Raw genomic sequence first — 72,089 nt, 5'->3', positions numbered from 1 at the left:
TTTATTCATTTTTAGGAGAAAGTTAGACCAATATTAAAAATTCGGATAATTTCTGAATTTTGCTGTTTTCTTCAAATGTAAAAAGAAATTTGATAAGCCAATTGGAATTATATTTGATCTATCTGGTAATATTTTACACTTTCTAAGCTTATACATGGAGTGATGACTGTGTTATCATTCTCCGAAAGACCACCGCAACAGTTTAAGGAATGATTCAAGAACCTACTCAATTCAATGTGACAATTTTCTTTATTCATGCATTTGTAATTTTGATTCTAGTTGGGCTTTTGTGTTGTAGAACAAAGTAGAGTAGTTCTCCTTCCACCTAAAGAATTTCTGTTTATGTATAATTTGAATTACTCTAAGACAATGAATGTATTTGTTTATATGCTTTAAGGAAACTGCAACTGCAACTCAAGCATGAAAAGTGACAAACTACTTCTTTGCACAGAAACTATATATTATTCAAATAATTACCAATATCGTTAATAAATGGTCATTTAGTTTGCTGGTTATCTACACAGAAAAATTCAAAGTTGCCTCTTTACTGTCACTTTTCAATTTTTAACTGAATGTCGAAAATTGTAAAGAATATTAACTTGGACTTCCCACAGGGCAGGAGACCCTGACTTCCCTTGGGGACAAAGAGGGAGGAGGAGAGGGAGGGGGGGAGTGGGAGGGCGTTGGGAGGAGGGGCGTAAATGGAAACTTTTTATAATTTAATAAAATTACTAAAAAAAAAAAGAATATTAACTTGAATATGTATAATGCACAAAATAAATGCAGATTAAAATTAATTTGTTTTAACATTCACCACTACATCTAAATATTTAAAATGCATATTAGCTAAAATTGTATTTTATTGTATGAGATATCGCCACCGTTTCTGGCTTCTCTTGTAAGTAACTAAACAGAAGTGACCATATCCATTTGATTAAGAATGCTCATTATTCAGTGACTCAAAGTCTGCATTGAACCTTATAGAGTCCCAAATCTTGAGGACCAAATCTTATAAAGCAAGAACTACAGTTACGTAGGCACCTACATAGTCAGAACCAGGTAAAAGTAAAACTTACAGACAGTGATGGTATTTTTTTAATTGATCAATTTCCTCTTAACATGTTTCTGTTTCTTACTCACCTCTCTTCCAGCAAAGCTTTCTGGGTATATATCTTTCATCTGTATGTCAACAAATTCCTGATGCAAGCATCTCATTATATTCTGACAACACTTTGCACTTGGTTAGGTGTTCTGTTGATTTCCTGGAAGACAGGTAGGAAATTGGCTATCTTCTTGGTGAAAGTCTCAGCGTTCACCATACTGACTGTCTGTAATGGAGAGCACGCTTCAGTCTAACTAGCTTTATGCTTATGACAAACTACACTCTTCGATAACTTTTGTTTCTTCTTTCTTCCCATGTGTATACTGAACATCATGTGGTCTCGAAATCTTTGTACCTACTTTTTTTTCACATTCTACTGAAAATTAGAAAATATATTTTGCTGTGCATTAATCACTTTGTGCACTATGAATATTTGTCATTGTGATTAGTTCAGTTATCAAGATGACTGACCAATAGCTGAACAGAATGAGGCTAGGCAGGAGAATCACACTAGGAGAATGGTGGGGGAAAGATGGAAACAGTCTGGAATCATCAGCCAGACATAAAGAGAGCAGGAGATGACTTGCCATGCTAAAAGAGTTACTTCCCCATGGCAGCGCGTAAATAAAAAATAGGGGTAAACTTAAAATGTAAAAACCTATTAGTAATAAGCCTGAAGTATTGACCAAAAATTTACAATTAAAAGTAAGCCCCTAAGTGACTGTTTGAGAGCTACTGAAGGATAGGAAATCTCCGCCTACATTATTTTCCACCTCTTCTAGTCTATATCTATCTAATACTTAAAATAAGTATGACAATACCAAGTGCTCTTGTGAATGCTTTTCAGGTTAGAAACTATTGTACCTACTTTTTTATGTGGTAAGAAATACTTTTTAAATAAACTAAATATTCAAAATATACCAATGAATGTATATGCATTTAACATCAGTGACAAAATATCCTTTCAACATCTGTACAATTTATTACACTCTTAGTAGGTTGTCACCCAACTTATGCTGTTTTGAGCTTGCAGGGTGATCTGACTAAGGATGAATTCATCTGTTCTTTTTGTGATTTCCTTTTCAGTATTCAAAGCCTACATACCAATCACCAGTATACGGAGTCCAGCAAACCCAGAAACAGGGCTTTATTCAAGACTGATAAGTTAGATAAATGATGGTCATTTTAAAGTTGGTCCCTAAATCATATCTGCATATATGACAAAAACCTGGAGGAGATTATAAATAAGATAATTATGAACTCACAGAAGCTTTGTCGGCTCTTCGATTTGAGATGTAATTTCACAGGGAAGCATTTGCTTGATCATTCATATGCAAGCATCATAAGTAACCTTAAATTCTGGTTTATAGTGTTTTAAAATTACGATTGGTGTTTTAGAATGCAGAAAAATCTTGGAAATAATAAAAAATCCCTTATGATATAAAACAGAAATTAGTGTCAGATTGGATATTTATAAATATTTTTAAGTAACAAATATAGTGTGCAATATCTGAATCACTGACCCTTGCATTCTAGAGAATGCAGCTGTAGTCACTCTGTCCCTTGGTTAGAGTTCATGCAGAGGCATGGGATCTGATATCATATAGATGAACAAAAGAATCTTATAGTAGAATCTAAAATTGATTAAGGTTTACATGAGTATGTTGTGAAAATAAATAGTTCTATAAGCCTCAACGTGGCTTCTCATAAAATAAGTCATAAAATAAGTTGCAACATAAAATTAGTTTGTCGGAGGAGACACTGTTACTTCTTTTTTATTTTTTAACATTAATTCTTTATTATTTTGGGGGCATTTAGTGTCATGCAACTCAATTATACTCACCTCTCAATCCCACATATCTATCACACTGTCCTGCACCATCTCCTTTTAAAAAAAATTTAAAATTTTGAAACAAAGCACTACAAACAAATAAACAACAACAAAACAAATCCTCTTCTTTATTCTGTCTTTCCCACCTCTCCAGCAAATCTTCATTTGTCCCAGTGCCTGATCGACTTTATTGCAAATGTTTGTTGCCATGAGTTTTTGGTCTGATTCAAAGCCTCTGGTTTCTGGTACATCACTATCAGTGGATCCTCACCGAAATTCCTTTCAGATATCCTTGTGAGTCATTGAGATCCTGTGGGTGTTGCTCCACAGTTCTAGTCCCTTTTTGAGCTCCAGCAGGTACTAGATGGCATAGATGTTAGGATGGGCCAACCCAAGACCATGCTGTGGGCCTGAGTGGTAGCTGAGATGGTCATTCAGAGCCACTGGGGCACCCCTCCAAACCAAGCAATGGGCAGAGCCCATGCCATCCAGGCCAGTTTTCTCATGCCTTGCGTGATGCGTGAAGCCATATTTCTTGGGGGAGGGGGTGTCTGCTCTACTGTGAGAATCATTTACAGCTTTCTTGCAACAGTGTCCAGTGAGGGGCAAGACCCGTGAAGTTTTTAAGAAAAGAAAAAAAAAACTATCCAAATTAGATATTCAGATAAGTGAATTCAATTTGAGACATGGTTCTCTGTCAAGATGGAATTCACAGGAAACTCATTTGGTACCAAAATAAAATACAAGAAAGGTCTACCTGTTTAAAAAGATTTTTTTCACTAATTTTCAGATTCATACATTAAGGATAATGTTATGTCATCATCTGTCTCCACCTTTACCTTCTACAACCTTTAGTCACCTGATATAAAGGTGACCCTCCTGATATAGAGGAATTTCTACTATTTTCCTCTCCATCTCATTTCCTGCCATCACCAAGGTTGATTACATTAAATATTCCACTTCATGCTTCCCTAATTTCTTACATATCACCAACTCATATCTGATTTCACAGATCTCTCCTCTCCAGGACTGTGTCAGGTCCTAGAACACCAACCTGCCTTCTAAGTGCTCCTATTCTTTCTACCATCCATCTTCAAGTTATTTTTCTCTCTCTCTCAAAAAAAAAACAAACAACACCCCAAATTATAGTCAAAACAAACACAAACAAAAGTAATGCCAGCAAGACACAAAATAAATAAACAAAAGAAAACAAAAAGGAATGCGCCAAACAGTGGAACTTATTTTGTGTTGGCCAACTCCTTCTGTGTCTGAAGGCGACACTACAGTTTGTGGTATCCTGTGGCTCTCCACTGGAGAAAACCGATTTCCCTTTCTCAATGGGAAATCAATTACAAATAGCTACTTGGTTAGGGGTGGGAATTTTTGTCCACTTCCCCTTCTTAGTGTTGGGATTTTGTCTGCCCTGAAACTGTTCGTGTCTTGTGGTTGATATTACAGGCTCAGTGAGTTTACATGTTACAATCTTTCAGCTTGCTTTCTGCAAAGATCCCTGATCCTTCATGGGAGAAGATTGATAGAGACAGCCTATTCAGAGCTGAGTGATCCAATGTCGTTCACTCTCTGCACATTGTCCAGTTGTGGATCCCCCTGTTAATTACCATCTACTACAAGAAGAATCTTCTCTGATGAGGGTTGAAAATTCTCTGCTTTATGGTATAACAATATGTCATTAGGAGTAATTTTATTTTTATGTTCCTTTTGCAGAGTAATAGCATTAGGATTTCTCCCAGATCCATGACCTATCTTCTTTCAAGTTCGTTGGCACATTAGCAGTGTTGGGCATGGGTTCCTTGACATGGTGGCAATCGTAAATCAAACAAATAAACAAAAAAGCAGTGCCTCTATAGCACTGGTATATGATATAACTAGGTTTCTGTTGTATGTTATAGAGTTTGATCTGAGTGATATTGGTGCTTACTTTTCTCCTCTAGCACCCTGAACAACAGTCAGTAGGGTTGAAATTTCTAGTTGGGCAAAAGTTTGGTATATGAAGCTACTTTTTAATAAAGAAGATTCCCACCAGTCTTGAAACACCAGAGAGAGTTCGTTCTATAGTCCTTTCAATGTTGCTGGGCCATGAGATTCTTGGCACCAGGCTCTCTTTCCAATATAGTGGTCAAACAAGATATCACAAAAAGACAAATCATTTTTTTTTGCAGTGTAGGACAGAAAATCCTAAGGAAGAAAAGGATTTTGTGTTCCAGTGTTGGCTTTAGAATGAAGAACAATCAAAAAACAAGATTCACATTGATTGCAGAGGTAAGAGTGTCTTATGCAATCATAAAGTTTGACTTTCTTCAGTATTTATTCATACCCTTCTTCTTATGCACAGCTCCAACAACAATAAGAATTTTGATAATCTTTATATTTCCTTCCAAATGAGATACACTGCATGCTTTCTTGCTTATAAATTGGTAAATATTGTCAGTAATTGTTTTATTGAATTTTCCACAATAACCAAGAAGAGGATATGATTGTTAATTTGTTTGATAAATAAATACTTCAATTCTTCGAGAAATTAAATCAGGCTTAACAACTATAACTAGAACTTGCTAGTCATATGTTACCTTGCACTAAATATTTATGGTGTAAATTTATACTTTGCTACATAATGATTTTAAAACTTAATATATATTCTAAAGATTAAAAGTTATAGTAAAACACTATAGATTTAGTTTTTAGTTAAAGTAGTTAAAAATTTATCGTATTCAAAAAATTAAACAGGATTTCTTTATTTTCTTCTTTTGAAAATAGATTTTTTTCCCCATATAATGTATTCAGATTTCCATCTTCCCTCCTTCTATTCCTCTCAGTTCTCGGTCCGGATGTGCCTCCTTTCTGTCTCTCATTAGAAAACATTCAGGCTTCCATGAGATAGTAATACAGTGAAATAATATAAAATATAAACAAACACATCAAAATAGGAACAAAACAAAAAAAGGTACAAGAAACTGATATGTATATGCAGAGACGTACTTGTTCATAGACTCAGGAATCCCAAAAAACACAAAATATATACACTAAGAAAAGATGTGTACAAGAAGGGTGAAAAAAGAAATAAAAATTAAAAGATAGGTAAAAATTTTTAAAAATAAGTTCTTTTCTTTAAACAGGGAAATTTTACAAATTAAACAAATATGTCATATAAAAGTAGTTTTATCTAATCTAACTAGCTCAGACTGAGATTAAATACTGTCAGTACACTAGGTCAGATGCCTGTTCTCCTCTTTCCTTAGCCTTTTGAGTACTGGGATGACAGGTATAAATCACTGACCTGACTACTATGGTCTCCTCTCTCTCTCTCTCTCTCTCTCTCTCTCTCTCTATATATATATATATATATATATATATATATATATATATATATATATATATGAACACACATATTACTATTTACTTCTTAGTAAATAAATGTAATAAAAGACCTAAAAATAATTTTATACTCTATAAATTTTTCATTAGAAATAGAAAATAGGAGCTCCATGTCTCTCAACACCTGTGGACCTGGGAATCAGACCACCAATTAGTCTAACTCTCAGACTTCACCTGAGAAGTTTCTTTGTGAAGTGGATGGTGGTTAACTGAGAAATTCATAAATGGTCAAAGTGCAGAGGATACATAGTTATGAAGTACCCAGAGTGGAAGGTCTATACCATGGCTCCTTACCAAGTCCCGGGGATCAATGTGGAAAAGTGAGAAGAAAGAGGAGCAAAGGACACAGTCAACAAGACAAAACAACAGCCTACAGAATGGGAAAATGTCTTTATTAACTCCACATCAGACAGAGGTATGATCTCCAATATATATAAGAACTCAAGAAATTGTCAGCAAAAGAACACATAATCCAATAAAAAATGGAGTGCAGACCTAAACAGAAAACTCTGAACAGGGGAATCTAAAATGGCTGAAAGACATTTCAGGAAATGTTCAATATCCTTAGTCTACAGAGAAATGCAAGTCAAAACAACTCTGGGATTCCATTTTACACTTGTAAGAATGGCCAAGATCAAAAACACTGATGACAACTTATGGTGTGGAGAGTATGGGGTAAAGAGAACACTCCTGCAATGCTGGTAGAAATGCAATCTGGTACAGCCTCTTTGGATGTCAGTGTGGCGATTTCTCACAAAATTATGAAGCAACCTTTCTCAAGACCTAGTAATATCTCTTTTGAATATATATCCAAAGGATGCTCAATTGTGCCACAAGGACATGTGCTCAACTGTGTTCATAGTAACATTGTTTGTCATAGCTAGAACATGGAAACAACCTAAAGACCCCTTGATCAAAGAATGGATAAGGAAAATGTGGTTCATTTACACAATGGAGTACCACACAGCAGAAAAAAATAATAACATTTGCATTTTGCAGGCAAATGGATAGATCTAGAAAGCATCATTTCAAGTGAGGTAACCCAGACCCAGAAAGACAATTATCACATGTACTCACTCATAAGTAGTTTTTAAACATAAAGCAAAGAAAACTAGCCTACAAATCACAATCCCCGAGAACCTACACAACAATGAGGACCCTAAGACAGACAGATATAGACCTAATCTACATGGGAAGTAAAAAAAGACAAGATCTCCTGAGTAAATTGAGGACCTTGGGAAAAGGTTGACGGGGAAGACGGGGAAGGGAGAGGAGCAGAGAAAAATGTAGAGCTTAATAAAAATCAATACAAAAAGAAAAAGAACAGGTTGCAGAAGATAGAAGTCAGGAAGGACAAGAGCTAGTAGTGCTTCTTTGTCATGAAAAGAAACTACATGATATTCAAGAACCACAGTAGCTAAGGTTGACTAGACAAGACCTAAGTATGATCAGACCAGTCAATAATATAGCATGGAGTGTAACATGAGGAGGCCGGGCCTGCTTGTTTGGATTTCTGTCCTGCCCAGCCCCCCAGCTGCTTAGCCCCAAAGAAAACGACACAGAAGACTCAGTAAGTTATAATGCTGATTGGCCCAGTAGGTCAGGCTTCTTACTGGCTAACTCTCACATCTTGATTAACCCATTTTTCTGATCTATTTTAGCCACGTGGCTCAGTAACTTTTTCAGTGGGGCAGCTCACATCCTGCAGCTTCGGTGATCTGGGCAGGAGTGGGAGGAATCAACTTCCTCCTCCCCAGAATTCTCCTGCTCTCCTTGCATCATTTCCACTTCCTGTCTGGTTTTCCCACCTACACCTCCTGCCTGGCCAATCAGCATTTTATTTAAAACATGATTAACAGAATACAGACAATTCTCCTGCACCAATGGAGTGGGAAGGGATTCCTGAACTCCTACCATTAACTGAGGAGATATAGACTGTTAATGGCTTATGGAGAAGATACAGTCAGACCACCGTCAAGCAGACAGTCGCACTAGAAAGCAAGTAGAAAGCACTATTGGAGTAGCAGTGTATCTGAATATAAAACATGGAAGTAGTGGAGTGTATCGAACTGAGGCTTGATCTGGGAAGAGTTTAGGCAAATATTATCAAAACAATCCTATGAATTAGAACTAGAGCCGGAGAGATGGCTCAGTGGTGAAGAGCACTGGCTTCTCTTCCAGGGGACCCCAATTCACTTACCAGCACCTAACTGACAGCTAACAAATTCAATGATATTTTTAGATTTATTAAAATGTTTTTGAAAGAATAGAAAACACTTTGATAAATTGTGAAAACACACAGTAGATAAAACTAATCACAAGGCAGAAAATTGCTTATATAACTCTCACTATGATATCTTAATGAAAGGCATCAAATTAGATTTGATTTCCTTCTGTATTCTTTTTTTTATCACCCTTTATTTTGTTTCTTTTTCCTGTTTTTTCTTGATTTACATTTTTTACATTTTTTTTCTCCTGTGTATGTGTGTGTGGTCAATGTGGGTTTGCAGCTTTCATGGATATAGATAAACGAATGTAGAGGTGTTCTTGCTCCTGTATCCAAATGCAGGTCCTGGTCAGAAAATTCTGTTGGATCTCTTCCTCCCTTTATCTCCTCTTTGCTCCCTGACGTGTGGACTGAGGGTGAACGCAAAGCTCAAGGATTATGCTAGTCCAGTTGGAAAGCTTTCTTCAGTGTTCCTGCCTCTGGAATTACAGGCAGATAGCTGTATTCTCTTAGATTTTATGTGGGTGATAAAAGACGCTCAATCATACTACAAAGACATTTGTTCAGCTATGATCATAGCAGCATTATTCGTAATAGTTAAAACCTGGAAACAATCTAGATGCCTCTCAACCAAATAAAGGATAAAGAAAATGTAGCACATTTACACTCAGCGGTAAAATCAATGACATCTCGAATGCCTGCAAATGAATGGAATTAGAAAACACCATCCTGAGTGAGGTAACCCAGACCCCAAAAGATGAATATGGTATGTATTCACTCATAATTGGATACCTACTATAAACAAAGGATATTGAGTCTATAGTTCATGCTACTAGAGAAGCTAAGTAACAAGGTGAACCCTAAGAAAAACATGTATAGAACGACCTGAAATTCAAAATAGCCAAGATCACCTGACAAAATTGGGAACATGGTGGGGGAGGAAAAAGGGAGGGTGAAAGAGGAAGGGACAAGAGGAAGGGGGAGCAGGATTTGAGGGAACAGAATAGAAGATATAGAGAAAGAATAGAGATGAGAGCAAGGAAACAGATATCTCAATTGAGAGAGCCATTATGGGGCTGGCAAGAAACCTGGCTCTAGAGAAATTCTCAGGAATTCACAAGGATGACCCCAGCTAAAACCCTAAGAAATACAGAAGAGGGTGCCCCAACTGGCCTTGCCTGTTGTCAGACTAATGAATATCTTCAATATCACCATAGAACCTTCATCCAACAACTGATGGTAACAGAGGCAGAGACCCACAGTGCAGCACTGGACTGAGTTCCCAAAGTCCATTTGAAGAGTAAGAGGTGTGAGAATATGAGCAAAGAGGTCAAGACCATTGTGGGTAAGCCTACTGGTACGGTCTAACTGTTCTAATGCTCACCAACACCAGCCAGACTACAAAAGAACAAGCATAGGACAAAATTAGTTCCTATAAATTTGTTTAACAGTTGTATGGCTGGGGCAGACTGAGGGGCCACTGGCTGTTGCACCGGAATTTATTCACACTGCTTGTACTGGCTCTTTGGAACCTATTCTCTTTGAACGGATACCTTTCTCAACAAAAGATATAGTAGGAAGGGCCTTGGACCTTCCCCAAAGCAATGTGCCTTACACTCCTGAGGAGCAGATGGAGGGTGGGGGAGGGGAGGATTGTGAGGACGGGAGGGAGTGGGAACTTGGATTGGTATGTATAATGAAAATGATAGTTTGCTTTCTTTTTTAAAAAAATTAGAATGAAAGAAAAAGAAAAAAGTGACACATGTCACACAGGCCCTTGGTAAGAAAGATAACGGAGCATGATACGACTCTTTGGAACAAAGCTTTGACTTTCTTTTGACATTTAATTGTCTCATTAATGATATCCTTTGCATCAAGTTCTACAATGTTTGTTCCAAGTTCAAGAATGGTTATTTAACCTGTGACATGATTTGGAGAGAGCTGAAATTTTTTGTTTGACTGTTTGTTTTCTGTTTGTTTGTTCGTTTGTTTTTCAAGACAGGGTTTCTCTGTAGCTTTTAAACCTGTCTTGGAACTAGCTCTTATAGATCAGGCTGACCTTGAAATCACAGAGGTCCACTTGCCTCTACATCCCACTGCCGAGTGCTGGGATTGTGGTGTGTGGGGTCCTTCTGTCTGTGTTGTTTTTATTGCTTAATGAATAAAGAACAGCTTTGAGCCTATAACAGAGCTAGGTGGGGAGGACTGGACTGAATGCTGAGACAAAGAATGGCAGGTCAGAGAGAAGTCATGGATACACCATAGACAGGCACTGGGAACTTTAGCCGGTAAGCCATAGCAACGTGGTCATACACAGATTAATATAAATGGGTTGAATTAATATATAAGAGTTAGCCAAGAAAATCTAGAGCTATAGGACCAAGCAGCAATTTAATTAATACAGTTTCTGTGTGATTATTTTGGTTCTGAGCAGTCAGGATGAACAAGCAGCCCTGCTTCCCCCAACAAAATGGTTCCAACAGGGCAAACTAAATCCACATAAAACCGAAAAGGGCTTGAAAAGGAATTCTAGACACGAAAATGCAGAGTTTAACACAGTTTCTTGCTGTTTGCTGGTGGCATGCTGCAGTTCCTTTAAGAGAGGTTTTCCTGACTCAGTGATAGCAGAAAAGCCATGCTGTTTTGAAATGCAGGCTTTCTGGCCATGCTGCCATGGATGACAGCATGATCTCTGGATTTTTCGGGAGACCAAGCATTTGCATGGGGTTTGTGAGAAGCATGTTGTGGCTTGCTTGATGGCAACTTGGACTGGCTGTGTGATAGGTAGTGGAGTGGTGTGTGTGGCTCTTAAAGGGAAGCAGCAAGCAGCTCCACCATACTGGGCTGGGTAGGCCAAAAAGGCAGTGCTATATTTCTCCTAGTAATGGAGGAGCTTAAATTTTGAGAAATGCTTAACATTTTAAGAAGCACTCCTGGACAATAAAGAATTACAGATACACAATAGGATATATTCAGATAATAAAGATCTCTAAATGGGTCACAGTGTTGAATAAATGTACATAGGCTTGGGAGAGAAAAGAAAAAGAATATAAAAGAAGTAAATGTTTTTTAAAAACTATAAAACCAAATCTCTAAAGAGAAAAGTACAGATAGTCCTAGATTAAAAGTAGTAAAGAAAAATAAACCACATAAAAATGGAAGATTCACAGAGAGTCGGAATTATGTATATTATTGTGTTACCTTTGAACTTTTTGACTGTGAAGGAGCTAAGTAGAGAGACATTTCATTGTATGAGCTGCTAAGCTAAACCAGCATGTATATTGTAAATGTATCATGACTTCCAAATTTCGGTCTAAGGATATATTCCTTGGAAATGAGATTATTCTTTTATTTCCTCAGAAGATAAGAATCGATGAATTGCTTCCAGACCAATATGGTTTGATGGAAAAAGATCCCCTGAAAGGTTGCTGTGAACACCTTCACAAAAAAAATATTTCACCCAATAAACAGAAAAAAGAAGTTTCAAAAAATCTATGTCCATATTCCTAACTATTGTTTATAAATGTTTCTTTATATTTAAAGTGATGATATGATATAGAGATTTGCATTGGTATGGATCTTTGTTTATTGGTACAAATTTGAGGTCAATTTTGTCATATGTATATGTATTTCTGATCTCAGTTAAGGGATTGTGTTTGTGTAGCTCATTTAAAATGTATGTATAATTAAAAATATAAGTTAATAGATACTCATCTATAATAGTCAAGCTTGTAGTCATGTTAGTTAGATTTTTTAGATGTACAGAGACATATTTCAGTTAGATAGGTATTCTTCAAATCTTTTAGAGACTTTCAGAGTATGGTATTTAAAAGTTTTAATAATTTGGGACTTTTCATGACAATGAGACATATCTGCTCTTGGCAACACCAATTACTGCAAGAGGAAGATGGGCATAGAAGAGGCTCCTTATGGAATTGGCTAGCCATTTAGGCAAGAAACTGCTCTTGTCTGGACTGTTTGTCTGAGCATGCAGGACCCACAGAGATGTGACTGCTGAACTTGCCTAAAGGTGATATGGTCCTTTTGGGTTCCTGCTACATAAAGGAGTCTGCCAAGCACTCTACAGGACACAGAAAAAATGTGAGGGAAAATTTGCCAATATAGGTGGAAGAGTCTTTGAAATTTTCTGCTTCATGGAAATGTCTGATGGATACTATGGGCTTGTGGGCTGAAGATTGGATGCCCCAACAGTAGGTACAGAAGAACTTTGGATGACTTTTCAGGCAACTAATATCTCTGTCAATTCTAGAGTTTTGGAAGTTGCTTACAATGCACTTCCTGTTTACTTAGGTAATATTATGTCCTTCTGAAGTCTTTGATGGAGTTGAATAATTTATAGTTATAGTTTTCCTTAGTTATGATAAAAGATAAAATATACATAAATATTTTAACTGTAATTCTTGCTTGATACCTGTTTTGTTATATGTAATTTTACTATGTTGAAGTTAAAGCCTTTTTTATTGTTTAAACAGAAAAGAAGAAATGGTGTGGGAGGTCTTTCTGTCTCTCGGTTGCTTTTATTGCTTAATGAATAAAGAACTGCTTTGAGCTTATAGCAGAGCTAGGCCTGGGGGACTGGACTGAATATTGTGAGAAAAAAGGCAGAGTCAGAAAGGAGCCACGGATATGCCAAAGACAGGCACTGGGAACTTTAGATGGTAAGACACAGCAACATGGCAATACACAGATTGTATATAAATGGGTGAGATTAATATGTAAGAGTTAGCCAATAAGAAGCTAGAGCTAATGGACCAAGCAGTAATTTAATTAATACAGTTTCTGTGTGGTTATTTTGGTTATAGGTAGTGGGATGAACAAGTGGCACGGCTTCCCCCAACAGGAATAAAGATGTGTGCTACCACTACCCAGCAAAATTGAAATTTTTCGATGAAAACCAATGAGAGAAAATTAGGTCACTGGGTCCATGTTCTAGGAGACTGAACGTTGTCTCCTTCTGATCTAGTCTCTGTGGAATAAATGTTTTTCCTCACTCTGTGCTGCTTGCCATCAGGTACTGCCTAAATAGTTGCCCTCAAGCAGTAGAACCAAACAACCCTGGGTTAAGACTTAAAACTATCAACAAAAATGACCTTTTCCTCCCTTAAGCTAATCATCCCTGGCATCTGATCACAGGTAAGGAAACCTGACTAACACAGTTCAGCTCGTCTTTGGAGTCATAAGGAACTCAAATGAATCTACAATTGCTTTTATAGTTTACTTATATAAAGAAGTATTTATCAACATATTAAGTTTATTTTATAATATACACATGAATATATATACATGTATGTAATAACATTTAATTTTTAGAATGGTAAAAAATGAAAAAAAATATAAAAATTATATTCCATTAGCCAAAAATTATCAAGTGTGATTGTTTTTTGTTCTTGGACTCACATAAACAAATTTAAGTGAATCTAATATACATTGAAAGGCACCAAAAAAATTGAAAACACCAAGACCAGCACTAAACAATACACACATTGGAAAATATGGGTGTGATTAGCAAAATACAATGATATTAATTTGTTAGATTATGCTAAAGATAGAAAAATATTTTTGAAACATTTTATAATTTTAGTGGTGCCCTATCAAATATGTATTTTATTTCTATATCAAATAAGCACAAAATGTTTGCTTCTTCTACCCCTTTTTATTTTTTCATTGTTCCTTGACTTTCTTTCCTTTTCTTTGTTTCTTTTATTCTTCCTGAGAAATTCAGTTCTAAAGCAAAGCTGAGACAATTGTGGGACAGCACACTGTACTCTGCTTCTCTCTGCAGCCTTGACCTAGAGTACAATCTAAATTATTTTATGGGTGGGATAAGTAGAAGGCAACATAGTCCTGTGGAGACACAGGTTCTGTTCAGTTTATCACAAAATGGAGCTGAAAAAAAGTATGAATTAACTAGTGGTGTTGGGGTGATGACTCAGTATACAAGCATTAAGAATTGGATTTGCATCCTGAGAACCCACTAGAAAAGCCAGATATGGCTGCACAGAACCCCAGAGTTACACAGGAGAATTGCTGATAATAGAAAGCCTAGTGGAGATTGATTAGTTTTAGGTCCAGTTAGAAAGTCCCCTATTAGTAGAATGAGATAGAGAGTACATGAAACAAGAAATATTAGTATTAGTAGAGGAAGGGTGAGAGTATGTGAAACAAGAAGATAACACACACACACACACACACACACACACACACATGCACTTGCTTGCACAGAGAGGGACAGACAGAGACAAAGAGAGACAGAAAGGCACACAGAAAGAGACAGGGAGAATGGAGAGCAAATCTACCTAAGGTGGAAGAAGAGACAATGACATCACAATTTGTTTGCTCAAAACTAAGACTACATTACTTGAAAACTACAAATATAGCAAAAAAATGCAAACAAACAAAAGGTTTTATTTATCCAAATGTTTGTCATTTTAAATATCCTAATAAATGATGACTAAGCCAATAAATACGAAGAAAATAAAGAAAAGTCCTGGAATATTTAATTTTTCAAATAAATTATATAAAATTTCAAAGAAAAAATTTACCTCAAATATTTAATAAATATGGAGTAGAAAAAATAGAAAATTCAAAGTAAAAAATAAAATTGAAAAGCTGAAGCATGCCAACATTATAAAGTAGGTGAGAAGTATATCAGTACTGGGAAAAATTGAAAGTTACTGCCATTTGGCATGATATGAGATGATGGTACAATAATGTCTATTATATGATTCCTGAGAAAAACATGACACGGATGTCACCAGCTGAATAGTTAATTAAGTAAAATAGGGGTAATTTGTAAAACTATTGCTGTCTTCTGCAAAATTAAAAAAATAACAAATAAGGATAATTTAAAATGATACTAGAAAGACATTGTACCTAAATGGTAGAGGTGATTTTTGACCTCGGTATGACTAGTCTCCATATTTCATTGCTGTACTATATAGTTATTCTCTTTTCTTCCCCCTGTTTCTCTCTTCAATGCTCAAATACATTAACTATGGTATTTGTAGATGAAGAGTCATTAGGTCAGCAATTTATGTCTAAATAGCTCAAGAGAAAAACATTCTTTGTACAGCAATTCTAAATTTTTCATAGGTTCAAAGGCTTTTAATTTTTTAACTTAAAGAATTTAAGCAAATACAAATAGGGCATACATAGTGGTAGAATATTTGTGAACATTCACAAAGTCATGGGTTTGATCCTCTAAAATGCAAGAACAATCATTATGCTAACATTTTGAATAAATTTTAGTCAAAGGTTAACATTTAACAACATTAATGTTTATAATTTAAAATGAGTTGTTGTGACATTTTAGTGATTAGCAACTGTATTTCTAGATAAGACACTCAATATTTTACTTACATATATTTAAATTAGTTAGATGCCAAATAAGTTTCTCTGACACATGCTGAATAATACTTATTCATTTTTGTTCTAATACTAAGTAATGATGATTTTGTCGAGTAAATATCTTTACCATATGTAAATAAATCATACCATGCACTTAATATTTATAGTCAATTCATTTTAGGGGAAGAAAACACTAAGGGATTAAAGTTGTTATAAAAAGAAATTTCAAATTTTCTTATTATAAATAAAACGAACCTAATTACTCCCTTCAGTATATAGGTTCATACCACTTCTTTAGTCAACTGGAAATCAATTGTAAGAAAACAACACATCAATAAAATGTTACAGATATAGAATTAATTTTTCAGTGATTCTGGAATGAACTTAAAGGAAGCAAAAGAGTTGAAGGAAATTGGAAAGTCTCTGCGCAATGGGCCTCCTTTCTTTCTATCTCTACCTCACAACAGCAATATAAAATGGAGTTTATGCATTTTTTTCTTCTCACAACTTGTTTTAACTATTGCCTTCTCTTATGTTTATTTACATGAGAGTATCATCTATTGTTCTTGAGGAGAATTCTGAATATAACAGAAAAAAATGAAGGATAAGAAATAGGAAACTCCCCAAAGGTAGAGGAAAGTTGCCATTGTTTGCGGCCTTAAGAAGTGGATGGTCCAATCCTTAGATAAAGACACGCATATTATACTGCAGTTCTGGAAATGCATGTTTTTGCAGAGGCTGTCTCTCTGCCTGTGCTCTACTGAAGGCTGTAGGGACTGTACTTTCTGTTTTTTGTCTCTGAAACTTGAGTGGCATTCTGTTTGGTGCTATAGTCTGCTCCTAATTGCTCCAGTGACTTCAGCACTGGGAGTATAGCTGAAATGAGACTGCTCTTTGGGAGCCATTATCAACAGAGAAAACATCCTGAATCTTCAAGGGGAAGGAGCTTGTCAATATCATAAAGTAATGATAGATAAATCTCATGATAGGAATTTGAAAACAACCATTAAGCCAGGGAGACACTGAGCCACAAGGGAGTTGATGAGCAAATAATATTCTTCATAGCTCCTCAGATATGTTCTTTGTATAAGATCCTGAGAAATGTTGCATATTTTACTAGAGGAACCCTTAGCTACAAGAACTCATGAGAAGTCGTATTTCACAAGTTTATGAAAACTGAAAACACTACAGAAACAACTGTAAGGGGAGGAAGAAATAATTGCATCCAATGTACTGTAGGTGATGTGCACCTATTTTCATTTTTCTTTGTTTCTTTTCTTTTGTTGTTTCAAAATAGGGTTTGACTACCTAATTCTGACTTCCCTTAAAGACTGTATTGCCTTATCCTCCACAATACTGAAATTGTGTCACTCAAGTCAAGGACCACTCTTTCCAAGTTTTGATATATATGTCACACTCCAGATCATGTTGTCCTATTCCAGACCCTGTTTAGTTCAAGGGAATGCCAGCATGGGCACTTACTTCCCCCAAGACTTCAAGGCACTAACTCGGCTATTCGTCCAGTGAGTTAAGTGGAAATTCTCTTCCATCACCACCTAATCCTAGGAGAGCCAACTAAAGACTTGCTTCACTGAAGACCTGAGGTTATCTTTAATTGAATTGTGTTCCTCCCGTATATGGAATGAATGGGGAAAGAAACCTCTTGAAAAGTCGTCATTTAACTCATGAAACTTCAAGAAAATTGTCCATTGCAGTACAGTCCTAAGATTACTGTAAATATTGTTGGATCATTTTAAGGCCATTTTGTGTGAGAAAAATCATTCAACAAACCCACACAGTTAAAGACTAAAACACTTGTTTACTGTAAAAAGTATAATTCAGGCTCTTTTCTATAGGCAGTGGCACACAGTTTCTTTCTGGAAAGTTTTACAGCAGTCTCTAGTTGGTTTGGTTCCCATCTGTCACTGACTGTAATAAAGCAGATCCAATTCACAGTGTAGATTAGCTGTAGTGCGTCAAAATTATTAGTAGTTATATTGATCCTGAGCCTTCCCTTTAGAAAATGACAATGCTGTTAGAAGCGAACAAGGCCGGCAGTGAAAAATCACGAGTTAGAGTGCAAGCTCTCTGATTACAGTCCGTGTTGACAAGGTCGATGGATACAAAGGGGATATATTGATTTTGTTCTCTAATTTTTTCTTTCTTGAACAATCCAATGAGAAAAGTCAAAGCCAATGCGACACATCACACTCAGACCCGTAGCACTGAAACCATCATGACTGTCAGTGTGACACAGTCCAGCATTCAGCCCAGGACTTTACATCTGCAGCAGCTGTGGAAGACTACAAGAAAATCACTACAGGCCTTTTACCTGTGCCACAGAACTGATGCAAAGCATACGTCTCTTGCATGTTTACTTTTGTCACAAGTACAGTAAGCTTCAAATGTTGGGGGAAAAATACCTTTAGGTTGCACAACATGTTGAAATTAATTCTCCTGCATATTCAAGGTTATTTCAATTTCAGGTTTGATATCTGCTAAAAAAAGGGACTATCAATCATATCAAATGGTAACTATTTTCTATATTATTCAGCATTCACTCTATGTTCCCAGCTGAAAAGTCACAATCACCAGATTTGCTCTATAATCGAAAGTGTGTGCTTATCCAAGAAATATCTTTGCATTTGTAACATTCAGGGAGACACTTTAAGCCATAGATAATAATTTCATCTAAAGTCATGGAAGATGTTAAAACACAAATTAGTAATTATTTTAAAATATTGAAGTGATATTATGCAACCAGAGGTGGCTATTTGAAATTAATTTTGAGTTTTGGCAAATATGGTTTTGTGTGTGTGTGTGTCTGTGTGTGTGTGTGTGTGTGTTGTGTGTTGGACCAGAAGGAGGGGCTTCTATAATCCGCAGTTGTTGAATATATCAGAACAAGCAAAACCCTACTCTAGAGTGATAGATTTATAGATATTGACTAGCAAACCTGTTCTCAGTGACATAAAAGTTCTACCCTGGCAAGATAAATAAGTTATCATCAAGGGTGATGAATGTGAGCTTTCCTTGACAAGTCTCTTGGAATTTGAATAGGTTGCAAACAATATAAGACTCCTGTACACGGAACATTTCCAACAGATACTAGAAGAAAAGAATCTTACGAAATTTCCTACAAGAATTCCTTTAAGAACTAGCATAGTAAGTAAATTTAAACATAGTACGTTGTTATGTAGACTCATATATAGTTATTTCTAAACATATAAGTGCATATAATTAATTTAAATAGACTTGTATTACTGACTTCTTGAGCAAAAGTAACATGTTTCCTGTCCCATATTAAGGGAGTGAAGCATACCCTTAAGAATGCAGAACAGAGAAAAGGGTTGACAGGAAATTACTGCGTGTCAAGTTTAAATTAACAGGAAAAACAATGACTGGCAATATTGGGCTTAGTGTTTACTTTTTCAGAAGTTGTGGGGAGATACCAAGCAGTGTGTATTCATGCAACATGTGTTGCTTTGTTACAGGTAGAGTAAGCTTCATGTATTCATGGGTATTCATGTAATGTGTATTCTTGTGTAGTGGCAATTCAATTGTATTTTAATAAATAAATACTGTCTGAAGATCTGAGAGTAAATTAGTACCACTGGTCAGCAAAAATATCTTCAATCTGAAATGTCAGAGATGCAATTTATATATAGGGAAATTGCGGATTCAGAGCTACTAAAACTGCTAAGTTAATTTTACAATTTGAGTGTGTATACGTTCAATAAAAATTCAACTCCAATTCTTATATGCTTAGGAAAAACAATTTTACATGACATTTCACAATGTGATTTCCAATAACTTTAAAAGAAATACAAAATTCTTATGAATACATTTAATGAAAAGCTTCAAAAACCTCTATACAGAAACAAAGAAATTATTAGAAAAGCAAATCAAGAAATCTTTTTTCTTATAGATTAGATGACATTGCATTTTCAAAGTGTTGCATTTCTTGAAGATAGTATATAAATTAAATAAAATCACAATGCATATCTCAGTAGGTTTTTAAAATAGAAGTTGGCAATATAGTTCTGTTGTGAATTTAGAAAATGTCTATAATAGCAACCATAATCTTAAGACACAAATTAAATTTGGAACTCTTGGTTCAACTTAAAGATACACTACAGTCTATAGAATTTGTGATGCAGTGTAGTAAACTTGGGTGTGTCTCAGGAGAACACTTGTGTAGTAATATGATCTTGTCCAAGTGATGAAGGCAATTTAATGTAGAAAATAAAAAATAAAATGTTGTTAAGAGCTGAAGCCCATTAAATAAATGAACAGATCATAAGAAAAAAAATATATTTCCACAATTGGCTTTTATTTTGTTTCCTAGCACATCAACACATTTTTATGTAATCACAAGTAGTGAATTTCTATTTTTTCACTTGACTTTGAAATCTACTTTAAATTTCTAATTTCAAATGAAAGAAATAAAAGAAGAACTTAAAATTAAGGAGAAAGACTGTAAACATTCAATCAGGGGTTTGAAAAGGTTCCTGACCTCCCTCTACTAATTGAAGAACTCTGGAGAGTTAATAGCCTCTGGATAACCGTGACTCAGTCTTTAAGATTATGGCCATTGACAGGTCCAGGGCACTCCAGTGGATGGTGCCCCACACCCAGAATTATAAACGAACAGCACAAATTGGGTTTCATGGATGGTAGATTTAAACATGGAGTGAGTGCTGGTTAGAAGACTTTACAATTAACTGCACTTTCTCCATTGTGGAAGGCTCAAGTACAGTTCCTAGCATCCACATCAGTTCACTTTCAATCGCCTGGAACTTCAGCTCCAGAGGGAACTTTGACTCCAGAGAGAACTTCAGATTCAGAGGGTACTGTAGTTTCCCACTTCTGGCTTCTGAAGACAACCATAGACCCATAGTCATATGCACTTATCAACATGCCGAAACACACAAATACACATTTTTAAGGATAAAATAAATCTTTAAAAAAAAACTGAAAATGGGTTATGAAATTGGAGTATAGGGATGTAGGACCTGAGTTGGGTATACGGGACGCATTTGAGTGTGAATATCGTCTAAATATATTATATAAAATTCTCAATGGGTTAATAACAATAGTTAGAAAAGAAAAGAAACAAAACTGAAAAAAATCATTCTGAGCATGGTAACTCAGACTTATAAAAGATCTCCTCACATGTTATCACTCATTTGTGAATATTACATTGACTCTTCAGGTATGTGTTTTTAATTTGAAATACCCAGAGAGGTCAGGAAATTACTAAAGAATCATGAGGAAGAATATTCAGTGGATGGGACATATATAGTGTACGAGTGTAGAGTGAAAAGAGAAAAAATAGAAGAAGAAGGCTTAGACCGGTGACAGGGGAGTAGAACTTAAGGTAGAGGAAGGAGCATGAGGATGGATAAATGTCACTGAAGACCTTTTGAAAAAGATATGTGGAAATATACTACTGTTGGAGCTTTGTTTACTTCTAAACATGCATAAAAAGTTAAAATATTAAGGTTTTAAAATTGTAAAACCTTATAATCCAATAAAAACAAAACTACCAGACACCAAGACTATCAAATAGTAAGCCCAGTGCCAGGAATAGGCTATTTCTTTTTAAGTCATTGGATACTGAGAGCTGATTAACTCCAACCATTACCTACTATTACCATTGCCTTTGGTTATGCTCCCTATTCCCAAAACTGGAGAGCTAGACCTATTTGTTAAGACATCACATACTTGAGTGATAGATCATCATGAATTCCAATGTTTATGGTCCTGGAAGCTCTATATCTATTGGCTCACTTTCTATAATCAATCATACCCAGCTGTTAACTCAACTGCAACAACTGGGCAGGTAACTCAAGGTCATTGGTGTATAGTATAATTAATATATCATGAGATTAACCAATCACTCTCTAATTGGATTTAAATTCTGCTCCAGAAGTCAAAACTAACTTAACAGACACTTATACACACACTCACTCTCATATATATGCACATATAATAAATATAGAATATATTGATATAATATAGATATATTATATTAAAACATTCCTTCCAAGGCCAAAGCATCACTGCTAAATAGGGGGTGGAAAGATTGTAAGAGCAAGAGATAGTTGATGAGTGCAAGGCAACATATTTTAGACACAGCTGATCAGCATCACAGGAACTCACAGTGGTTGTAACAGCATACACATGACTTTTACAAGCCTAAGCTAGACTGACCCAGTGTGGAGTGGAGAGTTGAAGACACCCTTCTTCCTCCACCGATGGGTGTATTAACAATTGTTAGCTGCCAGGAAAAGAAGAATCAATGGTTTACATTCTATCTGTGGGCTTGATTTATCATTGTTTTCTGTATTCATACACTTCCAGGTAACACAGTTTTATACATTTAATTATCTGTAAAATTTTAAAATCAAAAATGATATTTAGTATTAATGTTAATATTACCTAATCCACCATTCATAATAAAATTTTAGAAAATGTCAAAATAATAATAATTCTATTAAGTCTTTCAGAATCTAGTTCTTTATTATTCATTTGGGTGTCTTGTTCATCAGTTCTTTATTAACAAAACATCATTTATCTGGGTGAGTCTTTTTCTAGTTTCACTTACTGTTTTTTTGCAATCCTGGGACTATAACAGAAAATAGTGTAGACTTATGGATAATAGACTTGAGGACTAGTTACAGCCTGCCACCTTCAACTGTGTAACCTTTGGCAAGTGATATAAATTCTCTCAGCCTCAATTTCCTTACATGCAAGGGAAGAAAAATAGCAGTCATTCATTAGCGCTGCTTCTGGAGAGTTAATGTGTCAGTGCTGCAAGTTGACTCTGGCAAGAAGTAGTATTTGTATGCTACTGAAAAAATGTGTCAAGCATTAGGCAATAGGCAATTATTGAAGGCATTTATAAGCTTGTGGACAAATGAGCAGTATAGATTTCACATAAATATCACTTGCTTATAACTAAATTTAAGTGTGATGATCATGCCTATTGGTATGGAGGCAGGAGGAAGTCCATGCAGTCATTCAATAGACCAGGATGGTGGAGGCTCCGCATTGTCAAAGTCACCCTGGATTTCATCTTAAAAGCAATATGAGGTGAAAAGCAATAGGAGCCCGTGACAGATACTTATATACTGGGAAGGAAATACAACACATCATATATACTATGAAAAATGAATGGAGAATACTAGGAATGAAAGGGCATAAATAGGGGAAGAGGATACAGAGATAGAATACTGGACCAGGTTGAGGAGGAAGAGTTTAAAAATTATGTGTAAACAAAGAAATAAAGAAGTATTAGATTAGCATATTAGTTAAACAAAATTAAGTAGGACCTTCGAGATGACTTCTTGGATAAAGGAGTTTGCCCTCAACATATGTGCAACCTCTAAAACCCACATGATACAAAGAGGGAACAGGCCTTTTTTGTTGTCCTCTGACTTTCACATGAATGCAATACACATACACTCACACACACAATAAGTAAATAAATGCAATAAAATATATAAAAAACTGTTAATAAAGTACAGAGTACATTTTAATATAAAAAAAATGGTATGTAATTTAAATTGGGAAGAAATAAGTCATATACCATCTATAACTATAAACGGAAATTTTTAGGTGTGGTGTTATTATGAACTTAGAAGTAATAGAAAATTATTTTAATCAACAATGATGTCAACAATAGTGTAAAGAATTTTATTTAAAATTTTAATAATTCAACATGCATTTTGATCATGCCAAGGATGCTATATGATTTGTAAACGTTTAGAACTTCTAACATTATAACTATTCAGTAGCAGTTTCCCAAGTCTATGAATTATTTTCTCTTTAATGATAAGTAATAAGGATTCAGAAACAAATGATAAATGAGACTGAAAAGTCAGAGGCAATGAGAAGTAGTGATAAGTCATTTGGTAAATAATATTATCTAGTGTGGTTTGAGTCATAGGCACACAGTTCTAGAGAAGACAGAAAATGCATATTTCACTATGACCATGGATTTCTCACAGTTTTCTGTTAGAGATCATTTGTGTGCATTCTCCCCCATTCCACTTAGGCTTCAAGTCCCTTTTTCTCTTTTTATCAAAATTTTTACAGCATATAATACCACTGCAGTAGATTGGTAGCCTTAATTCTACAACATGGCAGGAGGGGACAAAAGGACCAGGGTTTAAGATCAGTCTCTGCTATCTATCCAGTTCAAAGCCATCATGAGTTATATGATGCTGTGTCTCAATACACACAGATGCTACCACACTCCAAAACACACACACTCACACACACACAAGCACACGTGCACACACATGTGCATGTACAAACACACAAATTAACCAGTTAAATTGAAATTTTTATATTTTATATGAAATACATAAATACATTCAAACCAAGACGACTCTGGTCACTACCAAGGCTAACTTTATTTTGCCTGGCAATGTAAACATTTGTCCTGTGTAAATAAAAGCATGGCCTCTAGTCATTAAAAATAAAAACATTTGCTTTAATGTAAAGCCAAGTATAAGAGATATTAGGTTCTCTAGAATATCTATCTTATTAAAGTAACATTTAAAGTTTGAAATATTAAAAAAGATACTAATATTTTATTCGTGGATTTAAAAATGTTACTTTGAAAAAAACACTCTGAAATATTTCAGAATTTAAGACTGATCAACACTGAGAGTTTGGTTTGCATTTAGTTGAATTGTTGGTTGAGAAGGTCCCATGGAGGTCGTCAAACAACCCAGGCTGATGCTTGGACATTCTAGTCTCTTTAGTGTGTAGACATTCTAGTCTTTTTAGTTCTGCATGCTTTGGAAAGAAAACCTGGACACCAACCCATTAACATCCATCCTCAGCTTACAATCTGTCCTGCCTGCAAGAAGTGCTGGGGTAATAGTGGTGCAGAATACCTAGGAGTGGCCAATCAATGTTTCATTTAACTTGAGGTCCATGTCACAAGTACATGCCCTATCCCTACACTTCTTGGACAGGAATGAGAGCCTGGATAGTCTAGAGACCTAGTGTAGAACCAAACATAAACAGCAAAAAAGGAAGGAAGGAAGGAAGGAAGGAAGGGAGGGAGGGAGGGAGGGAGGGAGGGAGGGAGGGAGGGAGGGAGGAAGAAAGGAAGGAAGAAAGAAAGGCAATGAAATAATTCCTTATGGTATTCTACTATACTCATATATCAGTGTCTTGTCCAGTTATCAGAGAGGCTTTTTCTGGCAGCAGATGGGAGCAGTGGCAGAGGCATACAAACAGATATTATGCAGAAAGAGACAAAATTAGAGGTCTCTTTTGGTCTTTCGCCCCAGCTCTGGAAATCCTTCAGAAGGGTCAGGGGTTTACAGAAGTCAGAGTTGTGGAGGATGCCAAGAGAACATGCTCAGTGAGTAAACTAAACAGGAATTACAGAGATTGAAGTGGCAAGCACAGGATGTGCAAGGGTCTGCACCAGGTTCTCTGTGTATATGCTATGGGTGCTAGCTTGGTGTTTTGTGAGATTCCTAACCGTGGGAGAAGGTATGTTTCAGACTGTTTTGCCTGCTCTTGGGATTCTTTTCTTGCTTGGGTTGCCTTGTCCAACCTCAATTTAAGGACTTTTGCCTTATCTTATTGTATATTGTTTTTTCATATTGTGTTGTTGTCTCCTGGAATACTGTTCTTTTTTGAAGTGAAACAGAGGGTTTGGGATTTGGATTTGTGCAAGAAGGAAGGTGTGAGTAGGGGCTGGGAGGGGTTGATGGAGGGAAAAATGTGAACAAAATTTATTGTATGAGAGAAGGGTCAATTTTCAAGAAAATTTTTTCCATGCACAATTAATGCACATCGCTATGCAGAGCAAAGTGATGACCAAGTCTGCTCAACTTGTTATGGCAGATTACAGAAAATTAAAAAGGAAAAGCAGTACGCTTACTGTAGTCATACTTTCTTTAGAACACCAGCTCCCAAATAATGACACAGAGAAAGTTTGGCATTGGCTTAGGCTTTTTCCAAACAAGCTCTTAAAATTTAGCCTGTTTGCCTTGGCCCTGATTTCAGTGGGATGGCTTTGAGTTTCTCTCCTTAGCTTGATGTTGGCTGTTGGCTTGCTGTGTATTGTCTTTATTATGTTTAGGTGTGTTCCTTGTATAACTGCTCTCTCCAAGACCTTTTCCATGAAGGGGCATTGTATTTTGAAAAGGCTTTTTCAGTATCTAATAGATGATCACATGTTTTATTTTTTTTTTCAGTTTGTTTGTGTGGTAGAGATTACATTGACAGATTTTAGTATGTGGAACTATCCCTGCATCTTTGGGATGAAGCTGACTTGATAATGGTGGATGATTTTTCTCATGTGTTCTTGGATTCAGTTTGCCAGTATTTTATTTAGTGTTTTTGTATCAATTTTCATGAGTGAGATTGGTCTGTAATACTCTTTCTTAGTAATGTCTTTGTGTAGTTTGAGTATCAGAATAATTTAGACTCATAAAAAGAGTTTGGCAATGTTCCTTTTGTTTTTATTGTGAGGAACAATTTGAAAAGTATTGCTATTCGCTTTTCTTTGAAAATCTTGTAGAATTCTGCACTGAAACCATCTGGCCCTGAGCTTTATTTGGTTGGAGACTTTTGAAAACTGTTTCTATTACTTTAGCTTATGCAGGTTTATGTAATTTGCTTATTTGATCTTGATTTAAATTGGTAAGGGATATTTATTCAAAAAACTGTCCTTTTCTTGCAAGTTTTCCAATTTTGTGGAGAATAGGCTTTTGAAATATGACATAATGTTTTCCTGGATTTCCTCTGTGTCTGTTGTTATGTACCCCCTTTTCATTTCTGATTTTGTTAATTTGGATGGTCTCTCTATTCTTTTTGGTTAATTTGGATAAAGGTTTGTCCATTTTGTTGATTTTCTCGATGTTTTCATTTTGTTGATTTCAGCTCTCAATTTCATTATTTCCTGCTGTCTAGTCTTCCTAGGTGTATTTGCTTCTTTTTGTTCTAGAGTTTTCAGGTGTTCTGTTAGCTCACTAGTGTGGGATTTCTCCAGCTTCTTTATGTAGGCATTTAGTGCTATGAACTTTCCTCTTAACACTGTTTTCTTTGTCTTCTATAAATTTTCATATGTTGTGTGATTATTTTTATTGAATTTTAGGATGTCTTTAATTTCTACCTTTATTTCTTCGATGACCCATTAGTGATTCAGGTGAACATTGTTTAATTTCCATGTGAATCAAAAGGTGTCTTGGAGAGACACATTTCCACAATATACAAAAAGATTTTCCCACAACAGTTTATACCTTAAATATGTAACAATACCTGTGAAGTCGAAACAACATAGTTGCCTAAGTAAGACCTTAACAAGGATGATGCTAGCAGTAATGCTAACAGAAAAGGAAGTAATCTTACAGGATCTTGATCTTAGACAAAAAACTAGAAGCAGCTAAGATAGACTGAGAATGAAGAATGCAGTCTTCCCTGTAAAAGAGACCTCATTGGTTATCTATCACCAAGTGGTCATCCCTGAAATTAATCATGTACATACAAGCAACATTATACAGATTGAAAGTTTCTTTTTATATATTTATATATATGAAGAGATATATAATATATTATAAATATGTGATATATAATACATTATGAATTTATAATAACCAAAGAAAAAGAGGCCAGAAGTCATGAATTGGAGAGAAGTATCTACTATTATGAGAGGTTTTGGAAGGAGGAAAATTAGAATTGTTGTTATCATATTTTACTTTAAAAAATTAATAACATTCTTCTATGATACAAATGAGCCTTTCTGTTTCATTGAAAATAAGGAAATGTACATGCATGAAAATTTAGAAGTATACTTGTAAGAAAAAGTCAGAATAAAACATTGTTATATATGTGTGATTAATATGTAAATAAGATGTTTAAAATGCTAACTTGGTGTCTAATTCCTCCACAACTATGAATTTCATAGCAAGCCTCTCTAGGCTACTAACTGATAAGAGTTCAGGCTAATGTCCGGAATGACCTCATTAATCAAAATGAAGGTTTTACCCCATGAGGCTAATGACATTTGTGACTTCACAGATAGAAAACTTTTTAACAGAAACAAATGCCAGAGGGTACTTTTTGAGAAAAAGTAATGCTTTAGAACAAGGTGCTAGAGTTCTCTCTGTGTTGAAGGCCCCCTATAGCCTGATTAATGAAGTCGCTCATAGATCTATGCTGATTTCTTTCCTTTTCATCTTCTGTGCCTTGGTACATAGTAATTGAAGCAATAGTTCTCATTTGTGTTCTTATTTTCCCTGGTTAAAATAGATGAGTTTCTTTGCCACTGACATTAAAGGGAAGGAATATCAGCATTGTCATGATATAGTTATGATGCAATCAATCATAGTTTTCCATGAATGACTACTCTTCCCCTTAAACTTTCTTTAGTTATACAAGATAGATGACTTCTTGCTATGGACAAATTTTTAGTATGTAGTTCTTAAATATATTCATTATTTTATGATATAAATTTTGTGCAATTCAATCTACTTAAGATTTTTTGTTTGCTTGTTTTGAGACCAGTCTGACTTCAAACTCATAGAGTTCTATCTGCCTTTGCTTCCCAAGTGTGGTGATTAAAGGTGTGCCCCCAAGTTTGACTTATTTAAAATATTAGTAAAATTACAGAATTATTTTTTAATCCTTTCTTGATTAACCAGTACTTAATTATTAGTAACTGACACACAAAAGAAATAAACTTTTATGATGTCTTTTTTAATATCTCTCAAAACACAAAGTGGTCCTAAAACAGAAGAAAATCTATGCAGCCAACACTGCAGGTAATGAGGAAATACTTCCAACTTGAATCTTACAGGTATTAAAAAATAATAAGCCAGGCACTAGAGAAATGTCTTTGCTTCAGGGCCAGAATAATTGTTTGACAGACAGAATAATATTAACCCCAAAGCTCCCTTACATTTGTCAATAAATAGGAATTTCTACAATTACAGCACATCTCTACTTCTCCAGTAACTTCTCCCTGCAATTTCTGGGCTATTTCTCACTTTCTCCCGTCTAATTCTTCTTTGTTTTTGTATTTTTGTTTTGTCCTGTCTTATTTTGTTTTTCTGGGTTGCTTTAGAGTTTCACTATCTTACATCATTTTTCCATGACTCCTTTTCTCTCCCCTGAAAGCCCAGGGACACTAGACTCGCCGTACTCTCCTCCATCTCTCAACCCTCCAAACAGCTCCTGCTCTTCACATTCTACATCCACTCGTCACTGTACCTGCCAGTGTCACACTTTTCTATGCACATTCACTGCTTTCTTGTATCTCAACTCATCTCCATGGCATTTTGTATTCCCTGTCTTATCACAGGCTCCCACTGTCCTTTAAGACACTAAAAACTCTTGGTTTTATTACCTTATCAGAGTTCCTTCTTATTTGTCTTCAGGAGTCTGCTACCTTAAGGCCAAGCTTATGTCTTTTTACAATACTTTTACTCTTTCTCTATCATCTATCTATCTATCTATCTATCTATCTATCTATCTATCTGATGGTAACAGCAGTGGGATTTGTTGTTGGGGTTTCTGTCCTTCCCAGCCCCCCCACTATTCTTATCTGTGTTAGCCATATGGCTCAGTACCATTTTCAGTGGGGCAGGTCACATTTTGCTCCTTCTGTGTCTAGGAAGGACTGGTGAGGGAGCTTCCCTCTTCCCAGAATTCTTCTGTTCTCATTGACGCACCTCTAATTCCTGTCTGGTTGTCCCGCCTATACTTCCTGCCTAGCTACTGGCCAATCAGCATTTATCTAAAACATAATTGACAGAATATAAATTGTTCTGTACCATCTATCTATCTATCTATCTATCTATCTATCTATCTATCTATCTATCTATCTATCTATTTTAACTAACAACAATAACTTTATTTAATATCTACATGCTCACCACATTCATATTTGCATTATTGGACTAGACCTCCCATTTGAGTATCAGGATATATATTTACATATATGTATATATATATATATATGTGTGTGTGTGTGTGTGTGTGTGTGTGTGTGTGTGTGTGTGTGTACATATATCAGTACAGAACTCTCTAGTTTGCTAGAGCGGATACTTGAATTATTCCATCCTGGAAACACTTTTTTTTTTTTTTGTAAAATATTTTACACTCTTTATAAATTCTCCAACCTGCTAACTACTATCACCTGATTTGGTATTAAACTATTATTGAGTTTGCTTTTAAAATACTATTATCTATGACCTCAAGTCAAAGTAACTCTTTTTGGAATGTACCCATAAATCAGTGCTTTGTCCAGCTGTCATCAGAAAGGTTTCCTCAAGCAGTAGATGGGAACAGGTGCTGAGACATACAGCTAGATCCTCTGAGGAGAAAGAATATAAATTGAAGGATTCTATCATTTCCCTCCCCTCAGAGCTCAGAGAACCCACAATGGAAGAGGGAAAAGAAAGATGATAGGAGTCAGTGGTGGTGGAGGACAGCATAAGTCATGGCCCATGAATCATCTGAGCAGGGTGAATATGGGCTCAAAGGAACGGAAGTGGCAAGCACAGGGACTGCAAGGGTCTGTGCCTGGTCCTCTGGATATATATGTATGGCTGTTAGCTTGGTGTTCTCTGTGACTCCTACCAGTGGAAGTAGATGTGTCTTTAATTCCATTCCCTGCTCTTGGGACTCTTCCTCTAGATGGGTTGCTTTGTGCGTCACTGGTGTGAGGAGTTTTATTTTATCTTACTGTATTTTATGTTTGTCATATTTGGCTGTTTTTCTTTGGAGTCTGCATTAGTCTGAACGCAGATAGAGGGGAGTGAATCCTGGTGAGGTGAAAAGGGGAACTGGAGAGAATGGAAAGAGGGGAAGCTGGTCAGGGTGTGTTTTGTGAATAAAGAATCTATTTTCTGTTAAAAAAAAGAAGAAAAAACGATCAAAATTCATCCCCCAAATAATTGCTTTAAAAAAAACCCTAGGACTCAATGTAACAGCTGAACGGTGAGACTATTAAGTTCCAGTAAAACAACAAATGAGGGATCACCTCTCTAGATACTAACTAAACCACATAAAGCCAGCCACAGTGAATGTCTTCCGTTATATATTTGGAATCCTCTGTTTATTTTGCTGTCTGTAATGTGATGTTTATGTTGTAATAAATGCTGCTTCTAATGTCATATAACACGTAAGAGCTCTTGCTTCTGGCTTCTTTAAGATTTTTGTTATTGAATAGAAGAGGAACTCAACCAGACATGGAGAAAGATGTAAAGACTAATGGCATAAATCTGATCAAAGTACACTGTGCATCAGTATGAAATCATCAAAACACATTGTATACATGTCAAATTTTGTCAAAATTTTATATACTTGCATTTGATGTTTTGGTTTATTTATGTCTCCCTTTTTCACTTTATTAAAAAAACCTTGGAAATAAATAAAAACACCACACAAAAAAGAAAAAGAAATAGGTATTGCTTTTGCCATTGTTGAATTTGAACTAGATTTGTGAGGTTTCATGATAATTTTTCAAAATTTCATTTTATTAACATTGCTTAGAGTACCCTGAATATGGATTTATGAATTTTGCATTTTGTGGGTGTTGTGCCCAGAGCACGCCCCCCCGAAATAGACCACCAGAAAGCAGAGGGGAATGAGAGACCCTCACGAGAGACCCTCATCCCTTATTTTCAAAGGGAAAAGAATTTCCTAGCAAAATGTTTTAAAATTAGAAACACAGATTATCACCTGGGAGATTCCAAGCATAAGGTCACTTAGCCAGCCAGTCACCTGGTGATAAGAAGTAAAACAAGGAGAAATCTGACTTATCAAAGCTGACTTATCAGGATAGGAGGGGGCAGAAAGCCTTGCACCCGTGCCAAAAGCCTCTTTGCAAATTGCACCTTTTAAAAACTAACCCTGCAAAGAAATATTTAACTTCTCTCTCTACCGTGTTGTTTCAGGGTAATGAAGAGGAAGTTCCTGGCCAGCCAGTAATTGTCTGTTCTCTCTTGTACTTGCAATAAAGAATTAACCTTGCATCTTGCAGTCTGGTCCACTCTGCTTTCTGGTGGTCTCCCTCTATGGAGGGCGTGCTCTGGGCACCACAGTGGGGTGTGTAGTTTTTGAGCTTCTTGGTTCTGTAGAATTAGATGATTCTTTTAAACTTTTTCTCAGTTTACAGTAACTATCTCTCATGCTTACACAGACATGTTCTTAAATGAAAGCAAACAGGTTGCCTTTCATAGGTGATTAATCAGGGAGGACACAAAGGACCCCTAAACAATACAAGCAGCCGCCATTTCTTTTGGTTTCCTACCACACTTAGGTTATAATGACTCATTGTTAAAAAACACTATAGACCTTGGTTTCAAGATATAGAGTAAATAACAATAACAAAACAATCTGGAGCTGAATTGAAGCTTCCTTTCTACTGGCTGGCTTCCAAAATTCTGAGAAGAGCTAAATGGACTGTCGGGGAATGAAAAACATTAATGGTATGACACAACTATGAATCCTAGAATAAAAGATAAGATGTACCTGGCAAGATGTATCCACTTGTGAAATAAAATTATGGCATGACTATGATGGGGTCACCAAACTTTTTGATTGCATTTCAGACCAGTTTCACAGTAAAGAATCTGTGGATGCCACTGAAAACCTATTCAATCTCCTTACTCAGGAAAGCTACAGCCCTTTAAGTCCTAGATGAAAATCACCACTGTTATTTGCTGACTTCCTTCTAAACATGGTTTTCTCAATAGACTCTTGCGACTCTCAGTCTTAGTCAGCAGAACCTGTCTTTGGCATGAATGGTGATGAATGCCGAGACTCATGTGTCTGAGAATAAGTGATGGTTGACTACTCATCTCTAAAGGAGACATTTGTACCACCCCCAGTGAAGCATAGAAAATATCATGGAATTGCTAACAGAAAGAATTCAATAGCAAAAAGATTAGGGAGGGAGCTAAAGATTATCGACTTCTGGCACAAACACAAGTATTTCAAACTTGAACTCACATCATCCGGTGGCTTTTTGTGCTGGAGTTACAGATCAGAACTGTTATCAGAAAATCCAGAATCAAAAAGGGGATTATGAGGTTCTGTTCTTCTCTGTTTAACTGTTGGAGACTGAAGAATTCCAAGAAAAGGAGACTTACTCTCTTCAGTCATGTACCCACTGGTGAACCCACCACATTTCCAGACCATTAGGCACAGGTGCCACTGTTTTAAACTCAGTAGATCACAATATAAAGTGACAATATGTGAATTTAAAAAAAGGGGGATTTGTAAGGAAGAGGGTGTTTACAGGGATGGGAGATAAGAGTAGTTAGAACACACTTTAACAGTATGAAAATATCAAAGTACACAATTAATCAATAAGAACAGACTTTAAGTCACTGTGCAATTACTCAACGGGAAGCCAGCTCTTGAATTGTCACATGTTATCCCGTGTGTCACACTATGTCAAAACTTAAGACATGTGCTTTCTGTGTCTTACTTGGACTCTGATAGCTCATATCTAGCCCTTGATAAATTTGTTCTATTAGAACTTACATTTCCACAGTAGGTTGCCACGACTCTGCCTGGAGACCTTCCGCACATCATGGTAAAATATAAGATAATAGAAACTGGTTAACTTGAGACATAAGAGCTAGTTAGAAATATACTTGAGACATCAGTGAAACAGCCTTGTAATTAATATAGTTTCTGTGGGATTATTCGTGTCTGGGTGGCCAGGAAATGAACAAGCAGTTTCGAGTTACAAACACTTTTGAGCTGCTTATATTCACACATTTCAATATGAAAGGATGCTTTTTTGATGCAACTTAAAATCTTAACTCCATGTAACAATCTACACCAGCTCTACTTCATGCCAGGCATATTCTTTATACGGATTCACTTTGCCTTTGATTTGATTTGCTTTCTCATACCAGGCCATTTCTCAGTGTGTAAGTCATTATCACTCTACTTTCACATTCCAAACCAGACACCTGCACTAAAGTGACTCCATTTATTCTACCCCAACCCATAAATTAAGTGTCAATTCATGAAAGGAATTGTGGGGAAAATCAGAGATGAGAAAAATAGAAAAGGGAAGAAACCATGAATATTTTATAATACAATATTAAAGCAAAGTAGACAAAACTGGATCAATAAGGTTGATTTAAGGAGCACTTTATAGTTAATTATTTCTCTCACAATTCAAAATTCAAAATTTTTCGATAATAAAATTTAGATTTATAATAGCAAGGCAAAAATAAACTATGAAAGAGATTTGTGGCCATAAGGAATTATGCTGCTATTATAACTGAAATGTATTTACACTTACTGGCCAATTGTAGTTATTTCAGTGAAGAAATCCAGATTTATTTAAAGTAAATGATTATAACATGTCTACCATTACCTATTATACAAAAAATATGCAATAAAATTTCTATATATTGAGTTTAAATTCAAGCAACTGGCCAGCCTTGGATACATATATTGATTGAAACTCACTATGCTGAAACAGATGGGAAGTCAATAGCAGTTTCTTTCACACTAACAACAACCACAACTAATAAAAAAGGAAAAAGTATAGATTTTTCAAATCTTTTTGGTGAAAATAACAAAATAGTTTGTAGAACAAATCAAAATGGCATAGTCAGTGTTAAGATAGATGGAATCTTGAATAGTGCCACAGAAAACATGGGAATCGAGATGTCACATAAATCTGCTGATTATATTTCTTCTGAGCACATATGAGGCAGTGGAATTGCTGAGCCATACCTATAGCATTTTGTCATTCAGTTTCTCTAGGAACTTCTGTAATGTATTCCACAATGGCTCTTTTAATTTACATGATCATCAACAATGTAATGCAGGAGAGTTTCCTGCTTTATCTACCTTTAAGCAAAGCTTTGTTATTCTTTTGCTTTTTTAAAAAAATAGTCACTTCTTTCTTGGGTGAATCCAGTATGTGATTTATACACAAAAACCATTCCCCCAATAAATAAATACATAAAGTAAATGTGAGATCAAATATTCTATGAAAAATTATCTAGTAATAAAATGTACCAATTTCTGTCATTTACAAAACATGGATGGACCTAGGCATTATCGTGAGTGAAATAAGACAGGCTAGTAAGACAAATATTTTGTCATGCCAAATTTGTGGAATTGAAAATTATTGATTAGATAGAAATTGAGGTAAGAATAATAGTTATGAGAAAGTAAAGAGAGAAGGGGAAAATGGGAGGTACACTGTTACAGTTTTGAGATATAATTACTTGTACTTCATGATATAGTTGATTGATCATGGTTTGAACATTGCATATGGATATATAGATAGAATAACTTCAATTAATTTTTGTCATAAAGAAATGTTAAAATGGAAAGTGACAGAAAAAAATATGTAGATGCTCCTGTCAACACAACAGGGGCCTGTGAATTTAAAAATAATATGATCAGTAGCAAAACATATTCCTAGGATCAAAACATAGTAGAAGAAATGATGTTTTAGATATTAATGCAAAGGTGACGTCTCATACATACTACATATAAAGAAATAAAACATATTTGCTGTGTGGAAAGGGATCACATGAGTAGCATCATCCCATGAATTTTTGGAGTATGAAAGTCAATTATATAAATTATTCTGTTTTTTTATTTTTCTTTACTTTTCCTTCCATATGACTCAGTATGAAAGTCACTCACTCCTGTAGATTTATCTTGTCTCTTCCAAATTTTATGCTTTCAGAAATTAAAGGATTGTGAACAATTCGATGATAAAATGGCAAATTTCTGTTTTCATAATGTGGTGGTTTCAGCAATATTGGAATAAAAATGATCTTATGTAATTTGGACTTCAGGTCTGGATGATCCTTCAGCAAGCACACATTCTGTGTCTAGAAAAGCAGTACCGGGGCTTGGTGTGAAATAATGTAATTTGCATTGTTAGCTGTTCAGGAGCTAAAGGAAAAAAAGTTGTAGATAAGGAGGGATTTCAGAAGCCCATCCTGGTCCCCACAATGTCTTTCTGGTCTTTAGTGTTAAAAAATGGAATTAAGTTTAGAATATATTACTTTATGAATTACACTATATTTGAATCTTATGAATTATTTATAAATCAATTATTTTTCTCTTCTGTAACTAGATGTAATTCCATATAACTAAAAAGAGAGAAAAATTAATCTTTGAGAGCAAAATAAATATATTTACATATATAATAAATAAATTAGATATTAAAAATTTTACATATATTATATCAACACATTTTCATAGTTTACAAACCATCTAAATGTTGGGCACAAATGATAGATTAAAGATAATAACTTTCACTTCTTTAAAAAAGTACTATTTTTCTATCAAAGTATGTGTTTTAATTTAAAGCCTTTACTTTATAGAAGGTTTAGCATTGAGTACATCATTTCCTCAATCCCTCATTCAATTTCTCCCATGGTGCTTCCACTCTCAAATTCATTACCTGTAGTCAGAGTCTGCTTGTTCATTTCCTGGCTGCCCAGACCCAAACTATTAATTATAACACTACTTGACCAATCACTTAACTGTATTGCTAGCGAGCTCTTATATCTTAAATTAACCCACTTTTATTAATCTGTGTATCACCATGTGGTTGTGGCCTACCAGAAAAGTTCCATCCTGTATCCAGTGTCTGTTTTTTTCGACGATTACATGTGTCTCATTGACTTTGCCTACTCTATATATCTATCTGCTTGGGATTCCTGCCTTGCCCTATTCTGTGATGCAATAGGTACAAAACAGCTTCTTTATTACTCAGTGGTATTCATAGCATAGAAAGAGGGAATCCCACATCACATCCCTTTTACTTTCTAAATGGAAAGCAAGGTTTTAACTTTAATATAGTAAAATTACATGAAACAAAGCAGGTATCAAGCAAGAATTACAGTTAATATATATATATATATATATATATATATATATATATATAAGTTTTTATTATAACTAAGGAAAACTATAATTATAAGTATCTACTATTCAACAAAGACCCCAGAAAGATATAATGTTACCTAAGTTAACAGGAAGTGCATTGTAAGCAGCTTCCAAAATTCTAGAATTGACAAAGACATATTACTGCCTGGATAGTCACCCAAAGTTATTCTGGAACAATGGGGCACCACCCATCTTTAGCCTACAAACTCCTAGTATCTGGAAGACTTTGCCATGAAGTAGGAAAATTCAAGGAAAGTTCCACTTATATTGGCAATTTGTCAGCCACTTTCTTCTCTGACCTGCAAAATGTTTGGGACACTCTTTCATGAAGCAGGAACCCTGAAAGACTGTATCACATTTAAACAAGTTCAACCATTATTTTTCTGTTGGTCCTGCATGTTCAGTTCATACAGCATAACATCAAGCAGTTCAGGTAAGAGTAGTTTCTTGCTCAAATGGTGAACAAACTCCATAAGGAGCCTGTTCAATGCCCAGCATTCTCCTGAAGTAGATTGGTGCTGCCAGGAGCAGATGTGTCTCATTGTCAAGAAAAGTTCTAAGTTCTTAAGACATTTTAAATTCCATATTCTGTTAGCCTTTGAAAGATTTGAAAAATACCTATCCATCTGAAATATATCTCTGTACATCTATTATAAATGACTTTCTATTAACCTGTACTTGTTAATTATACATTACATGTTTAAATGTGCTGTAAAATACAATATCTTAATCAAGAGCAGAAATATACATATAACAAAATTGACCTGAAATTTGTATCAATAGACCAAAATCCACACCAATGCAAAGTATTCATCTTTATAGCACATCCTCCTTTACATGTAAATAAACATTTATAAACAATCATTTAGGGAATTTGGGTATAGTTCTCTCTAAACTACTTGCTGTTTTTTTTTGGGGGGGAAGTATTTGGGGGAGGGAGGGTTCATGGAGACCTTTCAGGGGTCTTGTTTCATCAAACCACATTAGTCTTGAAGGATTCCACAAGTTCTCATCCTCTGTGGAATTAAAAGCAGAACCTCTTTTCCAAATCAACATATCTTTAGACTCAAATTTGAAGTCAAGACACCTTTAAAATATAAATGTTGATTTATCTTAGTAGCCCATACAATGAAATGCCTCTCTGTACTTAGCTCATTCACAGTCAAAACATTCAAAGAAAACACAATAATATACATATAATATACATAATCCAGACTCTTTGTGTATATTCCATCTTCACATTGCTTGCTTTCATTACTCCTTTAATCTATGACTGTATATACTCTGTCTCTTTATTTATTTAAAAAATAATATGTCACTTTATTTATTTAAAAAACATTTACTTCTTTTTATAACTGTCTATATTCAGTTTCTTCTCTCTTCAAACCTGCATATATTTATTCAACACAGTGACCCGTTTAGAGATCTTTCTATCTGAATTTGTCTTTATTGTATATATGTAATTGTTTCTTGACCAGGAACATTTTTTTTAAATGCTAAGAAGTCAAGGCTAAGACCAACTCCATAGTCCTTCCTGTTGGCTCTGCCCAGTCCAACATGGCAGAGGCATGTTTACTGTCTCTGAGAGCCAGGCACACAGCCCCAGCTCCAGGGTTACAGTGGGTCTATGTCTTTATTAAGCAACTAGTAGCACGCTGCTCACAAATCCAATTTAAATAATTGGCCTTCTGAAAGAGTCTGAGTTTGTGCTGGTAGCATGAACCAGGAAGCCTTATGTTGAGTCAGTAAGCCTTCTCTTAAAGGAACTACAATGCTCATGCTTGCCGCCTGCAAATAGAGCCCATCTGAAAAAAAAATATGCATCTACAAAATAGTTGTGCTAAACTCTGTTCATTTCTTCCTAGAATTCATTCCAATCTTTCTTAAGTTTCACATGGATATAGTTGCCCATGTTTGCAGTGCCAATATGTAGTCAGAGACTGCTTGTTCGTTTCCCAGCTGCCCAGACCCAAAATGATCACAAAGAAGATATATTAATTACAGCACTGCTTGACCAATCACTTGACTGTACTGCTCAATCTTGAATTGACCCATTTCTATTAATTTGTATATGGTCTTGTGGTTGTGGCCTACTGGTAAGGTTTTGTTCATTGCCTGGTGTCTGTCTCCTGTGATGGTTACATGAGGTTCATTTGACTCTGCCTACCCTCTCTACATCTGTCTGCTTGTTATTCCCTCCTTGCCCTATTCTGCACTGCAACAGACCCAAAGCAAATTCTGGATTAACCGGCATACAGAGTGGAATCCCACATCAATTACTTTTATTTCTTTAATTATTATTCTTGTATACACACACTACCTAATCCATTTAGTATTATCTTTATGTGCATGTGTTTAGAACTGACCACTTTGAGCTGAATAACCCACCAGAAGTTTGATCTCTAGAGAAAAATGATGCTGACTTTCAGTTAAATATTACAATCTCAAAAGGACCAGGGTTCCTCCTATGAGATGTTATCATCTAGACATGACAGGGAAACTACTCCTGTGAAATCTTAAAAATGTGGTTGTATAAATATAAATACACATTGACTACATTAGTCAAGATGCAGAAGTTCCTTGCCTTAGATGAAGAGCTAAATGCAATAATATGTAAGCTTCTTGAGCCCCTCTACTAAGATGTTTCCTTAGACATAGGAGTAGGGGTTGTGCTGTAGATGTACCAATGGGATTAGGCAATTGATGGTCATTTATTCTTTGCATTTTGATCATGTGAGGATCTCAGGAATGATCTGTAATTGCTAGGGAATTGGGGCATTCTTTGATGAAGAAATGGGAGCTATACTTACTTGTGCATATGAGGTATGTCTGTAGACTGCATTAAAATTATGTTGATTTAGGAAAATGTAATAGTAGATTTTTCTGCTTCTGGTAGTTGTCTCTGTTACTAGGTAAAAGTTCCCTTATATTGAATATGTCTTAACTACAATTAGAAGGTTTCTGGTAATAGTAATACTAGTGTAAAATTTGATCTATACACATGAACATATATATAATACAATATTCAAAAAAGCCATAACAGCTAATGAAGAATTGATCTGAACAGAAAGGTTCTCAAAAAAAAAAAGAAATAAAAATTGTTAAGAAATGTATTTAAAGAGGTTAAAAATTCTTAGCAAATGAAAGCAAATTTGAGATTATCTCTAACTCCAGTCAGAAGAACACAATTAGAAAAGAAAAATCAACTGACTGTTGGTGAGGATACAGAGAAACAAATCCCTAATTTACTATTAGTGGGAAGTAAACTATTGTAGTTATTATGGAAATCAATGGGGAGGTTGCTTAAAAGTTATAAATATGTCAACCACATGACTCATTTATATCATTCCATGTATATAACCAGAAGACATAATATGCTATAAAAGAATACCCCCTCAACCCTGTCCATTGCTCTTCTCTTCATAATAAATAAGAAATGGAAACGGTATAATTATCATTCAACTGGTAGCATACATAGGTTCTGCTCAGTTCTAAACCAAATAGGGTCCTAGTGCTGAAAGAGAAAATAGATAAAAGCCTCAGTCTGAAACTCTGAAGCTATCTGCAATTGATATCTGTTTGCAAAGGAAAAATAAATTATCTTCAACAGAGTCTCACTAGGTATTCAAATGACACTTAAGAACAGGCCTCATGCCCAGTTATAAATGTGGAACACAAAACAAAGTTAATGATATTCTTTTGGAGATTTTCTCTCTCTTAATGTTTTATCTTTGTATTCTAATTCTGTTTTTGTTTGGTTTTTACCTTTCAGGTCATTTACTTACATATTATTGTTTCCTGGTTTTGTTTTTGTGGGTTTTCTGTGGATGTAAATGTGATTCTTTCTGTGTCTTTATGTGGTTTTTTTTTGTGTTTTCCCTTGAAATTGTTTCTCCTCAGCATGTTTGTTTGTCTGTTTTGTGTCTAACACAGATGCAAGAATCACCAAGAGAATGCAAACAGGAAACAGAGAAAAGAATCCCAGGCTAAGAAAATACAATAGAAGAAATTGGTGTATGTTCAAAGAAAATGTTAAATCTAAAACATTCCTGACATAAAACATCCAGAAAATCTGGGACACTATGAAAAAGTCAAACCTAAGAATAATAGTAATAAAAATGAAGAAACCAACTTAAATGCCCAGAAAATATATTCAACAAAATCATATTAGAAAATTCTACTAACCTAAAAAGGGGAATGCAAACAAAGTTACAAGCTTACAAAACATTAAACAGATTAGACCTGGAATGAAAGTCCCCCTGCCACATAATAATACAACACTAAACATAGAGAAAAAGAAAAAAAATATTAAAATCTGAAAACAAAGAATATAAATGGAAGTTTCTGTCCTGCTCACTCCCCACAGCTGTTCAGTCCAAAATAAACACACAGAGGCTTATATTAATCATATGCTGTTTGGTCTATTAGCTCACACTTATTATTAACTAGCTATTGTAAATTAGATTAATCCATTATTCTTATCTATATTTACTCACATGGCTTGGTACCTTTTCTCAGGAAGGCATTCTCGTCTTGATTCGTCTGTGTCTGGTTGGTGACTGTGTATCTGTATTTTCTCTTCCCAGAATTTTCTTTCTAAAATGTCCCATATATACTTCTGGCCTGACTATTCACTAATCAGTATTTTATTAAACTAATACAAGTGAGAAATCTAACAGTGTACAAGATCATAATCCCACAACAGAAGAAGACCAAGTAACATATAAAAGCAGACCTTTTAGAATTCCAACTGAATTGTCAATGGACACTCTAAAACGAGAAGGGCCTGGACATATGTGGTGCAGTTTCTAAGAAACCAAGGATGCCAGAGCAGAGTAACATACACAGTAAAACTTTCAATCACCATAGATGGAGAAAATAAGATATTACATGACAAAGTCAAATGTAAACAACATCTATCTCAAACACAGGTCTCTAGAAGGTATTAGAAGGAAAACCTCAACCTAAGGAAGTTAGCTATATACATGAAAACACAGGAAATACATAAACTCATACCATCAAAATCAAAATAGGGAAAAACTCACTCTTTCCCCTCACCCCCTCAAACTAGTGATATCTACCACCCCAACACCACCAATAGCAACAAAAAAATAACAATTATTGTTCATTAATATTCTTCAATATTAATAGGCTCAATTCCCTAACAGAAAGACACAGGATAAGAGAATAGAGATGAAAACAAGATCCATCTTGTTCCTGCATAAAAGAAACACACTCAACACGAAAGGGAGTCATTACCTCAGAGTAAAGAGTTAAAAAATGTTTTCCAAGAAATTGGACCAAAGAAACAAGCTGGTATAAAATTCTAATATCTAGCAAAATAGACATAAAGACAAAATTAATCAAATGAGATGGAGGACACTTCATATTCATCAAAGAAAAAATTTACAAGATATTATTGTATATATTAGTGACCACAAAAATTCTATCCAGAACATATACAGCTAATAAACACCTTTGCTATGTGATTGGATACAAGGTTAACTCAAAAAAATCAATAACCCTCATATATACAAATGATAAATGGACCGAGAAAAAAAATTGGGAAAACATCTCTTTTCACAAAAGACAGAAAATATTTAAATATTTTGGTGTAACTCTAAGCAAGAAAATCAAAACCCTGTATGATTAGAACTTTAAGTCTTTGAAGGGAAAAACTGGAGAAGATATCAGAAAATGGAAAGATCTATGAAGCTCATAGATTGGTAGGATTAACATAGTAAAAATATCCACACTAAGAAAAGCCATTTATAAATTCAATAAAATAATCGTCAAAATTAAACATAATATTTTATAACCCTTGAAAGAATATTTCTCAAATTCATATGGAATAAGAAAAAAATCCTAGGATATCTGAAACAATCATTTACAATAAATTTACTTCCAGATGTATCATCATCCATGATTTCAAGCTCTACTCCAAGTTCTAGTAATAAAAACCACATGGCATTAGAATAAAGACAGACAGATGGGTCAATGGAATAGAATGGAAGATTGACATATAAATGTATATACCTATGGACTGCTTATTTTTTTCAAAGACACCAAAATTATACAGTGAAAAAAAAGAAAGCATCAACAAACGGTTCTTGTAACAAATGGATGTCTGCAAATAAAAGAATGCAAATAGATGTTGGTACCCAGGCTTTTCCCAGCTCCTCGAGGCACTATGCAGGGCTGTATCTCCTACCAGTCTAGCTTCCTGTCTTCTCCTCTGCTAGCTCCACTGGCTAAGGAAATTAGCTTAGAGAGTTTTGTCCTCTTTTGATATGGTAATTCCACCTGCAAGCAAAAGTTCCCGCAGTCATGCCTGCCCTGTCTGACACTGCCACCAGCTCGATACCCCCTACTTGGCTGCTTTGCCACTCGGTGCCAAGTGTCAACACTGTGATCTCACTCCCAGGTGGGAGGGTGCTCTTGTCCTTTTGCCCTCAAGTATATAAACCCGACATGTGCTAAATAAAGTCGACATTTACCCTTTGGGCAAATGATCCTGGTCTCTGTATGTGTGTCTGTTTAACTCCTAGGATATTGATCCAGCCCCATGTTTCGATACGGGAGGCACGCACCCGTATCAGAGGGTAGGGTTTCGCAGATTTGGGCACCACAAATAGATGCATACCTATCACCCTGAACATCATTCAAGTCCAACTAGACTGAAGACCTTGATATGAATCTTGATATACTAAACTTGAGAGATAGAAACTGGGAAATAGCCTTGAATACATTGGTCCAGGAGACCACTTCCTGAGCAGAACACCAACTGCACAGATACAGACATCAGATATTAATAAATACGACCTCAAGAAACCTTAAGTTTCTGAAAGGAAAATGATACCATCAATAGGACAAAATGGCAGCCTAGAGAATGGGAAAATACATTTACCAACTCCACATCAAGCAGTTGACTAATTTCTAAAATAAGTAAAGAACTCAAGAAATTAAATAAAGCAAATCAAATAAGTCAATAAAAAATGGAGTACATATCTAAACAGACAATACTCAACAGAGGAATCTCAAATGACTTGGAAACAATGAATGATTGGTTTAACATCCTTAGCCATCAAGAAATGCAAATTAAAACAACTCTGAGAATCCATCTTACACCTGTCAGAATTGTTTAGATGAAAACCTCAAGCAACAGCTCAAGTTGGTGAGAATGTGGAGCAAGGAGAACAGTTCTTTATTGCTGGTGGGAATGTAAACTTGTACAGTCACTTTGGAAATTAATATGGCAGTTTCTTAGAAAACTGGAAATCAGTCTACCTCAAGACCCAGCTATATCACTTTTGGGCATATACCTAAAGGTCACTCTATCATATCATGAGAACACTTGTTCACCTAAGTTCATGGTAGCTTTATTCATAATAGCCAGAAAGTGGAAATAACATACATGTGTCTAAATCAAAGAATGGATAAAGAAATTGTGGTACATTTACACAATGGAGTTTTACGCCACTATTAAAAAAGACATAAAATTTTCAGGCAAACAAATAAAACTAGAGAAGAAATCATCCTGAGTTAACTCAGACAAAGATAAACATTGGATGTACTTATTTATATGTTAACGTTAACTATAAAATATAGGATGAAGATGCTACAAACTACAGATCCAGAGAAGCCAAGTAACAAAGAAAACTCAAGCGTGATGTATAAATCTCCCTGTGAAGAGGAAATGGAATATACATTGTGGGTGGAATAGGTGACAGAGAGGATGAGACTAGGTGGAATCAGGTTAGGGGAGGGTGGAAGGACCAAACACTTAGAGAAACAAGTGGAATTCAGGATGGAGAATCTCAGGGACGAGCTAGAAACATAGCACATTGGCAATATCCATTGTTCTACAAAGGTGACCGTAGCTAAGACTTCTAGTAATGGGGGATACTGAGCTTGAACAAGCTATCTCCTGTAACCAGATAAGCCTACCAGTGGAGGGATTGGGATGTCAATGAAGTCATGTAAGTTCCAACCTACAATTTTCTTTCCTACAAGATGTGGTGTGGTATTGGTGACAGAGGAATTGTGGGAATGGCCAAGAAATGACTGATCAAGCTTGAGATTCATATCACAAGAGGTATCCCACCCCAACACTCTCTGGATGTCCAGGACACAGAAACTTGATAGCTCAGAGACATAGAATAGAACAAAACACCACTGAAAAAAAATCAATGTAATGATATTCTACTATACTCATAGACTGGTGCCTAGTCTAATTAATAGTCATCAGAAAAGCTTCATCCAACAATTGATGGAAAGAGATTCAGAGACCCACATCTATTACAGATTTTTACATTCAAAGAGATTTAACTCTTCTGTGTAACCAGTGTGTATATTTTAAAATGACACACTGTCTTCCTTCATTGTTTTGTGAAATAGTTTATACACTTTGTTCAATTTTCTTTAATTTTATATACCTAATACTGAACAAAATATTTAAGAAATGTCATAACTGTCTTTCTCTCCAGCTAGAACTATGTAACTTGTCATATACAATTATAAAATTTTTGATGGGCTTGACATTTTGAGGTATCTGATAAAAAATAACATTTATAGGATCCAGTAAATGGCATATAATCATATTTTGAACACTTTCCTGGAAGATTGGAGACCTGGAAATGTTATTAATTACCTTTGATTTATGATTGTAAGAAATGAAAATGAGATGTGTAGTTAACAAATATTAGATCCTGCAGCAATATGGACCGCCTATTACTATTGTAACTTATATAAATGCTGTTTTAAAGCTGGTATGTGTGACTGAATATTTTGTAGCAATATCCTGACAAGAATACCTCTTAGAGATTCAATACACTGTTCGCCACTAACAATAAAATGGTTACATTGTTCGATAGAGAACTATTAAGGTCAAATCACATATAATAAAGATACTCAAATAGTTCTTTTTAAACTTCTGCTCCTTTTAAGATTTTTATTTGTGCATGGAGTTTTAAATCAAAAACCAATTATAATAAAATAAAATCCAATTTTATGGGCCATGTAGACCATGCAATTTCATTTATCATTACAGAGTCTCTCCCACTTGGATTTCTTTTGAGCATTTCACTCATAGGGAATATCTTTTTTTTTTTTAACAGCATCAGCAAACTAAAGATGTAACATTGTTCAATTTTTCTTGTATGTGCTTTGTTCTCACCTGACATCAGCTCAAATCTGTTGTCAGTCTCAAAGATGCAATGAGAGACAATTCTTTCTGTGCTGAAGGTCTCGACATAGTTTTCGTACTACCAATGAAAGATTTCTCTGGAAGACATTAAAAAAAAACGTGAAGATTTAACCTTTTCATAATCTTCTTCTTTTTAAAACCTCACAAGAATTTCCATATAAAATATACTTATGTCCTTACCTTAAAAGAAAAAAATACTAATATGAATATGGGGTCTTATAGATATGTATACAGAAATATTCATATATCTTTAATTGAAAGTAGACTTTTTTCTCACAATGTATCTTGACTCTGTATTTCCCTTCTAAATATCCCAACCGCCACCCCCAGCCCTGTCACCCCTCTTCTTTTATCTAGATCCACCTCTTTTTGTCTCTATGGGATAAGAATAAAGTGAAGTAAGATAAAACAAAAACAAGTAAATTAAAGGATAATTAATCAAGGAAACAGAAGGAAAGAGCCCAAGAGAAGGCATACATATAGAGCATAGACACTTGTTCTCACATCCAGGAATCCCATAAAAACTCAAACCCGAAAGCCACAATATACATGCAAAGGCTCTGTAGAGAAAACAATCAATCAAACAGCAAAAGTCATGACACAGTATTATAAGACAAGGTGTATTAGAATATGCCAAGGTGCTTGTTTTCTTTTTTCCCTTTACTACTAAGCATGTGGCCTGTGCTTAAGAGTAGTTTGCTTCCCCACTGAGATTCCCTTGGAGTAAATAAATTTTCACGTGCAAATGGTTAACAATAGGTGATAACTTCTGAGTTAGGGATGGAAGCATGTTTCAACTTTCTTTTGAGCTTTAGTACTGTTTCTAGTACAGACCTGTCCAGGCCCCTGTACATCGTGCATGCTTATGAGTTTATATGTACATCTTACTGTGTTTAGAAGGCATTGTCTTCATAGTGTTCATCATCCCTTCTGACTTTTAAATGTTTTCCTCATCCATTTCAACAGGTTTCCAGGAGGGATTTGATGAAGAAATCCTGTTTAGGGCTAAGTGATCCAAGGTCTCTCACTCCACATACTGTTTGGCAGTGGGTCTCTGTATGCATTCCCATCTCTTCTGGAGGAAATATCTCTGATGATGCCTAAGCAAAGCACTGACCTATGAGTTTAGCAGAATGTAATTAGGAGTTTATTTAGTAGACCAGTAGTATTTGTTTCCCCCCTAGATCCCTGGGCTAACTAGTCTTAGGTTCTTAGTCACTCAGTCAGTGTTGGGTATGGCTTCCTTTTCATAGAATGGGACCCAAGTCTAATCTAATAGTGGTTGATTACTCTGAGGAGCTTTGTGCCACCATTGCAATGGTATATCTTGTAGGCAGGACACCATTGTTGACTGAAAGGTTTAAAGTTGGGTTGGTCTTTATATTTCTTTTTTGGTACCTTGCAGAGTACCTTCCTGTACCAACGATGATGCATGTAAGAGTGAAGGCTTCATATAGGCACCATCGGGACTCCCCCAAATTATGTGACTTGTGTAGGTGTTGTTTTCAGCAAGCAATAGGGTCTTGCTTTCAGTGCATAGTGAGCAACTTATGTACTGGTAATAGTCTGTGTTGTTTAGGGAACCACTTGACCGACAACTCAATTAGATGTAATCCCATCCCAGTACAGGAAGATTCATTTAGTGATGAGAAATGTCCAGCTACGGCTTTAGCTCCTATGTTTCATGATTTCAATCAGATCTCCTTCATTTATGTATGTAATTTAGGAAGACAATATTGTGTTGGCATTTCATTCTATTGCTCAAATGGTCTTTAATTTTAGCTGTCATTTCCTGTATTTCCTACATCATTCCGCCATTTCTCTCTACTTTCCTGCTTGTTCCTTCCATTCTGGTACCATGCCCCATTTATTTATCCAGAACTATATATTATATTTCCCCTTCCTAGGGAGATCTATCATTTTCTCTAGTCATTTACTCTACACTTCGCTTCTGTGGTTCTAGGAATTATAGCTTGATGATCATTAACTTAAGAACTAATATCCACACATAAGTGCACACATTCCAAAGGAATAAGCAGTGAATACTTCTTAGATTTTGCCAGGTGTAATCACTGCAAGTTCCAGGTACAAAATGTTTCTAGTTATTGGGAGCTGACACTTAGAAATGGGAATACTAAAGGAAGCGTGAAAGCAGGAGTTCTACTCAGATCTGCTTATTCCTTTGGAAATGAGAGTGGAGGCAGAGAGTAAGACAGGACCACCGCAAGTAGTTTGCTAGGTCTGGAGATGAGGCCAGGTGAATTGATATGCAGGAAAGGCTTTCAGACATCTCTGGTTAATAATCAGATATGCATTTTGTAATGAGAAATTATTTTAATGTTGTTTGTAAAATATATCTTTGTAAATATATTCATGAATTTTTGCAGGACTTTTCAAATATGTAAACAGACTTTTAAAGAAGTCCTGAGTCTTAAGCAATTCTTCTAAAGCTAAACAAACCCACGTCTTTTTTTCCAAACTTCAATTGCTTTTCTTATTAAGGTACATTATGATTTACATATTATATATGTATATGAAAAAGTCATAGTGAAAGTCATGTTCATGTATAATTAATATGTGCCAATAAAACTATAGGCTTAAAACCATTTCAGTATTCTACAGGCCATCATGTTGCTATTTCTGTGATATGGATCAGATAAGGATCACCTCAATGGTTGTATGTTTGTCTTTCTCTTTATTTTTTCTCTCTCTGCATACTTCTGTGTCTCCCTCTTTCTTCCTTCTCCCCAGCCTCTTCTTTCTTACTTTCTTTCTCTTCATGTACTTTCTACTCTATTTTCTTTCACAATTATTTTAAATATTAATCTCTATCACTCATACTTTAAAATTTTCCTTGCCCTAAACAAGGTCTATTGAATTCAGATACCTGAATGAAGCTTTTCTTAAATATTTTAATGCAGTTTTGCCAATTAAAAAAGAATTATATTAATGAACTACTATATTCATTTATTTAGTTCCTCTTTTCTGACAAATAAGTAAGCACAGTTATATAACTACTAGGTTCAGCCTTTGTCATGTTTCTTTCTTCTTCTTAAGCTCCCACCTTTGGATCAAGACTATTTTTTTTTCTTGAAAACTCTCACTCTGTGCTCAATAAATTGAATTAACCAGATAAGACCCTGAAAGTCACTGGTTTAAAGAATCTTCAGTGGCAACAGAGTTTCTGGCATCTTAGTTCGTGGAAAAATGTTCTTATGTCCTCAAGTAAACTCATATTCTTATATCAACCTATGTGGCTACAGTATGATAAAATTATACTGCAGTAGACTGCTCAAGTTTAGGTGTTTTCTTAGCAGACATAAACTTGATTAATAATTTTCTCACTCCTTCTTCATGTAAAATAAATATAATAATGAAATCTTCAAGATGTTTTCAGAACTCATTTGCTTGAAAAAATGCCCATAATGGTAATTTTAGGGTTTATTCCTTATTTTTCCTGAGAAGTTGTATATTCATATGAACCCATAATTGTCAGCTTTCTCATCTCTGGCACAACAAAGGATCTAAATATGTTTCAAATTTTCAATTGATGGAAATTTAAAGATTGAAAAATGGCCAAGTGTGATAAATCACTAGAATCAAGTTTTTCCTTTCTGCTTGTAGGGTTCCCTGTCTCAATATGGGTTCAAATTCTACTTCTGGCTCACATTCTTAACCAGATATGGTGGATCATTCTTGCAGTATAAGCACTGAAGAGATTGAGGAAGGAGAATTGCCATGTGCTCAAGGCTAGACTGCATCATAAAGTAAGTTCAACAACAACAGCAACAAAACAGAAGCAAATTGAAGCAAACCAACAAAGACTAAAATGCTGGAGGAGGAAAGAACCAAGGAAGGAAAGAAGGAAAGAGTGGGTTGGGGCAGGGGGTAAGTTTTCAAGATTAGCCCTTTTGAGAAATATTTCAATCATAAGGGCTTTACTTCCATAGTCAGAATAATACCACCCTCAAAAGACCTTGTAACCATGAGCTCTGTGTCTTCCACATCACTCTGTGGGCAAAGGAGTTAATTTCTTACCTTGCCCCCTGTCTCCTCCATGAAAGGAGGATAGAAGAAAGCCCTTATTAGACACTGATGTCTTGATCCAAGAATTCTGATTCTACAACCTGTCAGCCCCAGAGTAAATCTGAATTCCCTAAATATTATGATATGAAATATACTGTTATAATGGCATAAAGTAGACAAAGACTAAAGTGTTTTGAAATATATGCAGCCCTAATACACCCTATAGGAGAAACTGCAGAGCTAAGTAAATTTTCATTGTTTTTCAATCTCAGTGTGAGGGTTTCATTGACTCTGTGTCTTGAGTGTGATCTTTTCTCAGAGATTTAGCTCTAAATTGAACCCCAACCACTTCAATTTTGCCTGAATATCGGACAGTTATTCCTCCTTCCAAGGTAGTATGAATTTCAGTATGAAAGAGACAGGAAATGCGTTTTGGAGGCATGATGGACTTACCCGCACTAGTAGAGATGTCCCACCAGGTTTACACCATCATGCTTGTAAGGCATCTTTGGGATTGTTATCAGTGTTCCTTGTTAGTATTAAGATGGAATCAAAGGAACTGTCTCTCCTCAATCTTTCTGAGAATTCACTTGCTGTTTGGGCTAGCTCTAGTTCTGGAGATATTTGTAATACCCATCTCTCCTGCTTTTGTAGCTCACTGGAGAAGATGGTGATTTTCAAAAACCTTTTACCCACCATAAAAGTCCTTACATTTTTTAAAGTTATTATTGCAAAGCACTTCTTCCCAGCCTGCTGCTGATGCACACAGTTTTAGTGGAGGCAATATAATTCACATGGCATGTGCTTCAAAATGTAGTCTTCATGGTAATAACATACCTAGTAAGCCTGCTAATAACTTCTGCAGGTTAAAAATGTCAAGATATAACATAAGGTGAATAACAAATTTCATATTCTGGCTTTTAGAAACATCTGGGCTCAGCAGTCTTGACATAATTCAGTGAAATCAAAAAAAAAAAAGAGAGAAACCTACAAAGAAGATTTAAGTTAAAATTTGAGCCTAGCTTGTATTCACTGGCAGAAGATCATAACTCTACCCTCTAAGCTATTAGAAATTTGTGTTGTTATGCTTTTTTCCTTGTTTTCTGTCAACTTGCCACAAGGTGTAATCACCTTGGAAGAGGGAACCTCCATAGAGAAAACGTCTCTATCAGACTGGTCTGTAGGCGAGTCTGTCTGGTAGTTTATTGACTGGTGATTAATGTGGGAAGATGGCTCGTCCATGAGCAGTGCCACCAATGGTCAAATAATCCTGGGAGATGTATGAAAGGCAACTAAACAGGAGTCTGGAGAGCAAACCAGTAAGCAGTGTTCCTCCATGGTCTCTGCTTCCATTTCTACTCCCAGGTTCCTGTTCATGCTCCTATCCTGACCCCCCCCCCCACTTTGAGATTGACTGTGACGTGGATGTGCAAGCCAAATATAGCTTATCTCCACAAACTGCTATTTTCAAGATATTTATCATGGCAATAGAAATTAACTAGGACAGAATTGGAGTTCATTAATACTTCAGGAACTGAGTCTATTTCGTTAGCTTCATTTGTGCTAAACATTGGAGACACACTAAACACAAAACATAAAAGACTTATATGTTCCTTAGATGGAACTTGCTGTGTCAGTGGTCAGAGTATTGGCCTAATGCAATATTTATGCTTGTCTTTGTTTAAAGAGGAACTCATTCCAAGACAAAACTCCCTTTGATATATTAAAGAGCTGCAGAGGATCCCAGTAAACTGTGCAAAAGGGAAGTGTGTTGACTTTCTCTAGCATGCAATTTGGTCAGGAATGGTGTTGATTTGCTGTTTTTTTTTTTTTATGTTGTTCCTGCTCCAACTTGCAATTCTGACTGTTGTAGAGTGATAACTCTCCCAGGATGTCTTTCACGCTGTCTGTATCTAAGCACCCACTTGCTGTTACAGTTTCCTTAGAATTTACGAGTCTAGCAGTGGAAAGCAGAGCAGTGCTACTCTACCCTTAGTCAGACTCAACTATACATTACACAGGGTTTTTCCTTAATCAGCGATATTATTGGGGTTTTGCATTTTGGTTTTCATGATAACACCCATTCTCCTACTGCTAGTGAATGCCAACAATCAGGACCAGGAATAATTCTGCCTTTCCTCTCCAGATTAGAAATAGGTTTTACCTATCATTCAAAATTGACAAGATTCGCTGTGTTTATGATTTTATATGTTTGTGCTGACATAGCGTGTCTTTCTTCAATTGCTCTTCGAATAATTTTGTGACACAGGTATATTACTGAGCCTGGAGCTTGCAGAATTATCTAGACTAACTGATTATCTAGCCCTGGATCTTTCTGGCTCCTCCTCCCCAACATTGGGATTATAGGTATCTCTTGCTGCACCTAGATTTTAATCATATGTATGCTGCGGATTGAACCGGGATACTCATGCTTGAATAACAAAGCATTTCCCTAACTGAGCCATCCCTCTGGGTCTGAATATTAGCCTTTTGCATCTCATACGTTATCAGTACACAGAGAGGAAATCCCTCTGGTCTGCCCCTCTGTGGGTACTGTAAGGAGCCAGTATAATTTCAGAGAAAGAACCTAAAGTGAGGTAGGTATTCAGAAGTCTCCTCATGCCTGTGACTTCCAATTTTTGACTCATCCACCCTAGCTACATTCATAACTTTATTTGTTTCTGTGATAAAAACCCATAACCAGAGCAATTTAAGAACTACAGAGTGATTTGGTTTGTGGTTTGAGGCTGTAAGAACAAGAGAAACCCCAGCTGTGCTGGCAGGATGGGGAGATGGCTGGTCACACCAAGTCTACTCTCAGAAACCAGACTGAGATAAACCTAGACTGGCTTTCTTCTTTCCTCTCATGCTCAAACAATAGAAATGTGCCACTCCTCCCTGGAGGGGAGCAGTGAAAAATGTACAGCTTAATAAAATCAATAATAAATAAGAAGAAATGTGTTACCCATGTCAAAGTTTGGTCTTCTCATTTAAATGTTTTAGAAATTCCTCAAAGACATTCTTAGGAATGTGGCTCCAAGATGATTATAAATCCACTCCAAATGACAATGAAAATTAACTACGACAATGAAGATTCAGTCTTTAGAATAGTGTTAATGAATTCAGACAAATTTTTCTTCCCACTCACTCTCCAATAAGTCATAATGCAATCCCTGTCTGGTGGCAATGGCTTTTCCTCATTGACAAAGCTACCCTTTGACTCGAATTTTCTGATGGCTGGAAAAGTTTATTTAATAGATCATCTGCTTTTTTCTGGTTGTCATTTTAGGAAAAACATTTTTTCCTGCTTTTGGCACCCTGAACAGAGGCACCCGTAATCTCCATTTCTTTCTTGCAGCAAAAATAACCTACAAATGTATAGAAAATGTAATGCGATGGTGCATTAAAGCCAATGATCCCTACTTAGAGCACATTGGAAAAATACCAAAAGTCAGTTGTCAGAAATCTGAGAACATGTAAAAGTATAATAGTGTATTTCAACATCCTCAGACTCAGCAGATTCCCATCTAAAACGTACCTGAGAAGTTATGCACCCAAATTTCCAATAAGTTTAGTATACTGTTATTTTATATATTGATGTCACTTCAGTAGTGCATGTTAGAAGCAGATAAAAATTTATCCATTCTGCACAACTTTTGATTTAGGTGCATGTACACTATGTAGCATTAAATAACCATACAGATTTGAGCAAGGCCTTTACAAAAATTACATTAATAAATATACAATATATACATTAAAAGTAGCACAAAAATTGTATATGTTAATTTCTGCTTTTTAAATCAGAGAAAGTAATTTACATTTATGTCTGTTTAATTTTCAAAAGGAATCATATCATGAATATCATGGGATAATCAGTCTTTTCCCAATTGAATTTAAGGTCCATTCTAAAGGAAATTACTCATGTTTGCTGCTGCTATCTGGGGCAAGAACCTGTGGCCCAGTGAGTGATAGGTCCTAAAAGAGAAACTATTCCTTATATGTTGTTAAATGCACATAGTAACAAGCTTCCCTCAACACGTGTACCTACTGTACCCATAGATTAGTTCATATTTTATATCGCATTCAAGAAGTTTCTCTGCAGTGGATGGTGGTTAATGACAAAACTCATAGCTAAAGTGAAGAGAATATATTTCTGTGAAGCACTTAGCCTTAAATGGGCATCTATAAACCTCTCTCTCTCTCTCTCTCTCTCTCTCTCTCTCTCTCTCTCTCTCTCTGTATGTATATATATGTGTGTGTGTTTATATATACATACAGAGAGAGGTGTATATATGTATATATACAGAGACAGATGCATATATGTGTATGTATATACATAAACACATACATACACACACATACATACATACATACATACATATGTACACACACACACACATATATATACACCTGTCTGTAAGGCTCTTTGGGAGCCTAAGATCTAAGATAACCAGGGAGAAACGGTACATAATGGACACTACACAGTTTGGGTCAATGAAATCACAGTATTGGTTGTTGCCAAAAAAAAAAAAACCCAAAAAAAACAAACAACAAAAAACTTGTGTAAAATCAGGCCAGTAAAAATTCAATAATGGATGAGGAAAAAGACTGATGAAGAATTTTTCCTAACTAGGCATTTACTATCTACTGGCAGAAGTAGAGTTGGTTAGTTTCAGGACTACAGTCCAGGTAGATTGTTCATTTCCCCTTGGATTTTTTCAACACCCATGCACATGCCAGCATCACCAACTAGAGTCAGTTTTTTTAAAAATAAAATTGTACATAAACTTGTGAAACAGATCTTGTGGAGAGAGATCTGGAAGGAACAGATTGGAGGGGATACATTTGATCAAAATACATATACAGAACGCGCAAAGAATAAATTTAAAGTGCATTTTTTTCTTTTTTTTAAGTTTATTAATTTATAAAAGTTTTCATTTCCGCACCTCCTCCCAACACCCTCCCACTCCCCCCGATTCTCTCTCCTCCTCCCTCTCCATCCCTAAGAGCAGTCAGGGTTTCCTGCCCTGTGGGAAGATCAAGTTCCTCCCACCTCCCTCCAGATCCAGGAAGGTGAGCATCCAAACAGACTGGATCCCAAAAATCCAGTATATGCAGAGGAAACAAGTCCCAGTGTCATTGTCAATGGCTTTTCAGAAAGACCCCATGACAGTCACATTCAGAGAATCTGGTTGGATCAAGTGCTCGTTCAGTCCCAGTCCAACTGGCCTTGGTGAACTCTCATTAGATCAGTCCCCTTGTATCAGTGGGTGATCGCACCCCTCGTGGTCCTGATTTCCTTTTTCATGTTCTTCCTACTTCTGTTCCTCATTTGGACCATGGGGGGCTCAGTCCGGTGCTCCAATGTGGGTCTCCATCTGTATCGCCATCCATCTTCGGATGAAGGTTCCCTCTGGTCTTGCCTTCTTTGCTCACGTTCTCTTTCCTTCTGCTTCTCGTTTGGACCTAGGGAGTTATGTCCAGTGTTCCAATGTGAGTCTCTGTCTCTGTCTCCATCCATAGCCAGATGAAGGTTCTATGGTGATAAGCAAAATATTCATCAGTCTGGTTATGGGTCAAGGCCGGTTCAGGCACCCTCTCCTCTGTCCAGAGAACAATCTGGGGATCTCTCCTTGGACCTGGGATCCCCTTTTTAATCAAGTCTCTTGTAAACCCTAAAATGACTCCCTTAGTTGAGATACATACTTCCTTGTTCCCATATCCATCCTTCCTCCCTCCCCCACCCCATCCCAATCCCCCGAGCTTTCCCCATAAATGGATGGACATAGAAAACGCTTTACTGAGTGAGGTAAGCCAGACCCAAAAAGGGGAGTGTGGTATGTATTCACTCATTAGTTGATTCTAGCCATAATTAAAGGTCTTGGAGTCTATTTTTCGTGATCCTAGAGAAGCTAAATAAAAAGGTGAACCTGAAGAAAACCATGTAGTTATCCTCCTGGAGATTGGAAATAGACAAGAGTCCCAGGTAACCTCGGGTGCATGGGGGGTGGGGAAGTTGTTGGAAGAGGAGAGGGTTAAACTGTATTTTTAAAAGAAACCACAAGTGAACTCAATGATAGACAGATGCCTGTGTTTACCCACAGGTGGCGGCAGTAACAAAAAGATGCTCTAAAGTTGAACCCCGGGCTGCTGTGAGGTGTTTGTGGTAGTTCTGAATTTTGTCATCATGTCTTTACGTTTTCAGTTTAAAATTAAGCAAGATGAGTCAGAGGGAATCCAAACTCAAAAATTAAAATGCATTGCAACAGACTAATTATTTTTACGACTTCTTACTTAAGTTGTCAAATATGAAGACATCACAAATTATTAACAAAACAGAATAGATACTGGGAATTTCATACAGTAGAACATGTTATAGCAAAAATGATCAAGCTATGATTTATGAAATGTCAAATTACTCACACAAGTAACTGATAAGGAAACTGACACACAAAGTAATGCGTTCCACCATTCCAATATGTTCCATTAGAATAAGTAAATGTAAGTCTTATCATAGGAAACACATGGACACCCTACAGATCCTGGGACACTGGGGGTGACAAAAGCATTCAGAATGTTCTGTATTCTTTCTTGTAGTAAAGCATAGTGATCTAGAAACATGGACTGAGTTTGCCAGCGATGGAACTGTCCATCAAAAATTGTGGACTTTCTTGTATGTAACTTTACCTCATTTTGTTGATAAAAAGAAAAGTAAATGTGCATGTAGAAAAATGTATTGAATTGTGGAGAAATCAAAATTTTAAAATGTTTTTAGAGAAGTTGTTTAAAAAGATTACAGTGTTCAAAGACTAGAAAATAAAAGAACAAACAATAAATGAATCTAGAAGAGGGAATAAAAACTATAGATAAGTTTGTCACTCTTTTTCATATTACAGAAATTGTTGTAGACTCTAAATTTCCAAATTTCACATCAATTAAGGAATTTAATCACTATTTGTATATTATCAGTATTTTCAAATCATGCTATATGCAGACAATAGACACAATTCACTCCTATGAGTTAAAAATAACACAAATCATAGCTCTAACTGCACAGAAATAGTCTTCCACTAGCATAATTTTAATATACCGGGATTCAAATAAGAATAGCTTGAATCAACAAATGTGTATTCAGCATCATATAGACTTAGAAATAAAGTTTTCATTAAATCCAAAGATATAATGAAAGAAATCAAGAAATGTGTTTACTAGCATAATCCTTTCCAAACACTGCATATAAAACTGCATTTATTCATAGACAATTTTAATATTTAAAAGGTTAAATAAATAGAAAATCTTCTATGAGTCACTGTCTTTCACTTCTGTAAAAATCATTACTGAATAATACATAATCCTTTCATTATTTATATTATTCTTCTGTTCCTGTTTTGTAACTTGAACTTATGGAAAGTAAATTCGGTAATACTCCATTTTGCTGATCTCAATGGCCTTGTGGAAGTGTTTTGTGACTATCTGGAAACCAGGTCTTCCCCTGAGAGGATAATATTACTTTTGACTAAGGAGAGATGCCATTGTCACATGTTTCAGGTTTTGACTCTTAGAATGCTGAGAGCCTGCACATTAATTTTTGAAAAAACATAATATGGACACTAAATTGATGAACACAGGTTTGTTTCTTGAAGTCTCAAAAGGTGAATTTATGTCTACTTCCTTTTGTGAAACTATCCTTTCATTCTAAACTGACAAAAATTGCTAAAAATGGTTGCCCTTTACCACGCATTGCCAATTTTAATGTGCTTTTGCATTACGCTACTTTTACAGCCTATTTATTTTTCTTTTTGACTGTTACTGGTACAAATTCACTAGGAGTACTTCTTCAAAATATTCTATTTGCTGGTGAGTTCTCCTCCTTTTCCCCCCACGGATATTGCCTTTGATCACAAGGCACCTGGTTCTACCAAAATTCTCAGTAACTTCCTCCCTCAATGTCAAATACAGCAAATCAGAAAGGATCACACTCTTCATGCACCCGTAGAATCATATCTCTAAGTTGTAGCAAGAAATTGTAGGGAGGACTTCAGCACGCATACAGGGGCTATTTTAAAAGCATTCCAATAGGCAGATAGCACTAAAATGAACTGACAAGTAGGATTGTATAATGTGGAAAAGGTTTTTTAAAAAAATATGAGGCTACATCACAGAATTTGAATTCTTTATAATTACATCTCAAAACTTTAATACCAAAGGGGTAAACAAGCTAGCTAATAAGTAGAAGATGAGCTGCACAGATATTTTAAAGAGAAGTAAAAGTGCCCAGTGAATGGATTAAAACTATTCAACATCTTTAGAGGTTAAGGAAGTGTTCTCTCAGAATTGTGATGAGATTCCATCTCACAGCAATCAAAATTAAATAATTTCCCCCTTTTTATTACTTCTAGTTAGAGAGAGTTTGAAATTAGGTTTCCACTGAGGCCAGAGACATTGGATTATCTTGATAAGTTCCTTGTGAATGGCGGTATGTGAGTGCTGGGGATCAGAATTCTGGTACTCTAGAATATCACTCTTAATTTAGATATGTTCTTAATTTCTGAGATATCCCTTTAGCTTCAATCAATGACACTTCTTAATAAAAGCTGGTAGGAAAAATAATGAATCCTTGCCTACTGCTAATGGAATTCTAATCAAGTCAGGCTACTATTGGAATTATTTTAAATTAGAATTTAGAAACATAAAATAGAATTTTCATACAATAATAATATGCCAATTTTGAATATGCCAATCTAGATCATTAAAGTAAACATACAATATAGGTAGCTGAATATTTGTGTTTATCCTAACACTGTTACAATGACCATGTTATGGAATTAACTTTGATATTTATCAAAAGGCAAGCTGATAAAAATATACACTATGTACTAAGTTAACTGTTTCATTTTCAGGAAAGTAAATGGAACTGGAGAACATTACATTCTGAGAAAGCAAAAACACTCACAAAAACAAGTATCTCACATTTTCTTTCATATAAGGAATTAAAAACAAAATAGAGAAAAAAAATTGAATTGAAAGGGCTGAGGAGTGGATTGATGGATCAGTAAGATAAAGTGTTTACTGCATAAGCCTGGTGACCTGAGTTTTATTCCCAGATCCCAGACCTGATGTAAATGTGGAAGGAGACACACAACTACACAAAGTTGTCCTCTGGCCCTCACTTGCGTGCCATATCACATGCACCCCACCACACACATACCATCATAGCAATAATAACAATAATAATATTTTTTAAAGAAAAATAAATTAAATAAATTAAAAAGATGCCTTTTGAACTTGTAGGAGCAGATAAATGGCAGGGACTATAGGTGAGTTAATGGTTAATATAGATGGTGTATATCATCACTATGTATTATGTGCATGAGTAAAATCCCATAATGAAACACATTATTTTTTACAATTAACATATGCAAATAAAACTTTCAGTATGGGTATAGTTTGTTACTAATGTATTTTATAGAATTTATCACCTAAACCATCTGGGTCTTTTTCAGTTTGAGCAATTTTACAATTTTAATTAAATTTCTTCAACAGCTAGAATCCTATTCAACCTGTCTACTCATTCATGCTTGAAGCCTCAACAATGGGTCTTTCAGAGAACTGATCCACATTATCCGGAATGTATTATTTTAGATGTGAGGTTGATTCATTCCTTTGTGGTGTTTCTTTACTTTCAGAAAGGATTCGTGATTTTAGTATTTCCTTAATTTTAATATGTGCATGAAATATGATAAAGTTCCCATTAAACCTTGCTATCTCATAAAGATAACATTTTATTTAGTTTAAATATACATTATAACCTTTAGCTTACCATTTAGTCATGGGTTCAAATAATTTTGCTTTTCTCAGCAATCCTTATAATTTTTAGTTAAATTATGGTGGTGTATAAGAGAACATTTTTAGTGTCTAGTTTCTTGAGTTCTTTGTATATTTTGGAGATCAGGCCTTTGTCTGATGAGGGGTTGGTGAAGATCTTCTTCCAGTCAGAAGGTAGCCTTTTTGTCTTACTGACGGTGTCCTTTGCTTTACAGAAGCTTCTCAGTTTCAGGAGGTCCCATTTATTTATTGATTCTCTTATTGTCTGTGCTACTGGGGTTCTACTTAGGAAGTAGTCTCCTGTGCCTATGTCTTGTAGACTACTTCCCACTTTCTCTTCTATTTGGTTCAAAGTGGTCAGATTAATGTTGAGGCCTTTAATCCATTTGGACTTGATTTTTGTGCATGGTGATAGATATGGATCTACTTTCATTCTTCTACAGGTTGACATCCAGTTATGCCAGCACCATTTGTTAAAGATGTTTTCCTTCTTCCATTGCATACCTTTAGCTCCCTTGTCGAAAATCAAGTGTTCATAGGTTTGTGGGTTAATATCTGGGTCTTCTATTCGATTCCATAGGTTGACTTCTCTGTTCTTATGCCAGTACCAAGCTGTTTTCAATACTGTAGCTTACTCCCTAGGTCCAAAACGAGAAGCAGAAGGAAAGAGAATGTGAGCAAAGAAGGCAAGACCAGAGGGAACCTTCACCCGTTGATGGAAGGAGATTGAGACAGAGACCCACTTTGGAGCACTGGATTGAGCCCCCAAGGTCTAAATGAGGAGCAGAAGGAGGGAGAACATGAACAAAAAAGGCAGGACCATGAGGAGTGCTTTCACCCACTGATATAAGGGGACTGACCTAATGAGAGTTCACCAAGGCCAGTTGGACTGGGGCTGAACGAGCACGTGATCCAACCAGATTCTCTGAATGTGGCCGGATTCTCTGAATGTGGCCGGATTCTCTGAATGTGGCTGGCACGGGGTCTTTCTGAAAAGCCATTGACAATGACACTGGGACTTGTTTCCTCTGCATATACTGGATTTTTGGGATCCAGTCTGTTTGGATGCTCACCTTCCTGGACCTGGGCGTAGTGGGGAGGAACTTGAAACTTCCCACAGGGCAGGAAACCCTGACTGCTCTTAGGGATGGAGAGGGAGGAGGAGAGGGAGTGGGAGGAGTGGGAGGGTGTTGGGAGGAGGGGCGGAAAGGGAAACTTTTATAAATTAATAAACTTTTATAAATAAAAAAATTAAAAAAAGAACATTTTTATAATTTCTGTTCTTTAAATATATTTAATGTTTTTTTTAAGATTCAGCATATAGCTCATTTTGTGTGCTCATGTGAATATGAAAATGTGTATTCTGGTATTCTTTGGTAAAGTAATCCACAGAAAATAAATTCCAGATGACTGCTGATAAATTTAAACTTCCACATTATAAATGTGCCCATTTGATGCTAGAAAAATGATAATAATGCACATCCTTTTCTGGTCCATAAGTATTGGTGTCACAGATTTGGTATGACTGCTATTAGGTATTATATTTTGCTTCTTATAGAAACCTCCATCTAATCAATCACAGTCAATTAACACATTTCTCTTGGTGTGGGAGGTCCTTCTGTCTGTGTGTTGCTTTTATTGGTTAATGAATAAAGAAACTGCCTTGGAATGTTGATAGGGCACAACTTAGGTAGGCAGGGAAAACTGTGCTGAATGCTGGAAGTAAAAAGGCATAGAGAGAGAAAGAGAGAGAGAGAGAGAGAGACTCTATGGGTCCTCCCCCTGAGATAGACATGCTGAAAGTTTGCTGGTAGGCCATGACTTTGTGGTGATGCACAGGTTAAGCTGTAAAGGTTAGACAATAATAAGCTAGAGCTAATGGGCCAAGCAGTGATTTAATTAATACATTTTCTGTGTGATTCTTTAGGGTCTAAGCTAGCTGGGTGGCCTGAACAAATAAGTGGTCCCTCCTCCTATACTCTCTACTCAGATACTATTTTCCTTATTTTAAAGTAATTACTGGCATGTTAAAATGTATCTTACCTTTGTAAGTTTTGGGGTTTTTAGATTTATGTTTAGTGCCAGATATATACCTGGGTGGATTTCCAGTTAATTTTACTACATATTTTTCCCCATTTTATTTTTTTCTTTATTTCTGCTTATTTTCTTCTCCCCTTCCTTTTCAATCCCTTTTCTTTCTGTCTTCAATGACTACTCACATTACGAATTTTTTACTTTCTTCCTGAGTCTCATGAATATTCTATTTCTTTTATTTAATTTTTATTCTATATTTTCTTTGGCAATTTTTATTGATATAGTCTCAGATTCTGAGATTCTGTCCTCAACTGTGCCAAGTCTAGTAATGAGGCCATAATACATTTTGCTTTTTACTACAGTCTAGTAATTTTTATGTCAATTATCTTTTTAGTTTTTTTTTTAAGTTTTTACTTTTCTAATTATATTTTCCATCTATTCAAGCATAGTGTTTATTTCTACTTTAATCATATTAATCATGCCTATTTTAAATTTATAACCCCTTATTTCAGAAATTATTTTTGTTTGCTTACTTGCTTGCTTTTGTTATTCCATCCCAAAGTTTCCCCTCCTTCCAATTTTATCTGTCCTCCCCAGTCTAGCGATGCCTGGTTTTCTGCTTCTCTTCAGATACAGTCGGAACTTCTATGGATATCAGACAGTCATGCTCTATCATGTTGAAGTGAGACTAGGCACCTACTGTTCTATTAAGGCTGGATGATGCAATCCAGTAGGAGAAAAGGGACCCCAAGAAAACAACACAGTTAGAGACAGCCCTTGATCTCATTTTTAGCAGTCTCATGGGAAGACTAATAGAATGATATTTTAATGGTGTTTTAACAAATATAGCTTTCCTGAAGATCAGAGTACAGACCTAAACCAATGTTCTATATTATATTACCCTTTCATTATAATTTTAATACTGCTCTTTCATTTCTGAATTTATTTTGAACTTCACAAGACCAGCTTAAGTTTTATCTTACCAGCAATTGTGCAGGATGGCCTGAGAGAAACCTGGTTAATTCCTTCAATATACCTTCTCAGGCCTGACACCAAAAAGTTCACTCCTGGTAAAATATAATTTCTGTTGAATGCAAACTCTTGTAAGAAGGTTCTGAATTACTTACAGGTACATATTGTTTTTTGATAGCTGCATGGCTTTCAAATTTTAGAGACTGTAATTTATCCTGTATATACATTTTCTGACAGATAAAGGAAGAGGTTTGTTGTTGTTTTTATATTTTTCTGTTAGGATGGAGTAATAACTTAAAAACTTTGTAGTTGTGGAGGATATAGATAAATTTAGATGGTATATTGCTTGCTTAGTAAATATGGGGCCCAATGTTGAATCTCCAGCATATGTGTGTGCTCATCCATGTGCACATGCTGAAGTACACACACACACACACACACACACTTCTTTAATTATTTTAGATCAGAAGTTGGAAGCTGATCTTGTCTATTAATTTTAATATATAGAGTACTTCATCTTTTATTTAAAATGTTCTTAAACTGAAATATGTAGATGAATCCAAAGGAATTATGACACAGTAAAGTCAGCTCAAAGTATCTTCTGTTTCAGTATCATTTGTCAGTATACATAACATGCTCCCATTATCAAATCCAACCCCATGCTTCAAAAAATGTATGTACTTAATATTCATTTCCCATGTGCCAGTCACAACATCTGCAGTCATTCTTTTTCATCAGCTCAAAAATCTCTTAACTAGAATCCTTTGGAAAAAATAGAAGCTACCCAAAGCATTTAAAATGGGGGTCATTGAACAGTAACCAAATTGATTAAAAGAAAAAGGGAAATGGAGCAGGTTATTTACAAGTACCCAAAGTACAACTACTAAAGCTGCTGAGAAAAACAAAAGATATGGAGTCTAGGATTGTAACTGTATTCTGAGACTTGAGAGCTGGAGGATGAGTAATCTCCTTTTCTTCCTATTATTCACTTTCAAATGAAGGAAGATAGCTATAGCTTCTTATTGACAGCAAGCAAAAGGGAAGCTGCTAAAAATCACTGGAGAAATACAATCAGTAGAGATCACATCTTATGCTGGGCCAAGATGGTCAGGGCAAAAACGGGGTCCAAAGGCAGCTGGTGCTAAAGAAATGAAATGTGAATATTTTAAACAAATAACAATTGGGTTAGCTGTGATGTTTAATACTAATCTGTTTTAATAAGCCATAAAGAGGACCCTTCGGTAAATACGGATTTTATAAAATGAACACATTTTCCAATGATCAAAACTGAAGTAAGATTGAGATACTTGTCTACCTGTGTTTACTAAATTGCTTGCCTTAAAAACATCATCCTAGCTTAATGTATGAAGAGACCCACATACTGTGGGGTGCTCCCCTTTGTACCCCAAATTAGGCACAGACAACACCCAAACAACAATTTCCAAGCACAAACCAAAACACAAAAAGATCCTCTATTAAGTCAGGCAAAGAGACAAGTTGGCTGAATCTGAATCAAGCAGAAACAAAGGCAAATAGCTTTGCAGGTGTTAATTTTAAGTGTGAAAAGGGGGTGTCTGTATTAGAATGAGCTGGGCAAGTTAATAGGTACTATTTGGATATTTTAATTGGGGTAGTCAAAATAATGGATTTTGATTGCTGGACCTTGATATTCAGCCTAGTAACGAAGTTAGGCTTGAAAAAGTGGTCAAATAAGGGAATAACTTTGGTGGCAGGCTTTAGTGATATAACCTGTTTAGCAACAGAGATGGAAGAGGAAAGAGCAAAACATGTTTGTCATGTTCTAATCTGCTATAGATCCCTTCACTGCACATATTGGGAAAGGATTAAAATCAACAACCAAATTATTATGCTATTTATAATTTAGGATGGTCATGTATCTGTAGTTTCCTAGTGAGTTTAAAATGAGAATTTAGTGGAAAAATGAGTAAAGTTTGATATTAGGTTAATAAAAAATAGACATTGTTGACTGAATATTATGACAGGATGTCTCATATCTTTTCTTCACATTCTCACATGTCAGCATTTCATGGATATACACCTTGGAACACCGTTACTATTTAATAGTGTAGGGCATAAAGTTTATTAAGTATGTTTTTGCATTGCTATTTATGACCATTTCAGGGGGCAAATTACTGACATTTCAAGACAAAAGAAAATTAAAATATATGCCAATTAGTGAGGAATAGTAACTTTTCTAAAGCTTTTATGTAAGTGTACAGTATAGAGATGATTGGCTTCATCCAAATGACTGTGGCACAGTTTGTCTCTCAGAATTTATTCATCCTTTTCCTCCTAGATCCATTAGGACTGTGATAGGCTTTATACCCATCTGTCATAATCAATCGATTTTTTTTTCAACTGACATACTAAAGTGCATGAGGGGATTCCTAGATGACAGGATGTCCAGCTCTCCCTTCTGTCAGGAAATTACAAGGTAGATTGAATGCAAATTCATTTTGCCTATGACAAGTACCTGAATTTTGATGCCTCAAACCTACAGTATAGAATTTTCTGCTCTCATCTCTTGTATGTCATATGAAGGAATTTTCACATTTTATTTACAATTCATCAGACATGATTTCTGTCCTTCCTATAAGGTGTGTTTGTCACAGAGGCTAATAACACCTCGTTGAGTAAATATTTGGAAGAGGACATTCTGAATTAATTTTCCTCACTTTAGACAATAATGCATTGAAATCATTCACAGTTTTATTTTCTAAGATTGTGTGTGTGTGTGTGTGTGTGTGTGTGTGTGTGTGTGTGTGTACAAGTGAGGATGTATGTATCTGTATCAGTATATGGGCACATAGAAGGTAGAGAGGTACTTTGGATTACTGGAATCTAAAGGTTTGGGTGCTTGTGGGATTTCCAGCTTCCTGCATGGTTGCTGGAATCCAGTCTATTATGGTTTAAGTAAAATGCTGCAGTTCCCCAAGTGGCTGCAGTGGGCAGAGGGTCCCGAGAGCAATCTCTCTCGGGCAGGGATGGCTGCAGATTTCTGAGTGACTGCACTAGGACACAAGGGACAGTGAGTCCCATGCAGGGAGCCGCATGGTAGGTGAGAGACCTTGATGAGGCAGCCAATCCTATGAGGAGAGAGAGATGGGCACACCGTAGGACTATGCTGCAGGTGTCCGAAGTTGGCTGGTCCTGGGCAGGGATATACATAGGCACGCCATGCAGTGTGAGGTTGGATATTTATTTAGTGGGTTATGAAAGAAAAGGGTAGAAAGGGGAGGAGCAGAGAGAGAGTGAGAGAGAGAGTGAGAGAGAGAGAGAGAGAGAGAGAAACAGAGACAGAGACAGAGACAAAGATGGGAAAGGGGGAAATGGGGAGAAGGAAGAGACAGAAGGTGCCTCTTTGAGAGGGAGATGGGAAAGGAAAGGACTCAGGCTGGAAGCTGAGGATCAGCTTGCCTCGGTTGATAGGGGAGGGACTGGTCATGGTTTGTCTCTTAAAGGGACAAAACAGACTATTACACAGTCTCTGACCATTTTATGATTGCATGGCAAGTGCTGTAATCTACCAGATATTTCTCCAATCACTGGTCTTCTAATGTTTTATTTTAAAAAAGGTTACAGCCTGATGAGGGAAGTGAATATATAAACATGCTGTTGCAGGTAATGTCTTGCATGTAAATATTGTCTCTCGAAAAAGTTAACATTAAATAGTAACATGTGAGAAAAGTCTTAATGATGTATAAAATATAACTTTTGGAGGGAATGTGTTTCCATTTGATACAACTCTAAGGGAATTTTATCATATGCCTAAAGCCATGTTGTCTTCTAACTCACCAGTTCATACTAAGATAACATACTGATTTCAGTCTGTGTTTTCAGTGGAGATGCCAAGGCACTGCATTAAAGTATAAACAGCTGATTTTGCCTTTGATTTAGCACTTGGGAGTTCATACAGGACATACCTAAATAAATATTGCTATTTTCTGATATCCTAAAACACAAACAGTTTTTAAATTCACAGCAGAGAAGATTGGGGTGTGTGTGTGTGTGTGTGTGTGTGTGTGTGTGTGTGTGTGTGTGTGTGTGTGTGAGAGAGAGAGAGAGAGAGAGAGAGAGAGAGAGAGAGAGAGAATCTAACTAAATTTTTAATATACACAGACAAAGTGGTATATAATCTTTGGGTCAGAGCTTGACTCTAGTGAAAGCAAAAACTGACAAGAAACACACACAAACTCACACACACACATTGGTTGGTACAAACAAACAAATGAATTATTTCAGGCAAGCCATTAGGAGTTAGGAAGAGTAAATAGAGGCCAGTCTTTTTTTCAGTTTTCAAAGGGGACACAGCTGTGGCATCACCTTAATTTTAGCAATCTGAGTTCCAGAACTGTAAAACTAATCATTGCATCTTAAAATTCATTTGATGTTGGCAATATATTATAGCCATTATAGGAAACTAACACATTCAACAAAACAAACATGCCTTATAATTCAGTAATTATTGTTTTTCAGCTAACGTTCATTATATTCCTGCCTTTCAATGTAAGTGTTGGGATTTTAAAAACTTGGTACATGTTGATATATAGTTTTAATTGTGTTACCGAGTAAAAGATCTTTATTATACATGAGACTTCTATTTCTATCTATGAAAATTATAAGATATAAAGATTTTCTTTCTACAATTATAGTAAGCAAATTATGAGTCACACTCTACAATTTATTTCAAAATTTTATGGGAAGAGTTTATTAGCAGAGTTCCCTGACTATACATATTGTTAGAATGCTATCCTTGGTTTCAATAAGGATAAAAAATGCTACATTTAAATTTTGGATATTAATTTAGATTTGGAGATGGGAAATGTTAAAACATGTACATGATTTTACAATTCCTAATTTTTCTGAAGGTCTTTTGATAGGAAATATATGCTTTGTTGCTATTTTAACTTTTAGATTTAAAATTACATGAAATATAACAATTGTAAAAAATATACAAGTAATTGAGAAAGATCTCTCCAGAAAAATAAAATCCTGTCAATTTTGTAAGATGTTTAAACATGCAAAAGCAGAAACGCAGAGTGCTTGATGAAAGAAATTGAGGGTTCTGATATGGGTAGGCTATTGTAAAGAGATATTTTTATATTTATTTCTTAGATGAGTATGTATTTTTATTAATATCTTTCATAATGCCTGACATTTTTGAGACAGAATTCCACTGTGGAATCTTGAATGGCTTCAAACTCATGGCCCATTGCCCCAGTCTTTCAATTGCTAGAGTTACAAGTATGTACCACACACTCAGCTAGTTTCTGAATTTTCACCTAACAGTTGAAGCAATGGTATCTACATTACTGCCAAAAAATAAGATGTAAATTCAAGTTTCACTTCTGCTAACCTTGATACATTACTGTTTTCCCTTTAATTAAAGAGGGCAGTGGCTGCATTCAGCCTTATCTGATATAAAGACTGTTTGATTTCAGAGCTGCTGCTGAACATTTTACTACAGTGTATGAAATCCATCAAACATCAGAATCAAAACTCACACTCCCTTTTGCCCATTTCCCATGTAATAGCTAAGGAGCCTTTTTGAAGTCATTTGGAACTTAGGTTTGAATAAAATAAAGAAGATATTTTTAGGATAATTACATATAATTTAAATTATTAATATTATTTCTTGTCTTGTAATCCCAATATTTTATTTAATTTCTAAATTTAATTTGTATTTTCATAAGTGTTTTGAATTATATTTAATAAACCACTGACCATAAACTTCTGACTTTCCTCTATAATATTAACAAATAGAGTAAATGATGAGAAGAGAGCCAGGTAGTGGTGGCATGTCTTTAATCCCGCCCAGCACTTGGGAGGCAGAGACAGGCAGGCAAACTCTGTGAGTCTGAGGACAGCCTGGTCTACAAGAGCTAGTTCCAGGACAGGCTCCAAAGTTACAGAGAAATCTGTCTCAGAAAACCAAAAAAAAAAAAATAGAAAAAAGAAAGGAAAAGACAAAATGTATCTCAGATTCTCTAAGAACATGAATTGAAGACTAGAAAATGTTATCTCTGATTAAGAGTTAAATCATCACAATTTTATGGAGTTATGACTATTGCTTTGTCTCACAACTGTTCTGACTTCCTATTTTTCTGACTACCTGTTAGTGAATTACTCTTTCAATTTTGAATTTTGCTTTGAAATTATTCACCCAGGTGCAATCTTCTTCATTAGTAAAATGATACAAAATCTACTTGAGCAGAACCAGATAAGTTTCTTTGACCTAAGAATTATGAATCATTAATTCCCTGAGGTAAAAAGCAAGTGAATTCTGGTAAAAATTCACATTTGAAAAAGGTCTCAGTGTAGGAATCTTCCATGCTTCTCCTTTGTAGGAGGTGAGAGACTGCTCATTTGTCCTGGCTGCCCAGATCCAAAATAACTACACAGAATCTGTATTAATTAAATCAGTGCTTGGCCCATTAGCTCTAGCTTCTTTTTTGTTAACTCTCACATCTTAATTTAACCCATCTCCATTAATCTGTGCATCACCAACAGGTTTCGGCTTACTAGCAAAATTTCAGCACATCTGTCTTCAGCAGTGTCTTCATGGCTTCTCGCTAACTCCGCCCTTCTTTGTCCCAACATTCAGTTATTTTTCTCCACCTAGCTCTTTCCCCCTATAGCTCTGCTATAGGCTCAAAGCAGTTCTTTATTAACCAGTGGTATTCACAGCATACAGAGGGGAACCCCAGATAATCTCCCCTTTTCTGTTTAAATAAAAAGGTTTAAACTTTAGCATAGTATAGTTACATATAACAAAGTTGTTACCAAGAAAGAATTATAGTTACAATATTTGTATCTACTTTATCTTTTATTATAACTAACAAAACTTTATCTACTTTCTATCTGTTCTTCAACTCCATCAAAGATTCCAGAAGGAAAATAATATCACTTGAGTAAGCATGAAGTACAATCAAGCAACTTCCAAAATGTGCAAATAAATGACAGAGACAACTTACTTCCTGGGCAATCACCCAAAGTCTCATTTGCAATGTTGGAGCAACCAACTTTGGCTAAGGCCTAGAGTAACTTACAGAGCATTTTCTGTGGCAGAAAATTTTTCAAAACCGTCATACCCTGCCTTGGCAAGATTTGACCATCTTTTTTTCTTGTACCTACTTGTCCTGTCCAGACATCGTGCATTTTGTCAGTGGAGGATCCATGGGCAGTTCCTTGCCCAAAGGCCAGTTTAACAGAAAAGGGAGGTGATGTTGGATTCACCTCTGTATCCTGTGAATACGATTGGTTAATAAAGAAAGGTGGCTTGAGTCTATGTCAGGGCAGAGCAGAAGTGGGTGGGGAAAATGGAACTGAATGCTGGGAGAAAAAAAAAACGGCAGAGTAGAGAGAAGCAATGTAACACTGCTGGAAATAGACAACAGAAATTTACACCAAGCCACAGCCGTGGTGATACACAGATTAATAGAAATGGGTTAAATTAAAATGTAAGAGTTAGCCAATAAGAAGTTAGATCTAAGAGGTCAAGCAGTTATTTAATTAATACAGTCTCTATGTGATTATTTTGGGAGTCTGGGCAACCAGGAAGCAAACAAGTGGCCAGTCCTCCAACACTCTTCTTCCTTATTTCCAATCATCATTTATTTTAATCTGTCATTTATTATTATTTTACTCTGAATAAATGTCTTTCTCAATAATTTATGCAGAGTTTTTCCTTATAGTCCTTCTAAATGGATCTTATTTGGCTCAACTGTGTATTGAAGTTATGTGCACAATTAATTTCACTCTAGCACAAATGTTTCATGAAGAGGAGAAAAAAACAAAAGTCAGGCATGGTGGTCCAGCCACTCACCACAGTAGATCACAGGTTATATTCAACTGGTTACTTCTTTTTCTTGCTCCTGCACAGGCATTTTTCTTTAGTCTTCACATAGAGAACTATAAAGGAAACTTCCATAGATACCTAGGCTTCCAAGAGTGCCCTTTAAAGAACAAAGAGAGTTAGCTTTAGTTTTCTACATGCAATAAACTATGGCAGCTTGTCTGTTATACTTTCTACTGTTCTCATTTTGTCACTCTTAACTGTGGTTATGTTTTGCCCCATTTTTTGTTGATTCTATCATTTTTTTCCAAATCTATATATGACCTCAGTGTTGGGGCACAGATAATTTGTCCTTTAACCATAATTCTCTGGAATGTGTGTGTATATGTGTGTGTGTGTGTGTGTGTGTGTGTATGTTTGTGTAGCTGATTTTCAGTTTACCATTATTCTAAAGAGAATAAAGATTTCCAGAGTCTCTCAATGACCAATTAAATTCATGAGAAAGGAATAAAATGTTAAAAAGCAAACAAATATGTGATGAATAATAGAAGATAATAAATGCAGTAGATATCAAAACACAGTTATTACTGATCACTTTTGACTAAAATATAGAAAATAAAATTTGAAGTGGTGATTGGAAATATGGATCAGTCATTAAAGACCCTCTGGGAGTGTGTGTTCATATAAAATATACATGCAACTGCTTAGTACCTCAACAAAACATGGTCTGGGTGTCTGGAAACAGTTAACTTCAGCTATCAAACAAATAAGCTAAATGAAGAGATAAATAAATTTACATCATCCTAATACTCGATCAAAAGTTAGCTCAAGGTACAAGTAAGTAAGGGTGTGTGCTACCAAGACTGACAAACTCACACTGGAACCACATAGCACACTTAGATGTGGAAGAAAAGAATTGATTGCCACTATTTGTCCTCTGATCTTAACTTGTATGCTTCATCAAACATATATGCTCTTGTGCACCTGAAGACACAAATGCACTAAACCAAACTGCAGTTTTTTTTTTTTGTTTTTTTTTTTTTTTGTAATTTTATTAAATTATAAAAAGTTTCCATTTACGCCCCTCCTCCCAACGCCCTCCCACTCCCCCCCTCCCTCTCCTCCTCCCTCTTTGTCCCCAAGGGAAGTCAGGGTCTCCTGCCCTGTGGGAAGTCCAAGTTCCTCCCCCCTCACTCCAGGTCCAGGAAGGTGAGCATCCAAACAGACTTGATCCCAAAAATCCAGTATATGCAGAGGAAACCAGTCCCAGTGTCATTGTCAATGGCTTCTCGGAAAGACTGCAGGCCAGCCACATTCAGAAAAACCAGCCACATTCAGAGAATCTGGTTGGATCACATG

This window comes from Myodes glareolus, chromosome 16, assembly GCF_982192425.1.
Source record: "Myodes glareolus chromosome 16, mMyoGla1.1, whole genome shotgun sequence".
NCBI lineage: Eukaryota > Metazoa > Chordata > Mammalia > Rodentia > Cricetidae > Myodes > Myodes glareolus.
The sequence above is the reverse complement of the archived record's forward strand: the minus strand, read 5'-3'. Positions refer to the sequence as shown.